The 72,089-nt window shown below is 32.3% G+C and overlaps 1 protein-coding gene across 2 annotated transcripts; it reads right to left on the bottom strand.

Moving 5' to 3' along the window:
- Nucleotides 1-9,901: 9,901 nt before the first annotated feature.
- LOC114757116 (ATP-dependent RNA helicase DEAH13) lies at nucleotides 9,902-17,067 on the bottom strand. 2 transcript variants are annotated; one of them, XM_028946106.1, is made up of 12 exons: nucleotides 16,821-17,067; nucleotides 16,262-16,399; nucleotides 16,000-16,078; nucleotides 15,842-15,916; nucleotides 15,713-15,762; nucleotides 15,517-15,577; nucleotides 15,118-15,405; nucleotides 14,520-14,756; nucleotides 14,173-14,403; nucleotides 13,367-13,483; nucleotides 12,074-13,276; nucleotides 9,902-11,473 (listed from the first exon to the last, which is right to left on the bottom strand). In XM_028946106.1, exons 2-12 carry the CDS (start codon nucleotides 16,324-16,326, stop codon nucleotides 10,052-10,054), a joined length of 3,828 nt encoding a protein of 1,275 aa, XP_028801939.1. In that variant the 5' UTR covers nucleotides 16,327-16,399; nucleotides 16,821-17,067; the 3' UTR covers nucleotides 9,902-10,051. The 2 variants fall into 2 exon arrangements, with proteins under 2 accessions (XP_028801939.1, XP_028801938.1); XM_028946105.1 differs by having other exon boundaries at nucleotides 10,052-11,473; nucleotides 16,262-16,393.
- Nucleotides 17,068-72,089: the final 55,022 nt, after the last annotated feature.

Genomic DNA, 72,089 nt, shown 5'->3' on the forward strand with positions numbered 1-72,089 from the left:
CTCATTTTCTTTACAACTTTTTTTTCCATGCATGGAGAGAAAAATGAGAAAACTCACATTCCTCATATACATTCCTCACACAAGGCGAATAAACACATATTTTGCATTTGATGCAATTTTTTTTTAATTTTATTTATGACTACTCCACAATTTAGCAAAATTATTTCAGTGTACAGTGGCCAAATTTCAAACCAACATATTAACTCCATTTTTTTCACAGCCAATGTAATACAGCAAATTTGCATTAATTATTCACAGACATATACAAGTATATATTTCTCCATCTCTTTCAACTATTATGATAAATTTTTATTATTTAATTATAATTTTAAATAATATATATTAATTTTATTTGAAATTATTTGATGATATTAATGTTAATATGAATTTTCATTGAGATATTTAATTTTATTTTTTATACAAATATTTAATTTGATTTTAAACATAATATATTTTGACATAGAGATAAGGGTATTTTTTTCAGTTATTCATATACTTGCTTTTTTTTCCTCTCTATTTTCTCTCCTTCATCTAAATAGGAGGGATGATAATATTTTCTTTTCAGTTTTCTCTTCTCTCCATTTTCTCTCTTCTCATTTTCTTTCCTCCTACGTTTTTTCCCATCCAAGTGGAACACAAGTCTCCTATCTTAGTCGAACCCACAGTGTCCCCACTCTCTCCATTCTTTAACCACATACTGTTGCCCCCCTCCCCCAGACAGCATCGTTGCCCGTTCCTGTACATTTTTTTGCATAATCAGCATGCCCCTTGTCCCCATTGTGTTTCTTGTTGCTCGTTTCGTCTGTTCGACCATCTCCCAGGTCGTGGGTCTTCTCCATACATGTTTCATGCATTTTTGCTCATTTAACTTCTCGATTCTTCTCGTGGATCTCTTTTATGTGAATAAATTTGGTGCTCTTTCTTGCTTTACTCAAATAGGTTCAATTCTCCTCTCTCCTCCTTTTCTCTTTTTTGGTACTTTCTTGCTTTTTTCTTTTTAGAGATCTTTATAGTTTAGGGATTGGATCTGTTCTTTTTTTTTTTTTTATTAGTTCGCCTGGGGTTGCCAAATGTTTCCTTCGCTCACTACTTTCAGGGTTTTTTGCTTGTCCAAGTGTGAGATTTCTATTACACCTTTATACTATTAAACAATGTTTGGTTCTATTTAATGTATGTTATCAAAGTTTTAATTCGAGCTTCTACGTTGGTTTTTTAAAAACCAATGTAGAAAACTTTCTACATCGCTTTTATTAATTGACATAGGACCTGTTTGGTAAGAAGAATTAGTTAGAATAGAAAGAAATGGAATGAAAAATTTTTGATTGAAGGCCTATATGATAAGCACCGGAATAAAAAATGAATTAATAAAAAATTATATGTTTGGTTGGACGAAACTGGATTGGAAAATTGTGCCATTTTACCATATTATCCTTAATGAAAGAATATAATATTATTAAATAAAAATGCTCTTTAACCTTATAGAATAATATTATTATTATAAAATTTAATAATTAAAAAATAAAAATACACTATAATTTAAATAAATAAATATGAATATTCAATTTAAATATAAAAATCATATAGATATTAAATGGATAAAAATTAATTAAATAAAAAATAGAAATAAAATATAATAGAGAAGTTTGAACAAGGAATGAAAATATATCCACAATTGAAAAAGAAAGGAAGTATGATCAAGCAATTTATAAATCTGAATGGACATAAATAATGTCAATTAAAATGTGAATTTCTAGTGGACATATATTTCTTAATTTAAATTTAAATGGGTCAAATGATCTACCGTTGAAAAACCATCTAATTTCAATCGTCTATGATCCACTATAGAATGTATCATTTGATAGGTAAATGTGCGTGTATTAAAAGGACGAAACACAATGCAAACATAATGCACCAGGACCCGTTTGAAAACTCTTTGTATTTTAAAATTTATTTTCAAGACAGTGAGCAAATGTAACAAATGTTTTCAAAAAACAGAGTAATGTTGCTGACTGTTGAAAAGCCAATTGAGTCTATATTTATTTCAAACAATTTTCACTTTAAAAGTATTTATAGTTGGTGAGATATTCTAATAACATTAATCAAAGGTCAAAGTTAAAACATTTATGACATTTATTCACAATTTTGATCGTAGCTTTCTAAATATAAAGAATTTTTGAATGGATTTTATTTCACTAGAAACTAGGCTGACATAGCTTTTTAATTATAGGTCATTTGTCCAATTTAGATTTAGATTGATAAAATTATGTCTGATAAAATTTAAGCTTTAATATATACGACAAGAAAAGGAGCAACCAAATTTGAATTTGATGCATGAAATTTGAATTTTCTTCTACCAAATTTGAATTTACTCAAGAAAATTGAATTTGATGCAATAAATCAAATTTTCTTGCATCAAATTTGAATCTCCTCATTTTCTTGTCTCATCTTAAAGCTTAACCATGGATTTATTATTGTAAATTGGAATTTGTATCCACAAATTCTAATTCATGCATGATATATTCCCACCTTTACACAAAATTTGAATTTCATTGTGTCTTACTCAAACACTCTATTACACTCTATTTTCAACATACTAAACAGAACAATTTTTTATTAGATGTAACTTTCTCAATTTAAATTCAAATTGAGTAAATAACTTCATTGTAAATCTCTCTGATTCTAGTTTTTAAATTATGATCGAAATAGTGAGTAAATGTTAGAAACGTTTTTCTCACCAGATTTTGAGCTAAATTTGAAAAATCATATCTATTTCATGTGAAGACATTTTTTTTATTGAGGTAGATGTTATTAAAAATCTTATTGAGTCTATGTTTATATATAACAAATTTCACTTGAAAAATATTTATAGATTGTGAGATATTGTAATAAGATTCATCAAAGGTCATATCTAAAATGTTTCTGACGTTGGGTTCACTATTTTATTCATGGCTTTAAAAATGTAAATATTTTTTGAATGGGTCTTATTTCATTAGACATTATACTCAAAGAACTTTTCAATGCTAGGTCATTTGTCCAATTTGAATTCAAATTGAGAAAGTTATGTTCAATGAAATTTAAGATATGACAAGAAAATGAGTGAGCATCAAATTTGAATTCCATCATTTATAGCAAAGGAAAGGCTATAGTCACCAACCCAGCAACATTGAACACATTGTCACTATTAATGAGTTGGGAAACACAATAATCTTAATCCTCTATAGTTCATTCATAGTTCAGTAACATTGAACATATCATGTAAGATCTTAATTTTATTCTAAGGATTTGAATATTTGAAAATTGAAAAAAAAAGGATTCCAAACTATTATTTTCTCCGTTTTAAATAGGGTTTTTAACTTCAGTTTATCCCAGTACTTTCTTTTATTGTCCCCTCATCTTTTTCTTCTCTTCTCCCTCTCTCTCCAGTTCATTCGGTCGAAGCGTTGCTCTATCACTCACTTCTTTCTTTATCATTACAGATCATTTTGGTAAGTAAAACTACTCCTAAATACAAAACTTTCTTCATGAAAGTTGTTTTACTTACTGAGATCTATCTCATGAATAGTTCAAGTCTTTTCTATCATGGTTAACATTTTTGGCGAATCAAATTTCTTTTTATAACGATGATAGCCTTTTCAAAAGATTATACTAAGATTATTTTCTACCATGGTTAATATTACTAAATTTTGAGTTTAAAAAAGGTTAGTAACAAGTTGGAGATAATTGTTATTACAATTTTGGTATTAGAACATAAGATTCTATAATTTGTGTTGCATTACATGTAGTGGCAATATATAAGGTTCACACATATCTTTCCTTGTTAGTTGTAGTTGTTCATTTTGTGTTGCGGTGCTTATCTTTTATGGTGGTTTGTATTCCTAGGTGGGGAGAGATGGTAAGGTCTAGAAGGATTGATCCTACTAAAAATCGAACATCACCATTGCTTGAACAATCTCAACATCAAAGTGGAGAGACTCCTTTAACACAAATGAGAGAGATGAGGATTACCATAGAAGACGAACAGATAAGAAAATTTGAAGAAAACAAGACTAGAAAGAAAGAAGAGGATGCAAATTGCAATCATGGAAGCCCTAACCGAAATGGGCATGAGGTTATGAATGTTGGAAACCCAGGGAGCTGGACTAGTCATGATGGTGTAAGTACCAAAAAGGCTGAGTGGAGAGACGCTCAAGGACGATGCTATGCTCATATGAGGCCTACCAAAGGAGTTGGTAAGAGGGTTAATCAGAACTCAAGAAGCTCACAGAGGGATAGTAGTGAGAGCCAAAAAGAACTTACATGACAGGGTTACTTACAAAGAAAGCAGACCCAGAAGAGCCATAAGAGTTGGAAAGAATATACACAATGGGGTTACTTTTAGAGGAAGCAACTTAAGAAGAGCAATGCTGGGGGAAGTCAAAACCCCTAGCATTATTTTTCTTTGTCCCAATCTAGTATTAGTGGACCTTACTAGAAATGTGAAAAATGTACATTTAGGACAATGCTGAGAGTGTTATCAATGCTATAAGTTAGGGCACATCATCTGCAACTGCCCAGAGGCTAGGTAGATCCCTCAGAGCAATCATTCCACTATTTTAGGACATGTCCTTAGAATGACACAAGAGGAGGCCAGGGAATCCCCTAATCTTATTAAAGGTACAGCTCACCCCAAGGACATGATATCTTTATCTTGTTTGATTCGGGTGTTATACGTTCTTTTTTACATGTTGAGTGTACTAAAAGTTTAATTTACATATGATTGATTTGTTCTGTTTGCTGCTTAAGGGCGTCGGTGTAATTACGGGCATGGATTAGTTGTTAGCTAGTGATATCATTCTTGATTGTAAGAGATTTGTGACTTCTTCCTTTTGTACTATGCCTATTGCGATTATTATAGGTTCCACACTATGTTTGCCTACTCAAATAAATAAGTATAAGTGCATTTAAGGTATGGCATTCTTCTCTAGTAGCAGGGACAAAGAGATTATTATTGAATAGACTAAGGTGAAAGGATTTATTTAACTGAGTGTTATATCACAGGGTTCACTGATATTGTTAGTAAGAAAGGGCGACTACAGCAGATGATTGTGTATTGACAATCACAATTTGAAAAATGGCCAAATGGATATTTTGAATGGATTTATGGATGTAATTTCTGATGAAATGCTAAGTATTCTCCTAAGGCATGAGGTAGAGTCCTATATTGAGTTGGGAGAAGGAATAGAGCATATTTGAAAGGCTCTCTATGAAATGTCACCATTCAAGTTGGAAAAGTTGAAAAAGGAGATTGAAGATCTACTTTAAAAAAAAAAGTTTAGCATACCTAGTGTTCCTCCTTATAGTTCATAGTTGTTGTTGTAAAGAAGAAAGATAATAGCTTGAGGCTGGGTATAAATTACTATAGTATCCTAATATTCAATGATAATGAATATAGTGGTGTTTCAAATTTTAGATTTGTGTGAAAATTAAGGATTATTATTGTTGATTAAGGTTAACTGAGGATTAGTGATATTAAGAATGATAATTTGAAGTTATATATTTCAATATTTAGAGCAATCTTGGAATGTGAAAATTTTAATGGGTTTAAATTAGTTACTTGGCTTATATAAAATGTTTAGTCAATTTAGTTTTGTTGTGATTTAGGTTTTTGGTGATTTGGAGTTAGGGTTTGTTGTTAGAAGAGGAGCTTTAATAAAAATTGTTAAGATGATATTTTGAAATAAGGTTTAAGGATTGGTTTATGTTGGTTTGACCGAATATTTTAGGATTTGGTATGCTGGATGTTAATAGTTCTAAATGTAAAATTGGGGGTTGTTATGAGTGGTTATTATTCAAGGTTGATTGATGGGTTTAATGGACTATTTAAGTAGAGGAAATAATTATTATACCATTTGATTAAGGAATTAAAATTGATTTGACAGTCAAATATTTGGAGTTGTTGTGGATTGTGAGATGTGAGGACTCAAACTTGCATTAATAGTGTTTTTCTTAAAGATTTAGAAATAATATCCTTATGGTACCAATTTGAGACCTATAGTGATCATAAAAGTCTTAAGTATCAAGTAGACTAGGAAAGTTGATCAACGATAATATAGATAGATAGAATTTCTTAAAGACTATGACTTTAAACTTAAACATCACCCAGTTGCTGATGCATTAAGTAGGAAGACAATGTATGTGTTCCATATGAGCTTGGAGGAGTACTATTATTTGAAGGGATTGAGAGATCTCTAGGTGGTGCCTGATACATTAGTTACTTTTGCAATCAATTTTGGGTGACTATGAATTATTTAAGGAGTTGAAGGCAGCACAAATGGAAGATGACTAATTATTGAGTATTCGAGAGGCATTGGGAAATGGAGGTGTGCCAGACTATAACATGGGGAAGAAGGAATCTTAAAATACAAAAAGAGAATTTACATCCCTAATAATGATGAGATTAAGAAGAACATTTTTGAAAGAGGCTTTATATAGGAAAAAGTGTAGATCTCCACTTTGTTGGACTGAATTAAGTAAAAAAATAGTTATTGGCCCAGATCTAGTGAACATCACTGCCAAAAAGATTGAGGTTATTAAGCAAAAGTTATTGATGGCCCAAAGTCAACAGAAGAGTTATGTGGATCATCAAAGAAGACCTTTAGAGTTTGAAGTGGGTGATCAGGTGTTTCTAAAGGTTTTCCCTATCACAAGTGTCAGTGGATCCATCAAAACCAAGAAGCTTACACCCCGATTCATGAGCCCTTACAAGATTTTAGAGTGGATTGGACCTGTTGCATATCGACTTGTGTTGTTGCCACATCCATCCAGTTTACACAAGATGTTATTGAGCCCGAAGAGGTCGAGTTATGAGAAAATTTGACCTATCAAGTGAAACCACAACAGATTTTAGATATTAAGGACAAACAATTATGGAACAAGACCATCTGCTTTGTTAAGGTCTTTTGGAAAGGCATGAGTCCCAGTGATGCCACTTGGGAGATTGAGGAGCGGATGCGTCGTAAGTACCCTTACTTGATTCCTTAGTAAACAACTTGAGTTACTTTTATTTTTTATTTTTGTGTATGGTCTTTTGAATTTTGGGGACAAAATTCCATAGGTGAGGAGAGTTGTAACATCTTAATTTTATTCCAAAGATTTAAATATTTGAAAATTAAAAAGAATGGGGTTTCAAACTGTTATCTTCTTTGCTTTAAATAGGGTCTTTAACTTTAGTTTATCTCAAGTACTTTCTTTTACTATCCCCCTCGTCTTTTTCTTTTCTTCTCCTCTCTCTCCTTGTTCGTTTAGTCACAGCGTCGCTCTCTCACTTACTTCTTTCTTCATTGTTACAAATCATTTTGAGAAGTAAAACTACTCCTAATTATAAAACTTTCTTCATGAAATTTGTTCTACTCAGTTAGATCTATCTAATGATTAATTCAAGTTTTTTCTATCATGGTTAACATTTCTGGCATGTTAACATTTCAAGTTTATAACTATGATAGTCTTTTCAAAGATTATACTAAGATTATTTTCTACCACGGTTAGTATTATTAAATTTTGAGTTTAAAAAAGGTTAATAACAGGTTGGAGATAACCATTGCTACATGTTAGCTCTAAGTTTCCTTGTTTTTCAAGCATTGAACATGGTAAATGATCATGTTACTTCATCTATAAGATGTACATTCATTGTTCAGTGGTTTAATTTAGAGAGTATTCAGGTATGTTTCATCTCCTTTCTTACTTCAACTGTGCAATTTGTGTGCCCCACCTGGTTCCTCCTCTTCTCCTCCATCGTTTTTATCATTTGTCTCTTCCCCTTTTTATGGGTAAATTTGTCTTTAAATTTTCTTAGCATGATGCCAAAAATGGTGGGAAGTGATCTTCTCTTGTACAAAAGAAAATTTCCCACCGCCGAAAAATGCCTTCCAGGAAAATTGTGCTGCCAAACGGATCCCACTAATGAAAAAACAGGATTTTTCTTTTCCCTCTCAAGATTTTCAGCATACCAAACGAGGCCATAGAGTGGCTCAAAAACTACGTCACTCCAATTTACAACCCTCCATTAATTAACATAAAAAGCCCATATAACTAACATTAAGGGTGTGTTTGGATGAAACCAAACCGTGGTTTGGAAAAGTGATTCTGGAGAATAGATTCTGGGGAAAATAGATTCTGTGAAGAATAGATTTTGTAAAAAAGTGATTCTGAGAAGTGAGAGTGTTTGGATAGTTGTTATCAGAAGCACTTTTTATATATACAAATTACTAAAAAAAAGACATAAGTTAATATGATAATTACAGAAAAAATAGATTTTATGATATATTTTAATTTGAAGGAATAAAATTGTTAATAATATGTTTTTTACCAACATAATTAATAATACATAAGATAATATAATTAATAAATAATTAATGTGTATATATATTTATAAAATATAAGATTAAATATATTTATAAAAAATATGTTTATAAAAAAATAACAAGATACATATCATATAGGCCCTCACACTCTCCCTTTTTTCTCTAAAAGCAAAAAAATTTTGCTTTTTCCAAAACCATGGTTTTGGAGTCAAAACCATGGTTTTGGTTTTTGGAGGGGGTGTTTGGGTAGATTATTCTCCAAACCATGGTTTGGGGTGTCACCCAAACACACCCTAAAAGTCTTGTATGTAGCAAGTGCTTGTTGCCTTGAACGCCTCAAAATTTATCCACTTGTTGAATTTGAATTTTAAAGGAACATAAACGAGTTTTTTTGAAGATTTTTTTTAATAGGTGTCTAATCATTAGATCAATAATGATGTCATAGTTAATATCATGACGCCAACCTCATAAAAATATCAATTTATTTTATAGTTGAAAATATATTTAAATCCTTATATGATTAATTATGAATTATATAAATTATTATGGGATTCTAAATAAAATTAGCAACAAAAAATTTTGTGACAAGCAATGTAATGACCAAACTTAGTGATAAAATTTTTTGCTACCAATACTAAAACTATTTACGAGATAGGACGGACTAGGACAAAATATGGGTGAGTATTTGGTATTTTTGTTCGGTTTTCAGTGACAACTGAATTAATTGAATAATTGAATAGAGTGAGTTTTAAATATCAAACCAAAATCAATTAACCAAACTAACTGAAACCGAATTAACTGAAATATTTTGGTTTAGTTAACTGATTAATCAAAATATATATAAATATAAAAAGTAATTTTAAATTAAAAATAATAATAAAACACAATTACAACTATTAAATATTATTTCATCATTTAATGTGATTTGTTATAATAATATTTATTATAACCATATTTATTGAATATAAATATATTTAAAGAGTTCACATATATCCACATATATATTTATTATAATAATATTTATTAAATATAAATATAAATATATTTATTTTTGTTTCCCGGTTATAACTGAATTTTTTTCTACTAATCAAACCGAATATTGAAACCAAATATTTAAAAAATAAAAACCAAATATATAATCAAAAACCGAAATAACCAAATAAAAAACCGAAATTAAAATCAAGCCAATGAATCAAATTTTACATAGAAGATATACACCACATATCAACTCATATCAAGTTTTTCATCAATCCCTTGCCACTAGTCGCTTCCCTCTGTTTTATATCTAGGAGTCGTGAGATGGTCATTACTAGAAAATTTTGTGACGAACATGTTAGTGATTCACGCCAAATGTCATCTTATTTTTGTAAAACCTTAATATTTAGTGACATAAATTCGTTGCTAACTTCACTCACGAAAACTTAATGTCAGATTAGTGAGATTTTTTAAATATAAAATATTAGTAAAAATGTCAATATTTTTTTTTAAAAAAAAGAAATTCATAACACATCGAGAGAATGACATAAAAAAGATCATAGGAATTGCCAAAATAAATTTTCAGCTATACTTAAATTTTTCTTTTATTATGAAATAAAAAAATTATAATATAAATAATAATGTAAATTTACATAGGCTGCCCTTAACCGTTAAGCAATAATTTACGTGATTGTTCCGCTTTAACGCTCCCTTGAAGACACAGCATTCATTTTCTCCTAAAGCACTTCCCCAAGCATTTGTAACCATAAACCATTGAAGTTCTTGTGAAAGCTCTGTTGAAACCAATCCAAAATCTCCGTATAAAGTTCCCTTGGGTTCTCCTCCCATACCATTTTTAACATAGCAGAGCTATCAATCAACCTACCTTTCAACTTGCTCAAGAGATTTACAACCCTTTTCTGACAAAATGCTTCTTTCTTTAAAATGCTTCCAGGAGAAGCTGCCATATATTTTCGCACAGATTTTAGACATGGGAACACCTGACCATCAAGCAAAGCATAGGCAAATACTTGCATCCTGAAATCATCATCAATAACTGGGAATTGACATTTTGGAAGCTCCCAACAAAAACGCCCAAAGATTGGATTGACCCAGCATTTTACTTGGTCAGTCTGGCGATCATAGAAAGGCATGGGTTTCGCTAGGGGTTTAGAGAACTGACATGAAGATTTGGCATGTTCAACAAGCCAATCTGACTTCACCTTAGTAACACCATGCATGTATGGTCTTTTTGTATATAATAATTCATTATAGACCAAAAAATCAGGGGCTGTAACAGAAACTGATGACCTACGATGAAGGAAGACCATTTCTTCATGCATGCATGCTTGATACCTAACACCAGGAACTCTTTTGCTGCCATCTGAGGTCCTAGAAGACGCAGTAATTTGTTTGGCAACCCTGTCTACCCAACCAGCACAGATAGCTTCACAGATGAGCCGTTCCTCATCCAGCAAAAGAGGATATTTTTCACAAGATACTTGCCAGGCACGTTCTGCGTCCTCCAAAGTTCCATGAATCCATGAGTATTCCTGTTCAAAACCATTAACAGTACTTTGATAGAAGACAAGTTCAAGTAGTTGTTGCCTAAGCTTGGACATCTCCTCCATGGTTTTAAGGTGCAATGCATTTGCATCACAAAATTCCACAGGCTTCTCTGAATGTTCAAAACAGTGCAAAGCATAAGCTAATGTCAGCGCATCGCTAGAATTAACACGAAATTTTTCATAAGCAGCTTTTGCATTTTCTTTTAGTTTCTTTCTCCTTAATTTTTCTTCCTTGTCAATGACTTCCACACCGTCCAGCATGCTAGATTTCTCGTGCATCTCCGTGTCCCCTTTACCATCATTTCCTTCAAAGTGCATAAAGAAAGGATTTGATAGGCTCAATGCTGCAGCAGCTGCGGCAGCATATGCCAAGAGTAGATTTGGTCGTTTGCAATTATACTTGCTCCTTGCCAATCTAATAACTGTAAGAAGCATTCTGGAATGACGAGGAGTCAAGGGATAAAGGGCCATGAGTTTCCCCAATGGTGTGAGTTCATCCTTGTTATCAAGTGCTTCAAGAGCATGCAGGCAGTTCTGCGCTTCAACCAGTGCAGCACCACTAGGAGGAGTAGGAAATGGGAAGTCTTTAACCTGGATAAGAAGCGACAAGTTGAATAAAAACAAAAATTAAAAACAAAAAAATATACAAAAAATCTGAAATTAAGATACATCAAACATAGTTGACAGCAAGTTGACAGCAAAGTAGATAAATCGCACATACAATCACAAGGTAACTGAAAAGCCATATACATTTTGCAATGGGTTGTAAAACTAACAATTAGAAGCAACACCAAGGCCACTAGTGACAGTTAATTCTTAGGGCCAAACACAATCTTGTTATAAATTTATGTAGTGGAGACCCTTTCTGTGAAAAGGATCTTAACATTTCATCCAGTCCAATAGACAAAGTCAAGTTATTGCAAAAGGATGTAAAAATCAAGAATTATCCTCATCACAATCAAGACTCTTAGTAATGACCATCCTGCCCCCACTTTCAATTAACAAGGACCATTTCAGTTGATTCCAACTAAATAGGTGTTACCAACAAAACCAAATTATAAATTATTTGGCCAAATATATACGTGCATTATTGATGATACAGAAATATAAAGCAAAAGATATTATCAAATATGGACAAGCAGATGGAATTGAAGAAACTCAGAGAGTGAAGAAAGCAAATCTTAAGCCTACCTTCTTAATAAGCATAGATTTTAACAGAAGAACCACACTATGAATGGGTACTTTAGAAACTTCGGCAAGAGAGAAGTCAGGAAGTATATTATTAAAGACTGCAGAAGAATAAAGACGATAACAGTGGCCAGGTCCAGTTCTTCCCGCTCTTCCTGCACGCTGAGCAGCAGATGCCTTACTTATCCATTGAACTTCATAGGTTGCCATGCCATTATAAGAGTTATAATTCTTCACTTTTTCGCGCCCAGTATCCACCACATACTTTATCCCTGGGATTGTTAAGGAGGTTTCAGCAACATTTGTGGCAACCACAACAAGACGCTCTCCGTCCTTGATTTCTCCAAATACGCGAAGTTGAGCAGCTGCTGGAAGCATGGCATAAAGTGGTAGAACAAAAAGTGAACCTGGAGAGTCTTCTCTAGCCCTCTTCTCCTTATAAATTTTTGATTGATCTAAAGCCCCTTCCTTATTCACCAAAAGAGTCTCCTCCCTACCAGAATTGGAGTTTGATTGTGCTTTACTTGACAACACTTCAAAGGCTGCCTTTAACGAAGCACGTTTCCCTTGATCTCCTAAGACATTCACAAAATCATCATTGTTCTCTAAATGTTCAAGATTATCATCTACATCAAATTCCAAATCGCTGTCAGTTTCTGAATTATATGAAAAATCTGATTCATCCCCATATGCATCCTGCTCATCTTCATCATAAGCACTAAAACTAACAGTTTTTTGGGTGGCCAAATTCCCATGGATCTCATATGCTTCGTCTATCTCCTTCATATCTACTTCCTCAGCAAAATTTGTTTCAGGTGTCAGAGTGCCCTGATTATCTACGGATGCCTTCAAAATTAATTCCCTTGAAACATTGCGTAACTTCCTGCACAAGTCCTCTACTTCTCTTTGCCCAGTGACAAAGACAAGTATGCCACCGGGTGGAAGTCTCTTGTGAATTGCCAAGACCTTTTTGTATGCTTGCCCAATATAATCAACAATCTCTGTCTTCTTTGAAAAGTGTATTGTTACAGGAAACTGTCTCGTAGGAACTTCTATAACAGGGGGTGGTGTACGAAATAACCTTTTAGAAGTGAAGTCTTCAACTCTCAAAGTGGCACTCATCAGCACAAGCTTTAATGGAAAAATCATATCATTAGGGTCTATGCTTGCTCCTGAGAGCATCCTCTTTTGCTGGTTTATGTATTCCTGTAATGTGGCAAGATCATTATCTATAGAACAAGAAGATAAAAGAGCAACCAAAACATTCATTTGCAAACGAAGAACTATCATATCCACCTCTTGCCGAAACACAATAACACGTGACAGCATCCCGATCAAAATATCTGTGTTCAAGCTCCTCTCATGAGCCTCGTCAAGAATTATAACAGAGTAACGCCTTAACCACAAATCATTCTGTAGCAGAAAAATTTTCCATTACACCTCATATGATTGAGTTGCATTATAGCATAATAATTTCACAATGCCTTGTGGATCACCATCACAGCAATGATAAGCAAACTAACTACAACCAATAGTCACCAAAAACCTGTCCAGGCCATGGGATATGCTCAGATGTGTTTTTTCCCCCATTTTCTTTATATTTAATGTTAATAAACAAAATCAACCAAAAACAAAAGAAATAGTAGTAATTAATAATAATAACCATAGAATGTGGTGACTCTAACAACCAACATAATATGCCAATACGAATTATGAGAAGTTAAAACCTGTGGATGGTAAAGGTATCCATTCTAAGGTGCCATGACACACTTTATGTTGATAATACGCTCATGCTCACATAATGATACTATCAAGTCACTTCTTCACTTGGAAGGATGTATTATCGAGTTTCCTAATGCCAGGAAGTATTAACAACATCTTATGATCCTCAAAATTAATAAAAGTTTTTGTTGCCTTACCAACCATTTTTCCCTAATTCTATGAAGGCACTATAATTTTACAGGACAATAGCACATCATATAGGTAGAATACAAAGCAAAAGCATACAAGTTACTAAGAAAACTATTTTATGGCATGCATATAAAATGCATTGATGAAAAAACTGAGCGTACAAAAGAAATAATAATCAGGTAAAATAGAACCTGAATTTCACGTAGTAAAATTCCATCAGTCATGAATTTGATGGAACAATTATCGCCAATTTTCTTGTCATATCTAACTTGAAAGCCAACCTCCTTTCCGAGATGAAGGCCAAGCTCATATGCCACACGCTTTGATGTTGCAAGAACAGCAACGCGACGTGGTTGAGTAACACCTATAATACCATTGTGAACTTTTGACTTGCTCGAACCATAACCAGCTTCATAAAGAAACTGACATCATGAAAGAATACAAAAAATACAACATATCATGATTATGATGTTCTCTCAAAGATTAAGTTTCAAAACCTAAAAGATATCACCATCATATAACAATAAAAGGTACTCACTTGAGGAACTTGAGTTGTTTTACCACATCCAGTTTCTCCGCATATAATAACACAAGAATGATATTTTATGGCTTCCATAATCTCTTGCTCCATCATGACTATTGGAAGATCCTTTCTTTTGTCTTGAACCTCAGTTGGTCTATGTACATGCACAACAGTAGGGACAGTTGAAGCAGAGGAGTCATTAAGGATGCTAAGTTCATTGAGATTGCTTTTAGAGAGCTCAGATGTCCCATCCTGTCCCAAGTTTCAAATACCATTAAATTAAGTTACAGATACAAAAGTCATAGGTCGTCTCACTTGTAAGGAAAACACTTGGAAATGACATTGCGACATACTAATAAACTAATTAGTGAACAATGTATAAGTGTACTTTAGTGCAAAGCGATCTCCATATTACAGGATAAACATTAGCAGATAATTTGTGCAAATATGTGATAATTTTCTCCAACTGACAATGATTCAACTGCCCGCACTAAAAGATGGATAATGCAGTTCGTAAATGGATCAATTCGTGTTAAGATAGATGAAATAAACATAGCCATCTATTCATCCAAATGCACCATCTACACACCTCAACAACGAGCATACACCATACCTTGGAGTCGGCAACAAGAGGTTCATTATTTTCAAAAGATTTATCACCACAAGCTAGTTCCTTAGAGGACCCCAAAGAAGGAGGTTCACACGCAAGTTCTCTTTCAAATCCAACTGGTTGAATTTGGTCATTTTCCTCAACTTCCTGTGTCATATGAATTTCATCTTTCTCATGTTCAATTCTATGTCGAACATCTGTAATCCTGTACAGATCATGATTATCCGTAACCTCCAAGCCTTCTTTTAATAAGCAGACAGCTCTCCTCCGTCTCTCTAGCACAGTTTCCATCTACATTGCGTGAGAACATTAAATAAATAAAGGGCCCAAACACCTTTTTTAATTTACAACATTCAGGGATTAAAATTATCTTCTTCTTCTTCTTTTTTTAATTATCCTAACCTGATTCATATTCCGTGCAGACTGCAAAAGAGGATATGCATACTCTGGAATCTTGTATTTGCTGCAATAGATAAAAAAGTTCCAGAGTGTGTAAGCAACTTCGTGGCACACAAATTGTAATTTCTATTTCTTTCAAGTAAAATTTCGTCACTTATCCAAAAGAAAAACGAAATAAAGAAAATAAAGGTTAACATACTTTAATGTCTCAATGCTTCTTTTCAGCAGAAGTTCTTTCTCCTTTTCCTCCTTCAAAAATCAAGGAAAACCAAGTTATATCGAAAGCAGAAGAGAATAAAGACCGTGTCATTGTTATTTTTACACAAACCTGTAGCTTCTTCATCTTCCTTTTCTGAGATTTGCCCAACTTATTTTTCTTATTTGAATTGATTTCTCCATGTACCTAAAGAAAGGAAAAAAACTCTGCATTTATCAAGGATACAAATATGAAACAAATCGTATGCATAATCATCTTGCCATTCACACCTGATCCATGCCTTTTCTTTTCTTCCCTCTTTTGGCCGGCAACAGTAATGTATTACTATCATCACCACCATCTCCCAAACTGATAAAATATGAGTGTTAAAGGGTTGACAAAAAAGGGTTAATTCTTGACAATACAATCATTTTGCCTGGTCTCTTGTTTTCATTACAAAAAAAAAAAAAAAAAAGGAAAGAGAAGAAAAAACGAGCACAAGTCCTCTCATACAAAAAGGGGGGGAAAAACCAATAGAAGAATTTCACCCACCTTAGAGATCCATTCTGAGAACTGAACTCAATATTGCCTCTTATATTTTCCACACGAACTTCCATTTTGCTCTTATTAGAAAATAATGCTGCTCTACTCAAAGTTTCAGACAGGAACAGTGATTGGCTGAAGCTGCAGCTATAAAGTAAACTTTGATATAAAGATTTTTCAATATCGACGCACAGCTAAAGATCCGAAGAGTCAGAGAAGAATGCTGCTCTACTCAAAGTTTCAGACAGGAACAGTGATTGGCTGAAGCTGCAGCTATAAAGTAAACTTTGATATAAAGATTTTTCAATATCGACGCACAGCTAAAGATCCGAAGAGTCAGAGAAGAACAAATATAAGGTTACATTATGAGGCGACAACGATGGCAAGATAGAGCCTGCTCTTTCGTGTTGGAACAAAAGCCCCGATGGCACAAAACCTTACTTTACCTTTTACTTTCAAAAATCATGCATAAGTCAATCTCTAATTTATGAACTGGAGAGACTGAGGATCAACAAAGACGATTACAAGTGGTGAGAATCTGAGAGAGAGAAATGGAGAATGAACTGACCCGAAACAGCAAGAAGCCAGAAGGTGAAGATACGTACGAAGAAACCAGACTTCTGTCACACCGCTGATAATAGCCACTGAGGTCGCGGAGCCGACAAAGATGCTAGAAGAAAGGCTAAAGGAGCCGGAGGTAGAGCTGGGAAGAGGGGCACGGCGAGTCGACGATGGGGAGAGGCAAGATATCGTGATGGAGAAGCTCACTGCAGGGAAGGGGATCGGACGCACGGCCGCACGCTGGGAGGCTGAATGCCGAGTAATTTGTTTGTGACTCTGTATGAGGGAGCGCGGGGGCTGCATTCCTGAGTTTTTCCGCTGCCCTCCTCTACCCAAAACACTGCCGTTTTGGGTGCAAAATGAGGGGGCTGATTGCCTTTTTCCTTTTTTGGTATTTTGAAGTAATTTTTTTGGTAGCATTTACTGTCATAAAATATTTTTTAGAAGCACTTACATTCTAAAATAACTTTTTTAGACTCAGTATTCTAAAATATTTTTTTTAGTAGCACCCAATATCCTATAATAATTTTTGATACATTTAGTACTCTAAAATAATTTTGGTACACTCAGCAAGCAAGAACATTTCTTTCAGGAACGTCTTGTATGGTAATTAAAAAAAACACTCAATGCCTTAAAATATTTTTTTAGTAGTATCTAGTATCCTACAATAATTTTAGATACACTCAAAACCCTTAAATATTTTTTTCCAGTAGCACTCAGTATTTTAAAATAATTTTTAGCATGTAGTGGTGCACTCAGTACACTAAAATATTTTTCATGAGCATCTAATATCCTAGTATAATTTTTTATTACACCTAATATTATAAAATATTCTTTTAGTGACATCCAATGTCATAAAAATAGTTTTTACCTTAAAAGTGTTTTGGAAGTAGCATCAATGTCCTAAATTTAGGTTGCATGTTGCTGCTAAGAAATATATTTAAGATATTGGATGTTACTGAAAAAATATTTTATAATGTTAAATGTACCAAAAATTATTATAAGACACTAGGTGTTATTGGAAAAATATTTTGAGATACTGAGTCTAGAAAAATTATTTTAGAAATGCAAAATGCTTCTAAAAAATATTTTAATGTGTTAAGTATACCAAAAATTATTTTAGCATATTAGATGCTATTTAATAAAATAGTTCAAAATGCCAAAAAAAAAAAAAGAAGAAGCAATCAGCCCTCCTCTTTTTGGACCCAAAATGGCAGTGTTTTGTGTAGAGGAGAGCAGCGGATGGGACTTGACAGTGGAGAGAAGCCAGTTTAAAAGAATATTTAGATAAATAATCATTAATAATCAAATCGTGAAGGAAAGAAAAAAAGGGATCAGATACTAAACTAACAGAGATAGCAGCCCAAGAGTCAATGGATTAGATTCAAACTAATCATATTAAAATAATATAATTTAATTGAAAATAATATAATACAATAACATTAATAATCACTAATAACAAAATACAAGAAAACACAACAATAATTTGATTATAACGATAACAAAGTACAACAATATTGAGAATTTTTATCTTTACGATTTCTCAATAACTAAAATTAATAATTATTGATACTAAAATTATTATTAAAGAGTATTCAAATCAATAGCGATTGCGATATTATGAGTTAAATGAAAAAAATAAAATATATAGCAATATAATCATTCAAACCCGTTTTCACCAGTTCACCCTAGTTTTTACTGGTTTTACTAGATGGATACCGATTTCCTCCATGACTGGTTTAGCTTTTAAATCAGACTAGACCACAGGCCAGTTGATCGGTTTTCTAGTTAAAGTGGCTGGTTCAATCTAATTTTTTTCCCTATGCAAATCATATTGGTTCAAATTTAAATAAAATAAAAGGTTAATATAATTTTTAATCCCTCAAATTTGGTCTCATTTTGATATTGGTCCTTAAAATTTCATACTTATGGTTTTGGTCCATGAAATTTAGTCCGTTAGCAAACATTAGTCCCTAGTAGTAAAAGGCCGTTAAATTTTGCTGAGATAACATAAACAGTGTTAGTTTGGATGATGTGACCTGTGACTTAACAACGCGACCTCATTATGTGGCATGATAAGCTGGCTTGGACAGATAGTTTAAAAAGGAGGGAAACCAAAAAAAAAAAAGAAAAAAAGAGAAGCTTCTTCACTCTACAACCGCCGCTATGATCGCCGGCTTGGGCTTCTTCACGGACACCAGAAGAACCCATCGGAGAATAAAGTATACTCAATTGTGATACTGTCAGCAAATTGAGCAAGGCTTATAGCGATAATTGATGTATCTTATGATTTTCCTCAAGATAACCAGTTTACTCCTCAGTTTCGGTCTCATATCCAGGATATGCCTCATGGGTATTCTAAGCTCAATCCACCCAAATTATAAGCTACTTTGATTTTAGATACCCAGAAAAAGCAATCTCCATTAATTTATTGTCTTCAAACTTCTTAAGCGGGTGCCTTGGGTTGAACATATAGAGATTGAAGATGAAACACCAATTCATCGTGTTTACAGAAGCCTTATTTACAGTGGCTTGGCATTGGCAGCAAAAAGGCGGCTCATTACACTTCAAAGAATGTGAGAACGATTCGTTTGTTTAATGGTTCCTAACGATTCAACCTGTGATCTTGGAGGTCTACAATATATATATCTTGATATAAACATGTGCCTCATTGCCGTATAATATCTACCTGTGATGTTAAAGGTTTTGTTTTACTATGAAAAATGTGCTGTTTAAAATTTTCAGTGATTCCGTCCCAGGAAGGCAAGAGAAGCATGATGAAACTGGTACAAAGGATGTCACCAATTTCTGCACAAGCATCACTGCATCAACGGCCGGAGATGAACTACACTTTCTTGAATGCCGAAACTGAGCCAGAACTTAAAGAAACAGAGTATGTTCTAAGCCGCAAATGAGGATACCTACTCAGACGAGTTCTTCCGACGTCAATGAAGAAGCCCAAGCCAACGATTACAGTGGCCGTAACGCGAAGAAGCTCCTCTTTTTTTTAAAAAAAAAAAAAAATTATCTGTCCAGGTCAGCCCATCAGGCCACATAATGAGGTTATGTTGTTAGGTCATAAGCCACATCATCTAAACTAACAATGTTTGTGCCATCTCAGCAAAATTTAACGGCCTTTTACTACCAGGGACTAACGTTTGCTAACGGACTAAATTTCAGGGATCAAAACCACAAGTATGAAATTTTAGGGACTAATATTAAAATGAGACTAAATTTAAGAGACTAAAAATTATATTAACCCTAAAATAAACTAAAATGAAATGACAAGTTTAAATAGGTCCTGGAGTCCTCTGGGGCCTACCCATTTAATTTTCAGCACTATGAGCCAACTTTTTTAAACCTGACAGGAGTTCGACCCTCTATTTAAACTTGCTTTAAACAGGCAACACGATGGGCTCAACCCTTTTTCTTGGTTCTTGGAGGAGGAGAATGTCGGACATGTAAATGGGATGGATAAAGCATAACACAGGTAACTGCGAACGGGTTGCCAGAATAACCTACAACCCACCCAACTCGTGTTAACATGTATGGAAAATGGGCTTGGCTGTTCGCGTTTTTTTTTCTTAATAACAGAAAATAAGAATAAAAATTAGGGTTAATATGCATAAAAGATTCTAAAGCATTTTTCATGATGCATCTAGCATCCTAAAATTATTGGTGGGACACCTAGCACCTTGATGTATTTTTTTCAAATGCATCCAATACCTTAAAGTATTTTTTAATGCAATTTCACACTTAGCAATTTAGGATGCTGGATGTATATGAAAAAATACTTTACGGTATTATAGGCACCTAGAAATTCCTTCAAAGTAGTAAATGCATTACAAAAAATTTTTAGGTTGCTTGATACATCTAGAAAAAAAACTTTAGAGTGCTAAATACACCTTAACCTTTAAATATATAAACATATTATTTTATGTTATTTTCAATTACACATATGTATATAGCGAAGTGTTTGTAATTTTTCCTCTCTATTTAACTTGCTTTTAAATCTCTCTAGTTTCTTTAAATTTTTTTTTGAGTAATACTGAAAATCGTACTCAACCAAACATCAAGCAAGTACAAAGACTATCTTTCTTCGTTAAGATCACCCCTCTCAAGAAAGGTAGATATTGATCAAAGAAATAAAAGCTAGCTTCCATATAATGAAAAGCTTTAGCCAACATGTCAGCTGAGGTATTCCTCCGATCTTTAATATAAAACCTAATTATTGAGTTAGTTTTAGTCCTAAATATAAGATCTATTTATTATATTTATCAATTTTCTCTAAATTACTCCTATGGATACTCCCTCAACTATAATCAAGTAGAAGAGGAAGACGAGGTATTAAGAAAGATGATTATGATATTTTAGGAAAAAAACATGCCACATTTATTATAATTAACTAACTTACCTAACTTTCTTAATCTAATCAAATTAGTTAAATGGGTCTTATATTAAGAACTGGAAGAGTATTGTTCTTCCTATCACTATGCATCATAAGAACCTACCTATTATTAATAATTTAATCCCCATATATTTCATCCTTTCTCCTATTCTTTTAGTGGAGGAAAAAATGAGAAAAGAGACAATAGAAAGAAGAGAAAACTAGAGAGAAAATGTTATTATTCCTTCTATTGGATGAATGAGAGAGAAAATAGGAATGAAAGAAAATAACCAAATATCAACTAAAATACTCTTATATTTAAAAATACACCATGCTTAAATCGAAGTAAATAGCATAATAAAAAAAATACTAGTATAATCAAATAATTTAAAGTCAAATTTATTATATGTTATTACATTATAAAAGAAAGATGCTATTTTTAAAGATAAAAAATTAAGAAAATAATTTTTAAAATCAATATAATAAAAAGAAATAAATGAATTATAAATTATTCAATGTTATTAATAAAGGCTAAAAATAAAATATAAAAAATGAAAGACGGAGGGCATGAAGGAAAAATGAGTTTTTTTCCTTATTTTTCCTTCACATGTGGAGTAAAAAGTTAGAGAGAAAATAGGGTGTGGGACCTATCTCATTTTCTCTCCAATTTTTCTTTCCTCTCAGTCTTTCTCCGACATTGGAACAAAGAAAAACTTTTGTCTCTCTAATTTTCTTTCTTTTCCCATTTTGTCTGCGTCCAAACATGGGATAAGTCCTGGATACGAGTTGGGATGTTACCAATGAACATAGCTAAGTGAGTAAACAAATAACCATAGACAAACTTAATGTGCATAGAAGCTCTTTGCTCCGACTATATTTGGATTCGACCCGCGTTGCGCACCTGGCTATGGTGGGTGAGTCTCCCAATGGGACATAGAAGCTCTTGATATACCGCCCGTTTGGATCAGCATTCTATGGGCCAGAAGTAGCTTATTTTTAGCATAAACCCGTTTGAAAAATAATGGCCTGTTTGGAAGAGCTGTTGGGGCATCTGACTTTGGGACCAAAAGATAGATCAAAACCCACAAGGTCATGAGTTCGAATTCCGCTGCCGATGTGAGAGCCTTGTTGATGGGCAATCTGTAAGTACCTCTGTAAGCGCTCTTTGAGACTGGAGGTATGCCCTGGTCCTAGTGAGCTTCTGGGACCCAACTCACCTAAATTTGAGGGAGCTTATTCAAATGGAAACCCCGCTTGAATGAATTTGACTTTATATTTGAGGGGCATCTGCCTTTATACGTCTTCATGCGTTTTCATATAGAAATCTAAGGGGCATCTGACTTTGGGACTAACATGAATTTTAATTTTAATTTATTTTATCCATTCAAATTATGTTTCACTTTTTATTTGCAATAATTTTTTATGATTCTCTAATGTTTTAAAATATATTCCAGTCATGAAATTTCACTTCTTCATATTAAAATAATTTAAATTTATCGTATTATGTAAATTTATTTTTTTAATAATTTATCATTATTTTAAAACACTCATATTGATTTGGGTAATTGTACAAATTAAACTTACTAATTTAAATTTATTGTATTATGTAAAATTCATTTTTTAAATTATTTTTCATTGTCTAATAAAAATCATACCTATTTTGGTAATTATACAAACTAAACTTATTTTTATTCAATTATAATCTAAATAACTTTTTACCTAGTCTAACTTTTATACACTAACTTTTACAAAATTTAATCTAAACACAATTCACATCACCCAATTTATCTTTTACCCAACTTCACTTTTTCAAAAGTCAAATTGGTAATAAGCTACTTTTCTAATCACTAATCCAAATATACCCATAATCGAATACTTAGCCGTAAATAAATAGCAACATAGAGAAAGCCTGAGTTTCACTTTGAAAGCAAGAGTAAACACACATCCACTATTCACTAATGTAAACTCACTAACTCGTGTTCTTCAGGTTTTCTAAAAAGCACAATAAACTGCCAGCAGTGGATACTCTAGACTCAACAAAAAAGAGAAACACAATAAACGAATAAGATTTTAACAGAAACAAAAACACATTCCAAAACATGAATACAAATAGTCAAATACGAGTAGTCATTTGCTAAATTTAAAATTTCAATTCCAACAGCTATTTCCAGGTGAATGTTACAGTCAAAACATCTTCAATATTCTTTACTATAAAAGGAAAGAATAAGAATTTGATAAATAGCAAAGTAATTTTTCCGGGCAATTTAAATAAATGAATGAGGCTTAATAGACAAATAAGATTTTTTAATATTTATTTGAATACTTCATAGTATTCGTGTATCAGTTCACAGAACAAAAAGGATTACTATAAGACTTTGAACAAAGTAAAGGAATTGCCTACAAGTCAAATAGGTTGATGTCCAGATGATCAACCAAATTTAGGACAAAACAACAGTAAATGAATAGGGCTTAGTGAACATCAGCTATCACAATGGTAGACGAATATAGCATGCTAGTCGTTTGATCAAGCTTATAACTTCCAAACCATTTCAAATCAAGTTCTTCCCACGGGAAATAAAATTTTATCAGATCATTTAGTATGAAATCACGAAAGATCAAAGGGAAATGGTTGAGTTATTTGCAAAAGCACTCATTACAAGTAAAGATACTAAATCTAAAACTATTAAGTGCATTCTTCACTTGTAAAGGCATCTCCAAGATCAATATAACTCCTATTAAACACAATCTTTAAAATTTTGTTGTCATCAAAATGATCAATATAATGTGGGAAAGTCCAACAGTAACAATTGATGCTGAACCGCAAGGAATCTAGTTAAGATAACTGAACCCATCTGCGGTTAAGGACAATAATGGGCAAGGAGTTCGAAGCTTAAATATGAAGACCCTCTAGCTTTTGATTAAGTGAAGGCTGAAGGCTAGGGTTCAAAGGTCAACCGATCCCTGATCTAGTCTGGTTTGACGAATAAACTGGCCAGGGATCAAACTGCTTAAAAACCGGTCAGAGCAGTAAAAACCGGTAACCTGCCAATTGGAGTGCATTACTCAGTTTAAATTTTCACTTTGAAAAACACCCAAAACAACGTTATTTAATTTAAAAATAAAATTAAAAAAAAAAAGGAAAGTTGAATTGAAGACTGCTGGACCGCATATATGAAATCTCATTCCCTTCCCATCCCAGTTTGAGCATTCGCTTCTTCTTCCCTCCTCTAAATTCCTAGCATCTACATTTTGCTTCTGTCAGCCTCAATCGAAGGTAGAAGGCACAGTGGTCTGCCCTTAAAATCTAAAATCCCATTTCATCATGGTCTGCCTCCACATGCTGCTCGTATTTCAATCTCCTCCTTCAATCCTTGGTATCGACAAGTCGTGCTTTGCAGCAAACTAGGAAATCATCTTCACAATCCATCGTGCTTCAAGGTGAAGCTCTACTTTCTCCTTCGGTAAGATACAATTCATCTCTGATCTCTTGGAGCTTGGAGTGGAATTTTTTTTAGTTTTTCTGTAATGGAAATCACCTCTGCCTTTATTGTTTCTTAAATGAGATCCTTGTTTCTCTCTCTTTTCTTTTTCTTGTCAGGAATACTAATTTAATTAAGAATATGCCTTAGTGGGGACAAAGTATTATGCTTCAGATTGTTTTTCACTCCTTGGTAGTGATACTATGCTTCACATTTAAGAAAGTTAACCATTTTGGTTTTTTCGTTTTGTGCTCAGAGTTCACCTTTAATAATCGTGTAGGGTCTAGTACTGATATAATGATATCGCCTTCAATATTTAAGTTTGGTTAAATTAATATTTTGAGTCTTATCATCAGTAGCAGTAGCAGTGACGGATTTTAGATATAAACTGTATAAGTTGAAATAAATATGCGTATTTAACTATTTATGTGGGGAATAAAACGTGTAATTATCATGAGTAGCGGTGATGGTTGTTGAATTTTGATATTATGAATTAAATTTCTATTATTTAAATATGGCCGGTTCAACCCTGGTTCGACTAGTGACCCTTGACCTACTATCTCGACCAGTTCAATTCCTGGTCCTATTTTTTGTTCCTTGGTTCCCACTACTTTTGGTGGAGATAGATTTTCAACTTTTTAAAGGAAAATCAGGCTTTGCGTTATATTCCTTTCCCTCTTCTTTCAATCAAACGTCTGTCGCCAATAGAAAATCCTAATTTTCCATTTCTGTAATGCAACACCTAACTTATTATTACTTTTAGAGGGTATTCATAACTACTATGAACCACTATGCCAGATTTCTAACTACTATGAACCACTATGCCAGATTTCTAACTTGAGAAAAATAGGGTAAAATTTTCTTCTTGTTTTTTTTATTTCAAAACATAAATCACGTGAAAATCCCAATGTTGGAGTTGAACTTGTAAACAACATTGGAATTTGCTATTTAAGAAATTTAGAGCTTTCAAAAATCTTGACTAGTGATTCACAACTGAACCCTGTTCTTGTATAGATTAAGGGGGTATTTGGATGAAATCAAATTATGGTTTGAAGAATAACTTTTGGGGAGAATAGATTCTGTGAAGAATAGAATTTGTGAAAATGTGATTCTGAGAAGTGAGAGTATTTGGATAGTTGTTATCAAAAGCACTTTTTATATATATATAAATTACTAAAAAAGGTATACGTTAATATGATAATTACATAAAAGATAGATTTTATGATATATTTTAATTTGAAGGACTAAAATTGTTAATAATATATTTTTTACCAACATAATTAATAATACATAAGATAATATAATTAATAAATAATTAATATGTGTATATACATTTATAAGATATAAGGTTAAATATGTTTATAAGAAAATAATTAAGGGATGTTAACATTGTTATAAATAAAGGAGAAGAATGGAGAAGAAAAGAATATCAATAAAAGAGAGTATTTCTCATTCCATTTAAGGGTGCTGAATACATTATACATGGCCTCTATTTATAGGCACAGTTTTACATCTTTGATAGAATCTACAGATATAATAATAAAAGATAATTACAGATAATGGGGATAATGGGAGATATTGAAGATACTAGGAGATAAGAGAGATAATGATAGATACATGGACATCCATAAAAATATTATATTCATAACACTCCCCCTTGGATGTCCATAACTAAATATATGCCTCATTAAAAAAACTTCTACTAAGAAAACCTTGTGGGACAAAACTTAATAGAAGAAAAAGAGTGCAACATTTATTGATATATATTTTATAGTGCTATCTTGTTAAAAACCTCGCTAGGAAAACCGAATGGGAAAAACCATAGACAAGAAAAAAAAAAAAAAGAGTGCAGCATGCATTTACTCCCTCTCTTGATAATGTCAGTTGATATCTCTGAGTCTGCGAAACCCAATGTCATGAACAAGTCTCTTGAACATAGTGGTTGGAAGTGATTTGGTGAATAAGTCTGCTAAATTTTCACTAGAATGAATTTGCTAGATATTGACTTCACCATCCTTTTGAAGGTCATGAGTGAAGAAGAATTTTGGGGAGATATGCTTTGTTCTATCTCCTTTGATGTACGCTTCTTTTAGTTGGGTAATACATGCAGTATTATCTTCGTATAATATTGTTGGGATCATTTTCCCAGAAGACAAGTCACAAGCAATTCGTATGTGATATATTAAGAACCTTAATGATACACATTTCATATGTGATATATTAAGAACCTTCATGCATTGCTAGAATCTCTGCATGGTTAGATGATGTGGCTGATATAGTTTGTTTCATAGATCGCCATGAAATGGTTGTACCACCACATGTGAATAGATAGCCAGTTTGTGATTTACCAACATGTGGGTCAGACTGAAATCCAGCATCTGCATAGCCAACAAGATCGGTTTTGGATGCATTCGAATAAAATAATCTTATGTCCATTGTACCCTTAAGATAATAAAGGATGTGTTTAACTCCATTCCAATGTCTTCGTGTTGGTGAAGAACTATATCTTGCTAGCAAGTTGATTGTAAATGATATATCAGGTCACATATGATTAGGAAGATACATTAGTGCTCCAATTGCACTAAGATATGGTACTTCTGGACCAAGTAGCTCTTCATCACCTTTTTCCCTGATATCTCGAGGTCTAAAAGGGTCCTTATCCACCTCCAAAGATCTTATAACCATTGGAGTACATAATAGATGTGATTTATCCATATAAAAACGTTCTAGGATCCTTTTTGTATAAGTTTCTTGATATACAAAAATTTCATTTTTCAAATACTCAATTTGTAATCCAAGGCAAAATTTTGTTCTTCTTAGATCCTTCATTTCAAATTCTTTCTTTAGGCAATTCACTGCCATTTGCTCTTCAGGAGTTTCAATAATGTTTATATCATCAATATACACAGTGATTATAGTGAACTCATTTCCTGATCTTTCCATAAAAATGTATGGGCATATTGCATCATTTTTATATCCTTCCCTCAATAGATACTTACTAAGCCTATTATACCACATTCGCCCTGATTGCTTTAATCTATATAGGGATTTGTTTAACTTAATTGAGTATCATTCTCGAGAGTTTGAATTGTATGCTTCTGGCAATTTCAGCCCTTGAGGGAGTCTCATATAAATGTCATTGTCAAGTGAGCCATACAGATAGGCTATAACAACATCCATTAGATGTAAATTTAGTCCTTTATTTACTGCAAGGCTAATCAAGTATCGAAAAGTAGTTGCATCCACTGTTGGTGAATAAGTTTCTTCAAAATCGATACCAGGTCTTTGTGTAAACCCTTGGACAACAAGTCATGCCTTGTATCTTATGATTTCACCTTTTTCATTTCTCTTTTGCACAAAAACCCATTTATATCCAATTGGTTTTACATCTTCAGGTGTAAAGATTGCTGGTCCAAAAACTTTTCGCTGTTCTAGCGATTTTAATTCTGCCTCAATTGTATCTTTCTATTTTGGCCAATCCTTTCTTTGTTTACATTCACTAATTGACTTTGGTTCATGATCTTCATTATCATTCATCACATTGAGTGCTATATTATAAGAGAAAATATTATCAACGTCGACTTCACTTCAGTCCCATCTTATCCCATTCATAACATAATTAATTGAGATCTCATCATTTTCACATATTTCAAGTACTTGACTTTCTTTGAAAATTGGGATGTTAGTGTTGTCTAATGACTCTTCTAGAGTTGCTAACTTTTCTAAATTATTCTCGACTAGGCCATCTATACTTTTACCTCCTCTTTTTTTTTGTGGATTTTTATCTTTAGAATCGATGGGCCTGTCACGCTTCATGCGTGCTTTAGAATCATTCACAACTGGTTGTTGATCAGGGACATCAATTTTAATAGGAGCATTAATAGTTAGAATATGTAATTTTGTTACTCTCTTCGAGTTAGTAAATGCATTTGGTAATTAATCAGCTAAACTTTGTAAATTAACTATCTTTTGAACTTCCAGTTCACATTCTTTTATGCGAGGATCAAGATGAGATAGTGATAATTCTTTCCAGCTCCAACTTCTTATTTCCTTCCCTCATTGTTGGAAAAACTGACTCATCAAAATGACAATTGGCAAATCGAGCCGTGAACAAATCTCTTGTTGACGATTCTAGGTATTTTATTATAGTCAGAGACTCATATCCAATATATATTCTCATCCTTCTTTGAGGCCCTATCTTGGTACGTTATGGGGGAGCAATTGGAACATATACAACACATCCAAAGGTTCTTAGATGGGAAATATTGGGTTCCTAACCAAAAACCACTTGTAAAGGGGAGGACTTGAGACAACTTGTTGGCCTGATGCGAATTAACATTGCTGTATGCAAAATTTCATGTCCCCAAGCAGAAATTGGGAGATTTGATCTCATAAGTAATGGTCTCGCAATTAATTGTAAATGTTTGATCAATGATTCTGCAAATCCATTTTGTGTGTGCACATGAGCCACAAAATGTTCAACATCAATCCTAAGAGACATACAATGATTATTAAAAGCTTGTGAAGTAAATTTATCAGTATTATCAAAATGTATTTTCTTGATAGGAAAATCAGAAAAATGTGCTCTTAATCTAATTAATTGAGTAAATAATATTGCAAACGCCAGGTTATGTGAAGATAATAAACAAACATGCAACCATCTTGTTGATACATCAATTAGAACCATAAAATATCAAAATAGTCCGCATAGTGGGTGTATCGGTCCACAAATATCTCCTTATATACGTTCTAGAAAAGTGAGAGGCTCACTTTTTAGTTTTCCTGGTGATGACCGAATAATTAACATTCCTTTGGAACATGCATTACATGAGAAAATATTGGATTGTGGTATTTGTTGACTTTTTCAATGAATGTACACATGAATTTTCAATTATTTTTCGCATCATAATTGTCTCGAGATGGCCTAATCGGTTGTGCCAAACATTAAATTTGTTATCATTTATAAACTGCTAGTTTATAATGATCTGTATTTCAATTGTACTAATAATTGTGTAGTACAAGCCAAAAGAAAATGCAGGCAATCTTTCTAGTGTGCATTTTTTATCTGAGGTTGATTTTGTAATAGCAAGATATTCATGATTTTTCTTAATTGTTGTTTCGATATGGTATCCATTCTTGCGGATATCTTTAAAACTCAACAAATTTCTTTTAGACTTAGTTGAGTAAAATGCACTATCAATGTATAATATTGTTCCTCCAAGTAACAATATATTGGCTCTTCCGAAGCCTTCAATCAATTTTGCACTTCCAGATATAGTTTGAACGTTGGCTTCTTGCATTACCAAAGAAGAGAAATACTTTTTATTTTTAAGTATTGTATGAGTTGTTGCACTATCAACAAGACATAAATCTTCATGATTGATGTCAATAGGAGCCATTCTTCATTACAAGGAACATAGTCAAGAGAGGGGGGAAAACAAAATTAATAAAAAGAAAATACTCATAATTTTATTAATTTGGAAAGATAATAACATTGAAAGTAGAAACTTTATAAAAGAAGATGAAAAAGGAAAAAGTAATTATAGAAATTTAACTTCACTAAAGCAATTTATTGTTGAACATTCCCATCACCAATCCAGTGATCAATCTTTCCATTAGGATTAGCAAAGAAATTAGCAATATCCAAATGAGTGACATATATGTTGCCATAATCAGAATCGCCCTCTTTATCAACAAAATTGGTTTCTACCCTTGGTATTTTGCCGTTGCCTTTACTTTCATTTTTAAGCGATTCCTTATAAAGATCAACCAAATGTTTTGGTGTACGATAGGTACGTGACTAATGACCATTCCCACCACAACGATAACACGATCTTCAGAGTGGTTATTACTTCTACTAGTCTTTCTTTTGCGATTCTCATCATTCTTTGCCCTCTTTGAGTAGGAATTTGAACCACCTCGATTATGACCACGACCACGTCCACGGTCAATGCGACAGCCTCGTGCACATCCATGTCCTCGTCCACAACCATGTGTTGGTCCATTTACTACTACATTCACTTCTGGGAATGGAGTGGAGCTGATTGGACAAGATTCATGATTTTTCATTAAAAGCTCATTATTTTGGTTAGCTACAAGAAGGTAAGAAATTAGTTCAAAATACTTTTTGAAGCTTTTTTTACGGTATTGCTACTGTAGGAGCACATTGGATGTATGAAATGTGGAGAATGTTTTCTCTAACATGTCTTCATCAGTGACTTTTTCTCATATAGTTTCAGTTAAGAACTGATTCTAAATATCGTAGAATTATACTCACTAACAGATTTAAAATCTTGTAGGCGCAAGTGCATCCATTCATAATGAGCTTTTGGAAGAATGATAGTTTTCTGGTGGTCATACCTTTTTTTCAAACTATTCTAAAGAACGAGTGGGTTTTTAATGGTCAAATATTCTATTTTTAGTCCTTCATGTAAATGATGGCGTAAAAAGATCATGGCTTTAGCCTTTTCTTGATTAGACGCCTTATTTTCTGCCTTAATTGTATCTCCCAGACCATTGGCATTTAGGTGAATTTCCGCATCTAGTACCCAAGATAAATAGTTCTTCCCAGTAATATCAAGAGCCAAAAACTCAAGTTTTGTAAGGTTTGACATGATGACACTACCACGAAAAGAATATAATATTAAAAAAAATTGGTATGTATGGAAATTACATTGCTATTTGTTAATGAGAAGAAAAGAAAAAGAATCATAAATTACCAAAAGGAAACAAATGAAAAGAAAATTAAATGAGAAAGGGACAAAATTTGTATATTGCCTTGCAGATATAAGCATTTTAAAATCATATCTATCAAATCAAAATAAATTAACAAATAAACAATAAGTATTTCTCAAAAATAAATATATGCATGGCTTCTAGCCATTTGATTAGATAAAATCAAATTTGAATAACTTCTGGTCATGAGTTAAAAATTATATGGCTCCTAGCCATATGTTAGAAAATCAAAATTATGGCTTCTGGCCATAAGAAAGAAAACAAATTTTTATGACTTCTGGCCATAAAGTAGAAAATAAAGTTTTATGGCTTCGAGTCATAAAGTAGAAAATGAAGTTTTGTAGCTTTTGACCATAAAATAGAAAATAAAGTTTTTACGGCTTCTGGCTATAAGAAAGAATAATAATGTTTTACAGCTTCTAGCCATAAGAAAGAATAATAAAGTTTCATGGCTTCTGGCCATAAAGTAGAAAACAAAGTTTTATGACTTCTGGCCATAAAATAGAAAAATTTAAACCATATGGCTTCAAACCATTTAGGAAAAGAAGAAGAAAAAATGCTCATAGTGTAGAAGAGTATAGAGGATAGACAATAAATCATGAAACATAATACATAGTAATAATAAGAAGATCAGAATATTATATTTTCGTTAGAGCACTTGTGCTGATAACGTGTTGTAAATAAAGGAGAAGAATAGAGAAGAAAAGAATATCAATAAGAGAGAGTATTTCTCATTCCATTCAAGGGTGCTGTATACATTATACATGGCCTCTATTTATAGGCATAGCTTTACATCTTTGATACAATCTACATATATAATAATAAAAAATAATTGTAGATAATGGGGATAATAGGAAATATTGAAGATACTGGGAGATAAGAGAGATAATGATAGATGCATGGACATCCATAAAGATATAATATTCATAACAAAAATCATATTATTGTTGAGATCTATTTTGACAGGCACAATCATACTTTCCAATTTGAGCCAAAAGTAGAATGAATTCACTTCTCCTGAAACCATGGTTTTGGCCTCCAAAACCATGGTTTCAGATTATTTCTCCAAAATTGATGTTGTTTGGGTGACGTCCCACCCAAACCATGGTTTTGAGAGGCACCCAAATAGGCCCTAAGAGACCCGAAGCAACTCACTAACAAGTCTCCACCCACAGCTAATAACAAAGGAACACAAAGTTAGTACTTATAACATATATGTGTGTGCGCGCGCGCAATAGTCATCTCAGTTGATGGCACTTACCTATGCCCAGCAAAGTACAACCTTCCTTATAAAGGATACAAAATTATATTTACATAAAGCAAATAATGCTTACTTGCTCACATAACTTTTATAGAGTTATAGATAATTATCAAAATATTCTACTACAAAAGTACAGCACTAAGCAGGCATCCCTGCTCCTCAAACCAACCTGTCTTCACCTCTTACTAGTTTCTTCCCTTTTGAGCTTCTCGCTGTCACTGTACATCATGGAAGGAGGATGGGATTCCAAGAAATCTCCGTAGTAATAATTTTCATCAAACAAAAGTGTAAATTACACAAAGCCCGCAAAACAAGCTATTGGAACATAACCTTTTAAGCTAATGCATGTAAAGCATTTAAGTGCGAAACAGGTAGAGAAGCTTATTAAAAATGAATGCGCATGTGACATGGCAAATTAATACTGCTCTATATCTATCAGCTACACATAATCATAGCTAAATAATCCATATAAGGAATTAAAAATTACATGTTCTCATGTTTTAAAATAGCAACATGGCACAAACAGATATACATTAATTATACACAAGTGTAAGATAGGAAAGAACTACTACTTGAACCTCTTGCTTCCAAATCAAACCTTACTTGAATTTCTTCCAAATCCAACCGGATTTATCAACATGCAACACACATTTCTTCCTATTCCTTACTTTCTTTTGCTACCAGAACATTCATCGTTCCACAACACTCAAACCACGCAAAGAATAGAGAAAAGAAGATTAGGAGAGTGATCAAGGGACTCACCTTAACTGAAAATCACCCTTGCAGGCAACAAAAGCTCCGACGATCCCTCGCTACCAGCTCTTCCTTCGACTTCCCTTATTCTTTCTCTCGATCTCCTCCTTGTTTTCAGATGATAAATGAGGTGAGGAGGAGAGTTTCTGAAGATTAAAAAGAGAGTGGCACGTGTGGGGGGTGTGATGGAGTGAAAAGTCCATCTTGCGCCTTCTTTCCTTTCTCCTAATTTTATCCCTTTTTTATTACTCTGAAATTATAAAGTAAATCCAAAGATTAACTCATAATATTTTATATGTATTTCTCTTATCTAATAGCTTCCTTGACCCCTAAGATAATTTCCATAAAATTGTGGGTGAAAAATCACTCCCTAATTATTTTTCTTGAATTTTCCCAAAAAATAGCTATTAATTTCAAAAATTAATTCTTAATCCATTTTAAGAATTTTATGCCTCAAATAATTTCTTTACTTAATTAGAAACCTCTAAGTATTTTTCTTAGAATTTTCTAAGAAACTAACCCATTTTTGCTCTAAAAATATCTTTAAAATTATTTAAGCCACTTTTTGGGAACAAACTTTTTCAAAATATTTATAAGTCCTCAAAATAAATATCCCATAATTTTTCCAATTTATTTAGGCTCTAAATAATTTTTAAATAAATTTTATCTTTTCTACATATCCTAAGTTAGAAAACTTGAGTGTTACACGTTGCAAGACTTTTCTTGAACCAAACAGGTCCTAACAGTTTGCTTTTATCAATAAGCAGTTATTAAAAATATAAAAATAAATAATTAAAATATGAAAATGAAAATAATTTTATTTAAATATATTTTAAATTTAAATAATTAAAATTAAATCTGTCAACATTCATAGTTTATCATACTGAAGAAAGAAAATTTTATTAAATCCATATACAAGTCACTAATCATCATCAAATCCAAAAAAAATAACACTAATTTAAAAGTAAGTTAACATAATTTTGTAAGTTAGAAGCATAAAAATAATAAACTCAGTTAGTGAACTCATGAATTTAACTTCAGTTTAAAACTGAATCGACACGATTTTGTAACTTAGAAGCATAAAAATGCTAAATAGAGATAATCAAGTTGTTGAGTTTGATGACAATGATATATGCCCCTAAATGGGTGGGAATAAAGTATACGTTCATGTTTAACAATAGAACATAAATACCATCTCCACGCCTAATTCCAAGAGTAAGACGTTTTTAGTTATTACTAACATAGCCATCACTAGATCTAGATTCAAACTTTCAGTAATTGTAAAAATAATAACAAAAAAGAAATATCTGGCAATATTTGCCAAGTTTTTATTGCAGTATAGTTAACTGCTATGTAATAAATGGAAATCATTTATTAATTTTTACCTCCACTTGAAATTTTTATAGTTAATACCTAACCTTCTATATCCTGTTAGAGTCATTCTAACGCCTATGAATCACTAAACGCTAGGTTTCCGACCTAGAAAAATAGGACAATTTTTTTTTTCAAAACATAAATCATTTGAAAACAGAATCCTAATGCAGAAATTGAACTTGAAAGTACATTGAAATTCAATAATTTAATAACTTAACCTTTCAGATTATCAAGTGATTGATTCACAACAGACTTTGTCCTATCATATGTCCATTTCACCTCAACAGACTCTGCCCTGTCATATATCTATTTCACCTATAAAGATTCCAAACCATCCAATTCTATAATATTATATTATATTGTAACAGCCCTCTCAGTTAATGGCTCTTACCGACGTATGGCAGTGCTTGCCTTTTTATGGAGGAGATAAAATTATATTTACATAAAACAAGTAGCAGTTACTTGCTCATATAATTTATACAGAAATAGAGATAAATAAATACCAAAATATTCTACTATAAGAGTACAATACTAAGCGGGCATTCCTACTCTTTAGTCTTTGTACATCATAAAAAGGAGGATGAGATTTCAAAGAATCCCCGTAATAGTAATTCTTCATGAAAAAACTGTGTAGATTACATAAATCATACAAAAGCCAATGGAACACAACCTTGCAAGCTAATGCATATAAAGTATTTATGCGGAAATGACAGATAAAGAGGCTGAATAAATAAATGCACAAGTAATTGGTAGATAATGCCCCATATCTATCAACTAAATATGATCATGGTTAAATAATCCATGGTAGGAATTAATGATTATATATTCTCATGTTTTAAAATAGCAATATGACACAAACAGATATGCAGCAATTATACACAAGTGTAAAGTAGGAAAGAAGTAATACTTAGTCTGCTTCCCTCCAAATCAAGATTTACAAATTTCTTCTTCTTTTGCTTTCTTCATAGGCTTACTTGGTCCTACTATAATTCATAAATTAAATAACTCTCTTTAAATCTCAAATCTTTTTTAATCTCTATCCTTACTTATTAATTAATAATCCTGGACAATTTTTCTTATTCAAACTATACTCTTTGGAGGGTTTTCTCCCTTATCTTAATCCATACAGTTACGTTACTTAGTAATTGATCATCTTGGTTGAAAGTTTTATTTTAGTTATTACATTTAAAGGCGATGCCACGTTCCTTTCCATGCTGCGCTCCACTTCATCAAGTGGTTGGTGGTCATGGAAAAATAATATATATACATTCAATCAATATCTAATTCCCATACAATATAAGTATATATATTTTCTATAACTAATTGAACGTCATACGTAGTCTCTTTAATCTTAGCTTTCTTTAAACCAATACCTAGCTTAACTTATTTGGCCTCCAAACAGCCACTAAATTTAATCCTAACGTCCATCATTCCATCTCTATTGCTCCCCATTATATCTATTTTGTAACTACTCGTTTATTCCCTTATATTTCCATCTCTTAAGTTCATGAAAATCACTTTTCATAAAATTTATTCGTTTCTAACTTCATTCTTAATCCTCTCAACCTTGCAACAATAATATCAAAACACCTTTAAGCCATAACTTTGAAATCTTATATCAAGCTAGCTTTAATTGAAACGTCTAGCTAACATTTTAAAAACTTCACACTTGAACTTCAAACAATCTTATCCTCAAAACTCAAAATCTCAAACTTCAAGCATTAATTTTTTCCCCTTAGTCCTTCGGCCAACTTCACACTCTCATTGCCATTAGTATAAAATTTTATGTAATCCATCTATTACTTCCCTATTCAACTCCTTACAACCATCTAAACAAAAAATGCCAAGCTTCAAGCATACTCTCGTAATCCGAAAAATTCCTCTATCTTTAAAACATACTCTCACCTTCGCATCTCAAACCTATAACAAAATTTAACTCTCTTTAAACATTGATTCATATTTTATAAGTATGAATCAACAACACCAAATCAATTTCGCATCATCCTATCTTCTTCAACTTAACTCCAACAACTATATTTCTTCTTAAAATAAAATTTCAGATTCAAAACTCACAGATTAATTAGCAAAATCAAATCAAACTTATTTCAATTCACTTTCCTAGATATTATCTAACTCCCAAAACCGCTCAATTAATCTTTCTCAATCTATAATTATTTTTCCAACTTATCATTATCACTTAGACCATCCTCATTAATTTAAACTCTCGTTCCTCTAAGCTCTAAAGTGATTTAAGGTGTTTAATCTAGAACTTCCAGATTTCATTATACCTCCAATCAACGCACACATGTAACAAACATATACAGATATATCAATTATTTTTAATCATCCCTTGCATTAAACCCCACGGCCAAACCTTTCCTACCCAGCAACAAATCAACAATCACCATAAATTTTTGGGTGGAAAAGCAAGCATTATTCAAACTTTATATGCATATACACCCTTCCTCCTTATAGACTAGTGACCCGACGCCAACACGAATCAAGACAGCAAGTTTTAGCTTCAGAAATCATCAAAAAGCAGAATCAAACAACATGCATCTTCATATCCAAGTGAATCACATCATCTCCTTCCTTTTCATTAGAACCCGACACCTAAACACCAACAAAATCCAAGCCATTTCGAAAGCTTTCATCAACCCTGTTTCAGCATTCAAAAACAGAGGACAACAAACAACCACAAAACCAACATGCGAGGAAACCTACACATACATTTCGGAGTTCCCACTCCCATAGCTCCATGATTTCAAAGCTCAAATACCACAACCCACACATAGAGTTCGGGCAGCAATGCGGAGGCGAAGAAAGGGACATGCAAGCTCAAAAACCAGCATCATACACTTCAATCTTGCCATAGGACACTAGCTCACTGAAACTCCTATCCTTTTCCTCACTTTCTCTCACTGCCCGTCTCTCTCTCTCCCCCTTCAAGCACGCCATAACCATGAATCAAACCAGAAAACGAAGACAGAAAGGGACTCATGAGGCTCACCTGAGTTAGAAACTCCGGTTGCACGCAAGAGAATGATCTCCTATCACCTTCTCCGATCACTCCCTGACCTGCGTCTTCCTCTCGTTTCCTCTGGTCTCTCTCCGTTTTAGAACTCGAGTAGCAGTGAAATGGAGAAGGGCACTGAATTCTAATGGTTATAAGGACAGAGCAACACGTGGGCTGTGCAAATTAGGCATTGGACCACTTTGCCCTTCAATTATTCTTTATTTATTATTCCATCCTCCAGTTAAATTTCCTGAAATGAAAGAGTAAATTCAAAAATTAATCCATAGTATTTTATATGGACTTTTATTATCCAATAGCTTTCTTGACCCTTAAAATAATTTTCATAAAAAATCCCAGGTCAAACATTATCTTCTAAATAATTTTCTTAAATTTCTCAAGAAAATAGCCATTGACTCCAGAAATTATAACTCCAGAAATTAATCCTTAACCGATTTTAAGGATTTTATGCCTCAAATAATTTCTTTACCACTTAAAACAATTTCCCTAAATTTTTCAAATTAATTAGAAAGCTCTAATTATTTTTCTTAGAAGTTTCTAAGAAATTGACCTATTTTTTGCTCTAAAAATAGCTTTAAAATTATTAAGCCACTTTCTGGGAATAAAATTTTTCAAAATATTTCGAAGTCCTCAAAATTATCATATTCCATATTTTTCCCAATTTATTTAGGCTTTAAATAATTTTAAATAGATTTATTCTTTTCTATTTATTCTAAGCCATAAACTTCGAGATGTTACAAAATATAATTATATATTACGCCATATTAGCATCTCCCAGCGTCCTACAACAATTCCATCATAGGGAGATATGGATTTGAAACTTGATAATTCGTGGGTTTAGTTAATAAAATGAAAATGTCCACCAGCATATGTAATCCCAACTAAAGAACTTGACTTTTTTTAAAAAACTACAATTTTATTTAAAACATAAGTAACAAAGATACAAAAAAAAAATTGGACTTCTACAAAGTCATATGTGAATACATAATTATTTTTTTCTAGTTTAATCCAATGCGAAATGTTAAAATAATTATGATAAGTTTTCTTTTGTCTGTGATTTTCCTATGATCTTCATCTATTCCTCCTCTCTGGATTTTGCAATGTTAATGCCATAGAATTTGCTACGTACAATAAATAAATGCAGTTTGCGAGAGTAGCACATAATTATGTTCAGATATATAATATTGTGTTTCAAGGGAGGTAATATTGTTTTTAATACAAAGGTAAGACAATATTCTTGCTTCTCTGTCCTTTCTCTACACATTAATTATTTTAGATTTTATTGGCAACTTCAAAAAGCTGTTGCTGCAAATATGACAAATTAAGAGCCATTTTTACAAGTTTAGAGTGATTCATATATATTTTCAGAAGTAGAAATAAATGATAGCCATCATATACTTTTCAATTAAGTATTTGGCCACTAAAGTTAAATTGCAATTGATCTATTTAGTTATTAAAATTTAAATAGTTTTCTAATTAAACGCCACAAAATTTTCAAATTTTTAGCCAAATTAAAAACATGGAAAAAAATTTTGAGACACTTGCCAAAAGTCTTGAAATAGTCACTACTCCACAAAAGTTAGATAATTAGCGACAAAGTAATGATATAAACTATGTTGGGAGTCAAGCCTCGCAACAGATAAACTATGTTAATAACATTAAAATCCAGTTACTATATAGTTGAAGTCACAATTGTGTTGAGAGCTTAATAAATTATTTTCTGTATATTATCCATCAACATATGCCTAACCGTGTCTGGTTCCCCATTTCTAATCTTCCTCCTCCTCCTCCTCTCTCGCGGCTACATTACATGCCGTCACCATTTTTTAAAACTCCATAGGGTTTGATCATAGACAATTGGGAATACTCTCAGCTGCTTCAGACCTCTGATGACTTCCAACAATGTCAACATCATCAACAACAGAAATGAATTTGTTGCAGTAATGGTTCTGCAATTCATAGTTGCTGGCACCTCAGTTGTCTTTTTTGTTATTATCATCGTCGCCCATGTCTCTTCCTCCTTGTTCCCCCTATTTTCCAGTAAGCAAGCATGTTATTTCCGACCACCGAAAAGTAGCATCCATGAAGTGGCATGATAGAAATATTTGATAAATTATTGAGTCAATATGATAATGTAGAAGGATTTCAACTCTCTCACTAATTTTTAAAGATGGTGATGAGAAGAAAAGTGAGAATTTGAAGAACGAACCGTTAGTCGCTTTAGATTCATTTTAAAAATTAACCGAATTAATGCAATACAATACACAATTGGGTTGTATTCACTTTGGGAAGCCTCTAAAAAGAAATATTAAGTAACTAAGTATGCAAAAGATAAAGAATTAACTTGGAAAAAGATTGAGTTTAAAAATTAATTTTACTTTACTAACTATTAAAGGTGAAATGGAATAAATCTAAGCTACTATTTTTTTTTTTGTATTTTCTTTTATGAAAGTGAATGGGAATGGATAAGCTAAAATGTATGAGATGAATGCTTTTTGGAAATGGATTAATGACCATCCTTGTTCAAAATATTTTGGGAGTTAAAAACAATGCACTGAGTCTTAATGAAAAACCCCAAAACACCTTTTGGGTTTAGTAATTATAATTAGTGATTACTCCTACCACCGTAATTAGTAAGCACCTTTTAAATTTCTATTTAAAACCACTTAGTGCGCAACTGTGATTAAATCAAATATTTCTTCCTCTTAAAGAATAATGCTCAATTGAGACATTAACTAAATGCTGAAATGAGGCGCTCAAAAGCAAGCTCAAATCCATTGTATCATCCACAGTAACATATGAAAGGAAATACAAGAACATAACATTTAACATTTAAGCTACATAATTCAATCACAATCGCAAGTGATCAATTCAACAGAGATAATCAACAAAAATCTCAGTCTCTAACATTATACAGCACCATTCTACGGCCAGAGAATCCAAATTTAGATAAGAGAACATGAATTGAGTTGAATTAACTCCCCTGTTAGCTTCTGGAACTCTAGCCACTGCTCCATCTCCAAGAGGCAATGAACTCAGCTACTCATGGAACCCGATGCAGATACAACTCGTGTGAAGCACCAAGCAGCCATGCAAGTTGAGGTGAAGGGACGGATTCAGGTGACATAGGAAGGAGGCCGAGAGAGTTAATGAAGACGATGCTGAATTGAATGGAATGGAATGGTGGTGATGGATTTTAACGGCCATGGAATAAATGGTGATGGTGGTGGATTCGAATACTTGGATTCGAGGGAGATGATGGAAGATGAAATCTGGAGGTGTGATTTCACCGTCGAGCTCCTCTGTTTCCTGGTCCTGGTCGGGCTGTGGCTACCTGTCTCTGGTCTCTGATTCTGTCACGCCGAGAAAGGAAGAAGACGAAGTCGATGATGATAGATGGATTTCGATGGATATGGAAGATGAAGATTCGAAGTGAAGAAACAGAAGGTTGGAGAGATGATCGCCGTCGAGCTTACTGGTCTGCCTCTGCCGTCACTCTCTCCTCCGTCTCCTTCTCGCCGTCCTCTCTCTGCTACCAGGAAGAAGACGCGGAGAAGAAGATGAGTGGCGAACGGAGAGAATGCCGGAGGTTGTGATTGTGCTGTCACTCTCCCTGGACTTCTCGTTCTCTCCTCTGCCGTCAATGGTCTCTCTCGCTGTCTACCCTTCAGTTCGAATGAAGATGATGAATCAGTGTTTTAGGCCAGGTGCTCCCCACCCCCCCTTTTTTTTAAAAAAAATTATTTTTTTAAATTTATTTTAAATTATATTTTTCTTTTTTTAATTTTAATTTTAATTTTTAAATCTTCCAAAAACCTGCAACCAAAATTCAAGAATGAGGTAGCATTAATTGTCTTTAAAGATCAATCAATCATAATTATGACAAATTTGCCCTTATTATTTACCAATTCAAGTTGAAGCATTCTAATATGAATTATACTTAATTAATGCAATTAAGGACCAATAATAATGACAAAAACCCACCAAAAATATATGAAAATGCGTGTAAATTATAGGTCTGTAAGAATGTTTTGTAAGAATGTTTTGTAGGGAATAGGACGGAGCCATAAGTTTGAAAGCATTTCAATGAAATATAAAACCACATAGTATGATGAATTGTTCATAATAACTGAGGCGTATTTATAATTGTGCCAAAGGAAATGATACAATGTATTTCTTCTGTAAATTTCACATTTCAGGAAGTAGAAATAAATTATTTTCATCGTTGCAGTACATAGGTGCAAGGTCAGCTGTAACTTGTTGCCAGTAATTTCTTTTCTGTTTTTATTTTCATAATTATTTAAAGACAAAACCTAAAATTGATGCCAAATAATATACAGACAATAAACTACATCACAATATATTTTTCATGATTTCAAATGTATGTTTAGAATCAAGTCTAGCAATTTTCTAGTAGGGGGAAAAAAGAATCAAGTCTAGCAATTTAAGGGCAGTTATAACTAATATATATGATTAGTAAAGGTATTTTTAGAGAAAATAACACCAATTTATTGTAAATAACTAATTTAATTAATTTTCTTAATTTACTCAAATTAGTCAAATTAGCTCTTATATTAAGCTCTAGATGTATTAATAAATTTGAATTGGCTCTTAAGTTGGATACGAATAAAAAATATATTCATGTTTAATCATGAAACTTCTTTATTTGTATATATGTCATGTTCCTTAATTGTTAATGTGAAACCACATAGCACAATACCATATTGATAAACATTACGGGTATTTAAAATTATACCAGCTGGGAGCAAAGATAATGTATTTCCTATGCATATTTAACATTTTTAGAAGTTGCACATATCGATGAAAGATTAACTGTATTCTGTTTTCAGCTATTTCTATTTTTTCTTTTTTAATAATAATTTAAATTGTAAACCTAAAATGGAAGGCAAACAACATTAATTATAAAGAAAAATATGTTTTTGAAGTAATTCATATATGAAGTTGGCAAAAAAAAAAAAAATTCATATATGAAGTTTACAAAACAACAGGCTTATTTAAATATATTTCAAATTTAAATAATTGAAATTAAATTTATCAATATTCATTGTTTATCGTACTCAGCAAAAAGTTTGTAAGAAATTCATATATAGAGTCACTGATTATAATTAAATCTAAAGAATTTATCGAGTGAAATAAACTGACTAAATTGGCATGAAAGAAATATTTGGTTAATTATTTTTCCGCAAATTTTCCTGTTAAGGAAGTAGAAATAAATGATTTCCACCATTACAGTTCACAGATACAAGGTGAGCTGTAACTTTTTGCTAGCTATTTCTTTTCTGTTTTTATTTTTATACTTATTTAATTTAAAGTATAAACCTATAATTGATAAATATATAATACTCCTCCGGTTCTTAATATAAGACCCATTTAACTAATTTGATTAAATTAAGGAAGTTAGGTAAGTTGGTTAATTATAAAAAATGTGACACATCTTTCCTAAAACACCATAATCATCTTTCTTAATACCTCCTTTCCTTCTTTTACTTGATTACAGTTGAGGGACTATCTATAGAGGTAATTTAGAGAAAATTGATAAATATAAGAAATGGGTCTTATATTTAGGACCAAAACCAACTCAACAATTGGGTCCTATATTAAGGACCGGAGGAGTATATAGATAACAAACTATGTCACAATATGTTTTTTCCCCCTAAAGTATAGGTATCTTCCTATTAGAAGCAATCCTATTCAAGACACTGTCAGTCACTAAATGTGGGCATCTCTCCCAACGAAGATTCGAACCTTGGTTCACCACGTTGTAGGAGACTAGCCCATTCCACTATAGATCCAACCCCTGTTGGAGTCACAATATGTTTTAAAGGATTTCATATGTATGTTTAGAGAGCCTGTTTGGCAGGGCTTTTATATGCTGAAAAATAGCTTATTTTTGCTACAAACCGATTGGAAGATTGCTTGATATTTGATTGGGCTTAAATTAAAAAAGACCTTATCTATTTTAAATTGTCAAACATACGTTGTGGGAGAAGTTATATTTTCTGATTTATTGGATTAGCAATTAGAGCTTATTTACTAGTTGTGATGTGTCAGATGGCCTTATTTTTCTCTGATTTCGGCTAATCCCTCATTTCACCTCTTCATGTTTTTTTTTTCTGCCCTAGAACTCGCCACGACTGTGAACTGCCTCCCAACATCCTCCAGCTAATCCAATTTTTAATTAAAAATGGAAAAGAAAGAATTGCGTATATCTGCGTTACTGTCTCCATTTTGGGAAATAGACTAAATACCACGTGTCCTTCCTTTGACCTTTTATTGCAATACGGGGGACCCACCGTCTCCTGTCCACATTTTTAGCTAGTCCTCTTTTGTGAATTTAGTCAAATCATTTTTAATGTCTTTCTATTTCATCCAAAAGTTTGAATATATCATTCGTATTTTAGACCCGGAAATATGGGTTGGACCCACTAACCTACCATCATTTGAAAAATATGAGCCCATACTGCCACAGCCCTAGCTCGTCACGGGTTTGCCCGCGGGTTGGCAGGTTCAACCCGCCTAATTTTTTAAAAATATATATTAAAATATGGGGAGGAGGTGGATTGGAATTCTAGAAAGGCAAGAAAGCTGAAGTCCTACTAGCTACTACTGTCAAAATCAATATTAAGCCAGCTTCAAAAAATGCTTCACCTTCAAATGTCATCACCATTAGAGATAATTAGATCAAGATGGTTATTCATTGTTGCAAGTTGATTTTATTGGAAAAATTTATGTTTGAACTTGTGTTTTTATCATGTATGGAGTTTGGACTTTGGACAATCGTATATTTTGTGTTTTAATGTGTTATAACTTTATTTGAATGCTTGGAATAATTTAAATCATTTTTTATTTTTTTATTTTTTGATTATTTATAAGGAAAATTTATAAAAAAATTTGGCGAGTTGGTGGGTTAGGGTTGGCAGAATACTAACCCGCCAAAAAAGGGCCTTTTGAGCCCAACCCATATGACCTGCAACCCGCGGGTTGGCCTATTTTACCAGCCCTACGTATTATTGTGCCTCACTTCCTATACCTATTTTGTTTTTTCCTAAATATATTTTTGTACCATTTTTAATTGCTTCTCATGTCTATTTATTTCCAAATAATTCAGATTATTTTATTATCAAAGAATCTCCTATTAAAATATGTCTTAACGAAAAAGTATTTCAATTTCTGTAGAAATATAAGTATAATTTTTCAGATATATGTAACCTACATTTAACTATATCTGAAATGAAAATGAAAGATCTTCCCTGCAAACGGAAAAACGCCATGAGGTGCTCTAAAATATTTAGTCTTTGCTCAAGAATTTTGCTTCCTTTGATTTTAGAATTACATCCTTTATTATTCTTTTAGATTTAGAATTACTAAGTTTTTTTTTTTAAGTTCTTGTTAACAATTATGTGCATTATGTTTTATTTATAATTATTTTATCTTTTTTTCATTTCTCTGATGTTTTCAAATTTAATTCACTCAATCAATTTCACTTCTTCATATTAAATTAATTTAAATTCATTGTATCATGTTAATTTATTTATTTTATCATGTTTCAGTTTATATTTAAAATATTTCTTATGATTTCTCTGAAGTTTTCAATTTTAATTCACTCTATAAATTTTACTTCTTCATTATATTCTCTCAATTCTTTTTTTTTTTTCCATCTTTCATTTTATATTTAAAATATTTTTATGATTTTTTTAAAATTTTAAAATTTAATTCATTCATTAAATTTGACTTCTTTATATTAAATTATTTTAATTTCATTGTATTATGTGAAATCTTTTTTTTAATCATGTTTCATTATTTATTAAAACTCATATACATTTTGGTCATTTTACAACAAAACTTACTTTTACTCAACTATAATCCAAACAACTTTTTACCAATCTTATTTTTGCAACTTAGCTTTTTTGAACTCCAATCCAAACACAATTCAACTTATCCAATTTAGTTTTTACCTAACTTCACTTCTCCATAAACTACTTTTTCAATAAGCTACTTTTCCAATCGCTGATCTAAACAGACCCAGAATCAAGGCCAGCAAGCAATTGGAAATCAAGGTATCATCTCATACATATATAAAAATTGAAATATTTAATATATATTTAAAAAATACTATTGAGATTTTATGGGTAGTCATGAATTTAGAAGATTACCAGACGATATGATTTTTTTGGTGTTTTGTGTCAACAAATGAGGTCAACTAACAGTCCTGAATTCTTGTGGCTTATATTGTTAATTACTCATTTAAAAATCATTTATTTTTGTAAAAAAATAATTTTATTTATTTAAGGATGATTGGTAAAAGAAATAGAATGACATGAAGTATTTGACGTTAAGCAATGAAATAAAAAAAGCTCTACAATAACACCAAGAGTCGGCTTGATTCCACTACAAAGTATCATATAGTGCAAATTCACTTAAAATAAGTTAATCCAAAGTGGCACTAAGTATTTGCCGTTTAGCTTAATCGCAAGCACACGGATCGCAAGTAGTATAAGAAGTATCGTTCCCTTAAAGACTAAGGCCAGACGAGTTAAAAATTGCAATTGTATTCATGATTAGGTTAAGTGAAATTAATGTGTAAATGAGGTTGTTTAAAGCACTTTGAAAACAAAGATAAAAATCGAAGCAAAATAAACTTGACTGTGAGACAAATAAGGATCTAGGTTTATTTCTCACTATTGTATTTCATAAAACTTGATTAGAAACTTCTCATTTAGTGTTTTAATGACAAATTAAGTTAGTCCAAGGTTCACAAATATTGATTAAGCTTTCTCAAGTTAAAATCAAATTTTTTAAGGAAGAATCTTGATTAAATCTGATTAAAATATCAAAATTCAAATTAAGGTATACACTTTTAAAAAATCCCTAATTAAGCTAATAGGCCTTATTGGGAATTTTTAAATATTGTTAAAAGACTAGAATATCCTTTTATCATTTAAAATAATATTAGTTTTTTTAAAAAATTAAACCATGAAAACGTGACATTGTATAGTATTTATTTATACAAAATGTTTTACATAAAATTTTTTGCAAATACTCAGAGCACAAAATTGACAATGCATAATATAGTATTTAATAGCAATTATGATATATTGAAAAGAAATTTATAGGAACAGGGACTTTTTGTTGGTAATGGAATAGGACCTTTTAATTATTTGATTCCAACACCATTAAATTAATAATTTTTCAAAGGATTTTTTCTCTCTTATAGTTGAAAAACTAGAATCTTAATTTATTAGTATATTTCAGCATCAAATTCGTCATTTTTAAGTGCTTTGTTATATCTGCCATATAAATATTCTCATCATATTATATCTTATAATTTTATTGGTAAAATTCTTACTAATAATTAATATGAGTTTGTATTAGAAATCTAAATAAATTTTCTAACATTTTCATGGGATGGATGGAGTAATATGAACTTCTTAATATAAATTTATACAAAAAAAAAAATCATACATTTTACTCTTTTAACAACATATGTAGTAAGAACGCATGAAGTTGATGGTTCATCTAGCAGCATCTAAAGAAAAAAGAATTTAGGTCATAAATTGATTGGACCAATAACCAATTTGCTACTTTAAATGGGTATTTTAGTCTTTTAACAAGATCTAAAAATCTAGATTTTTGAATGACAAATACTTGATGGTTATTTTGGATCATATTTGACGGTTAAAAACTGTCAAATATACTAGCATCATATATTTTAACGACAGATATTTGACGGTTATTAACCGTCAAATATTTCAATAATATTTGACGGTTTTATATGAAGAACCATCAAGTATTACTTGAACACTTGATGGTTTTTTTAAAAAAAAACCGTTAACTATTACTCTAAATACTTAATGGTTACCATTAAAATCGTCAATTATTGAAGAACAATAATTAACAATTTTACTTAGAAACTGTCAAGTATAAAGGAATAATACTTGATGGTTCTCAAAACCGTCAAGTATTGTCCAATAGTTGTGAACAATACTTGACGATTAACATTAAAATCGTCAAGTATTATAATAATACTTGACGGTTCTTGCTAAAACCTTCAAGTAGTGTAACAATATGTGACGGTTTTAAGTAATAACCATCAAGTATTATGAAATTTTTTTTTAATACAGGTTCTACTTTGCCAGTAGCCCCCCTGTAATTTTGAACCTCATACAAAGTAGCATATTCAACAGAACCATGTAGGCCAGTATTCAAACCAATAATTCAGCCATATGAACGTGACCACACACGTATATATAAGGCAGGAATTTACATTATATATATATATCTTAATTAATGAACCAAAACCAATTGTCATATTAAAAGAACTTGTGTTTAAGGCAAGTAAAAATTCTGGACAAGTACAAAAGGTGAACCAAAACCAAAATTGGCCAATTGCCAAAGTTGTTCAATGCCAAAAACTAACCAACATCAAAAAATGAACTAAAACCAAAATTGAAACCAAAGCTATACATGTCTTCTACTTCTCTATCTATTTTGTGACCACGACAGAATAAGGCTATCACCAACTTTTCAATAATTTTCTTCCATCCGAGCGGATGAATACACTATGTAATATGTGTCGGCAAAGTACTGTATACAACCACAAATTATATTGAAGTTAGATATAAATGTAAAGCCACAGTAAGTACAATTCTTAAATATATAAATTGAACTTTAACAAATGCATATTACCTGCGTGGGGATTGTGTTAGCATTGTGCATAATTATCTCCTTCATGAATTTCATCGCGTAATACCCACAATCAAAGCTTTTTTTGGGCTGACGTGGGCACTGTAAAGAAGGAAAAAGGAAATAATATTAATCATATAAATAAATCATATTTAGTAGAATAGTAAATAATGGTAATGAATACCTTCACTTTCTTTCGTGAGAAGGTATTGTCAAATTGGCTGTTTTTTACTAGGACCAGGGTAAGGCTTGATTTGTGTGGTATAACCACAAAGCCCTGAGAAGACAATAAAATTGACTATTAATGATTGTTAAAAATTAGATTGAAGCAAGAAAATAAATTAAATTTAAATAATAGATATAAATGTTACTTATTAAACAATGAAACCATAAAGGGTCGATCAGTTGGATTCCCATGAAAAGAATCGAGATACCAAATCCTCAGCTTTATGGGATTGACCACAATCAGCATCTAGTGTCCCCTAAGTAGAAGAAAAACAATTAGAACAATTACAAAATATTTGAAAATAAAAGAATTTAAGAAAGTTCAGTATACTACGTACTATTGATAGTAAGGCGCCAAATACAAAGTCTCAGGCTTTGTTGCCCTAGAAATGAAGATATCCACCAAGTCTCTGGATAAGTCTTTCTTCTTCATATCATGTCCGTGGCCAGCAAGAGTGTGGGGTCTGATAATCTTGAATTTATCATCAAGGCCACTAGGGACTATTAAGTTCTTGAAAAGATACCTAAATCAATATACAAAGATATCAATAGAATAAGTGCTCAAGTACTTAAGTATTTAGTTAAGCTTTTAACAAATACCTGATATAAAAGTTATAGGCATTTGTGCTGGCCATTCCATACGTCAGAATTTCTTTCAACACGTCATTTGTGATGTAGTCTGACAAGGGTCAACCATACACCTCTGGCTCAAACTTTAGGGGAATCATGAAATTCTCGTCATGTTCTAATCTGGGCCCAACTACATATTCCTCAAGACATATCCCGAATCTTGATGATACTACTTGAACGGGCTCAGAGGGTTGCTTCTGTAGTGATGATAATGAGTGATTGACCAATAGGCTCTTCTTTCCCTTAGACTGACAAACAAACTGTTAGTAATTAAAATAGATTTTATTTCAAATCAACTGAATGTTTCAACCTATACATATATACCTTTGAAGGATGTCCTAACGTAAGAAGATGGCCAGGCCAAACGACAAAGCTACCTATTACTTGAGCCATTGTCTCTACATCTGGGGTGGCTATTGGGAGGGCATAATTAGCATTAATAGCAGTGTTCAACTGCACCCTCACATGATCAGTAGGGAGAGGCGCATTATGAATCATGCTCTCCCCTGGTAAATTGAACATGTGGCCCATTGCAACAGTATGATGTTTAGGGCTATTCGTCATACACTAAACGTCCGCTTCACCCTGATTTAACACAAGAGACAAGTTATTATGATATGAAAATAATTAAATGTAATCGTATAAACACAAGAAGTATTATAACTGAGGTAGCAAGGGGAATGTGCAACTATCTTTAGCACTTGGGCTGAGATTCAGAGCCGGCTGTGGTGCTTGATTCTTGAGCAACTGATCAATTAGGAGCGCTTGAGCTTTAACGTGCTTCTTTAACCAGTGTGTTTCCTCCTTCAGCTCCATGAACTCAGTAGAGGAAGGCGTGCATGATGAAGAGGGTTTTTATCGGTACCTAAAGTAATCCCTCTTGGTGACTCCATAACCGATGCCTTTAAGAAGACTAGGATGGTCAGGAGTCCCCAATGTCCTCCTCAATATATCCTAGTCATCTGTAGAATATGCCCCCCGCGAAACTTCTTGGGATAAACTCTTGTGAAACAAACATTATCAATATTCATACTTAAAGATATTTGTGACAAGAACGTGAGGATTATTTAATTTAGAATAATACTCACCATCGTGTCCACGACCTCCTTAACACGAGGATTATCAATTTGGCCATCTTTATTTTGCCTAGCCAATACCCACAGCATCTAATGGGATACAGTGACATCTAATCCCTCCTTCTCAGTCACCTTTTCCTCAAGGCCTGTATAACCCAAGCCCCCCTTTCGATAGGGATATTAATTCTTCTTTACCCTTTCCTTATTTTAGGCACTTAATTCCTACAAAAAAAAGATTCACAATTAAACAGTATATAGATTAAACAAAATAGACTATTTAATATCCAAAAGAGCGAGGATTATTACTTGAAATTGACTATCACAACTGATGTCACAAAAGCAGCCTAATCCTCTGGTTTGACCAAGTCCCATATCAAGCTAGGAACCTCAGACTCATTGGCTGTGGAAGGATCCTTCAGGTACTTATGTGTAGTAAAAAATCAAAAAGAGTGTAGTGCCCTCCCCGCCTTCCTAATATTCCTTTTATAGACGATTATCAGCGTGCTTAACCGTAAACTTAATAAAATCTTCCACCCCATCCCAATTTGATAAATAATTAGTAGACATCCATTCCTTGTCTATAGTCCCCAACTAGTAATTCAACAAAAATTCACTTTGACTTTAGTTTGAAAAACAAGCTTCAAATACATAAATCAATCCAAATCACAGTAGCTCGCTCTATAGTTCAAATATCATGCCCCTAATCACTAACATATATCTTGCACGGTGTACCAAAAACATGACTCCAAAGAAGAGAATCAAGGAAGCCACCGTCACCGGACAAAAATGGACATAAAAGCTCACATGGTAACATATCACAAAATTTCAGCATTATTACTTGAAAAAATATGACCCTTTTAGTGGTAACACATCCAACAAATGAATCATTACTATTCAAAGATTGTGCATACGCCCAATGTAGAGGACTCACAAGATTACACACATACATATAGAGAGGGGGGAGGGAGAAGGCATATTTCCAGCTTAATTTTTTTTAAATGAATAGAAAGTGACATTCTCATCACAAAGTCATATCACTAGCACTACAAACTCAAAACTAACTCATATTCTCTTACGCAACATAAAGGGGCACTTACAAAATCTGTAGAATTAAAGTACCCCTGGAGTAACAAAAGAGAAAAAGATTAGACCACACTGAAACAAGCACTTCCTAATCAAACAAGCTAAATCCCATATCATCATTTCTCTCTGCTTGGGGTTAGCTACTGAATACAACAAAAATATTTGGTAACCTTTTTTTTTTAAGTCTTCTGTACCAAGAGTAAGCTAAAATGAACGATCAGTACAAGGAATGAGGACACGCAAACTGCAAAGCAAAAGGAAAATATCCAGTAACGATTATAATATAGAACAAACATGAGAAAATGAAGACAATATGAGAAAGAACAGAACCAACGACAGCAAGAGTTCTTTGTCGTCATCCTTACGAGATGGCCCACGACAGTTTTGAGACTTTAAAGAGCAACAATGGCACACCACGAAGCACAAAAACTAAAGGGAAAGGCCGAAAATGAGGTTGGGATGTGGTTTGTGATGTCTGGGCAGAACTTGGGAAGAAGAAGGGCACCTGAAATTTCAAACCAAGCTCGAGGGAAACGAACAAATTTGGAGATTTTTAACAACAATACTTGATGGTCATTTATTAAAACCAACAAGTATTATCGACAAATACTTGACGGTTTCATTGAAAAACCGTCAAGTATCATTAAACTTGATAGTTATATAGGAACCGTCAAATATTTGTCAGAAATACTTGACAGTTCCTTGAAGAACCATCAAGTATTCTTTGAAAATATTTGACAACTCTAAAAGGAACCATCAAGTATTTCAGATATATTCCATGGTTCCTTTAAAACTGTCAATTTTTACTCTTATTTGACAGTTTTTTTTATAATCGTCAAGCACGATGCATCAAGTGTTTCACATTCTGTAGTAGGATCTAATAAGACCTGTTGGCCTAATTAAGAATTTGTTAAAAGTATAGGCCTTAATTTGAATTTTGATATTTCAACCAGATTTAATTAGAAGTCTCCCATTTTGTAATCTTAATAAAACTTCATAATCTCTTTCTTTTGTTTAAAACGATTACACTTTAAAAACCAAAACCCTTTTTAGGCAATCCTAGATCAATAGATATATCTCTATTCTATCAACAAACCATCCATTTGATAGCATAAATTTCCGGTATAGCATGTTTTTACTCAAGTTCAAAGATCGATTTAACTTTCTCAAGCTTCAACCAACCAAACAAATCACTCCAAATGGTGGTCAGTCATAAGGAAGCATTAAGCTCAAGATAAAAACAACATAACATTATCATTGACACTAAAGAGAGAGTTAAAACAAGTCTTAATCCATACAATAGATCAAATTATCCCTAGAATGACTACCTAGCTACACATGATAAATATAAAGGTATTTTGCATGCATTATAGAGATAAAGGAGAAGAGAAGAAGAAAAACCAAGGAAAATGATGAAAGAAGCTTCAAATCTCTTGCAAACTTCAAGCCTAAAGATTCTAAGCCTTAAAAAATTCAAACCCTAGCAAAGAACTCCTCTAAATAGGTCCCCAAGTTGAAGTCTAGCTAAAAATCATGACTTCCCCCTTTTGTATGCCCTAAATTTTAAGTTACAATGCAAAAAGCATAGTTGTGTAGGGATAGGCGCCACGGTGGATAGGCTCATCCACCGTAGTGGATTACACAGAGAGGGAACTCTTTAGAAGGGATTAGTTGCCGTGGCGGATTTATTCAAGCATTGCGACGTCTAGTATAGAATGCATCTCCTTCCTTTTGCTTCAAAGCCTGAAGTGGGTTACTCTAGGTAGGGCAGTAGATTGAGCGTTTTTGGCCTTCACTTGGTTCTTTGATTCTTGCTCACTCTGCAGCCATGCACTTCCTTTGATCAAACAAAGTAAGTTGAATATTTCTCCTTGTCGTCTATCTCTCAGCTCTCACTATTTTCTACACCAAGAATTTTAGAAGCATTGCACAAATAATCCCCAAATATTAGCAAAAATCAAGTTTCATATTTTCAAATCATATTTTCCAACTTTAGGAGAATAACCTTGCACAATTAGCTTCCAAAACCTGCAAAAAATTGTTAAAACAAGCTAAATTGGTAGGACTTTCAAGAGGTTATCATTAAGTTAATGAAGCATTTGGCATGTAATAATATAATGCTATCAACTCAAAACATTCACCTGGTGATTGGAATAATGATAAGAATAGTTTCAATAATAATAACAAATTCCATGAGATGGAGAAACCAGTTATAATAAAAATAATGTTGGGCAAACCAAACAACTTATGGGCCAGACAAAAAGAGGATTGCCAATGATAAAACAAATCAGAATAAAGAAAAAATACATGATGATCTTTAGTTTGTAACAGCAAGTCACTCTAGATCCTCACATGAAATACATAGCAACTCTAAAACTACTTTTGCATAACATTTTTTACACATTAATATTCCAAACCTAAATGCAACCTTTCCCGGGACCCAAAATTTTGATACTTGCATGTGGCATTATAATCAAGTGAACAAATAGATTTATGTGGGTCTAATCTATTTGTTCACGTGATTACAACACCACATGAAAGTATCTGAACTTTGTCTTTTAGAAAAGGTCGCACTTAGGTTTAGGATGTGTTAAAAAAATGTTGTGCAAAAGTAGTCTTTGAGTTGCTCTGTATTTCATGTGAAGCTCTAGAGCGATTTGCCATTACAAACTTAAGATCATTATATATTTTTTCTTGATTTTAAATTGTTTCATCGTTAACAATCCTATTTTAGTCTCCACCGAACATTCATGCCTCGCAATGTCGAAATTCTCAATACTTCTGACTTCTTAGAAAGTGATCATAGGCCTCACCAATGAAATACTGTCCCATATCTCGAAGCCAAAAATTCCTTCTATCACTTGTATTTTCATATTGGTCTGACGGTGGTATGTCAGAATCACAAATCATTCTGCTGCTGCTTGGACTATTTTCTTGTGGAACATCTAAAAAGATAAGATTGCAAAAAACAATTAAACATAATTAAATCAAATAAATAACATATTAGAGAACTTGTCAAGTGAAATAAACTACCGAATTGGTGTAAATATTTTATAAATTATTGAGTCAATGTGATAATATAGAAGGATCGTTGATATTTCACTAATTTTTAAAGATGTCATTAAGAAGAGAAATGAGAAATTTAGGTAAAGAATAGGAAGGGGCCATAAGCTTGACAGCATTTTAATGAAATGAAAAACCATATAGCATGATGAAATGTTGATGATGATTAGGGGGTATTTATACTTCTACCAAGGAAAAATTCAATGCATTTCTTGAGCAAAATTCGCACTGTTTAGGAAGTAGTAATAAATGATTTTCATTATTACACTATACAGATGGAAGATGAGCTCTAATTTGTTGCTAGCTATTTCTGTTCTATTTTTATATTTATAATTATTTAAAGTCTAAGCTTAAAATTCATGCCAAATGGTACTGATGATAAACTGATCATAATATGTTTTTACAGATTTCAAATATTTAGAATCAAATCTGGCAAGGGATTAGTAATAATAAATTATGTCCATAATTACATTGCTTATGTGAAAGATGAGCTATGCCAGCTAGTTCTCTTTTGTTTTCTTTTATAATTATTTCAATATGTTCATTATTATTATAAATATTGGATAATATAACTACGCGGCAGAGAAAATTTTTGATATTGCGAATAAATCTGAAAGGCAATAATTCAATATATATGTATGTACATGCCTTTGTTTATGTAAATAAAGTAACATTGCAAGTAATGTCTAGGCTAGGAAAGTTACTTCATCAGAAAGCACATTTTATGTAATATTTCTTATGTTGGGAGCTAAAATCTCACAGGAGATTACAAATCATGGAATTAGAGATTTTATCAACTATTTTAATAATCATTAAAATCAAGTTACTATGTAGTTGACGTCACAAGTGTGTTGAGAGCTTAATGGATTATTTTCTGTATATTATCCATCAACGTATGCCCAACCGTGTCAGATTCCCCATTTCTAATCGTCCTTCTCCTCACTTGTAGCAACATTACTTGCTGTCACTATTTTTCCAAACTTCAATTGATCCAATCAGAGACTGTTAGGAATACTCTCAGCTGCTTCAAAGCTCTGATGACTTCCAACAACAACAAATTTGTTTCAATAATATAATGGTTCTGAAATTCATAGTTGGCGGCACCTCAATTATCTTCTTTGTTAATATCATCATCGCCCCTGTCTCTTCTTCTTTGTTCCCCCTCTTTACCAATCAGTAAGTAGGGTACTTCCGATCACCGAAAAGTAGCATACATGAGTTGGCATGATAGAAATACTTGATAAATTATTGAGTCAATATGATAATGTAGAAGGATTTCAAAAATCTCACTAATTTTAAAGATGGTGTTAAGTAGAAAACTGGGAATGTTTTGTAGGGAATAAAATGGAGCCATAAGCTAGAAAGCATTTCAATAAAATGTGAAACTACGATGCATGATGAAATGTTCAAAATGAATAAGGCGTATTTATAATTATACTAAAGGAAAAGATACAATGTACTAGTTCTGCAAATTTCACATTTAAGAAAGTAAAAATAAATGATTTTTATCATTGCACTACACGGATATAGGGGCAACTGTAACTTATTGTAAGTTATTTCTTTTCTATTTTTATTTTATATTTAAAGAATAAACCTAAAATTGATACCAAATAATTTATAGATAATAAGCTACATCACAATATATTTTTTGGGATTTTAATTAATGTATGTTTAGAATCAAGTCTGGAAAGGGATTAAAAATCATGGTACCAGTTAATACATATATAAAAGTTGAAATATTTAATAGAGGGAGAATTCTAATTAAATCCGGTTGAAATATCAAAACTCAAATTAAGGCCTATACTTTTAACAAATTCTTAATTAGGCCAACAGGTCTTATTATAGATTTTTGAATATTATTAAAAGACTAAAATACCCATTTAAAGTAGCAAATTGGTAATTGGTCCAATCAATTTATGACCTAAATTCTTTTTTTTTTTTTGAGATGCTACTAGATGAACCATCAACTTCATGCGTTCTTATTACATATATTGTTAAAAGAGTAAAATGTATGAATTTTTTTTTTGTATAAATTTATATTAAGAAGTTCATATTACTCCATCCATCCCACTACATGTTAGAAAATTTATTTAGATTTCTAATACAAACTCATATTAATTATTAGTAAGAATTTTAGCAATAAAATTATAAGATATAATATGATGAGGACATTTATATGGCAGATATAACAAAGTACTTAAGAAAATGACAAATTTGATGCTGAAATATACTAATAAATTAAGATTCTAATTTTTCAACTATAAGAGAAAAAAAAATCCTTTGAAAAATTATTAATTTAATGGTGTTGAAATCAAATAATTAAAAAGTCCTATTCCCATTACCAACAAAAAGTCCCTGTTCCCATAAATTTCTTATCAATATATCAAAATTGGTATTAAATACTATATTATGCATCGTCAATTTTTTGCTCTGAGTATTTGCAAAAATTTTTATGTAAAACATTTTGTATAAATAAATACTATACAATGTCAAGTTTTCATGGTTTAATTTTTAAAAAAAATAATATTATTTTAAATTATAAAAGGATATTCTAGTCTTTTAACAATATTTAAAAATTCCCAATAAGGCCTATTAGCTTAATTAGGGATTTATTAAAAGTGTAGACCTAAATTTGAATTTTGATATTTTAATCAGATTTAATCAGGATTCTTCCTTTAATACATGCTAAGATAATTACTTTTGATGACAAATTTGGTAATAGGTATAGCCACGGTTTGAAAGTCATTAGATCATATTTCTTTCCGTTTTCTAACAAATGAGGGCAATGTTAGGTTCTTGTAGTTCAGTTTAGTTCTATGATAATCATGTGTCCTTATAAAGAATTAATGTTATTAATTTTGCAATTAAAGTGAATGCCGTGAATATGTTGCTCGTCATACTATTACTAACTTTGGTGCCTCATATAATAACTTGGAATCAGTGATGAATTTTTGTGCATGAAGCATTCCATCAGGTGCGTTTCCTATACACGGAACCTCTCCACTGCATGCCCTCTCCATTGCACCTCCGTTTAATTGAAATGGCATCGTTTGTTTTTTTTTTTTTTGGAAAAATGGCAGCTTTCTTTTCCAATCATGTTCAGCATTCATCCCAAATTTTTTTCGGCCTCTCTTTTTTTGCAGCTGACGCTGAGCAAGAAATTCTGGGTTTTGTCTCCAAAAAAATTTCCCAAGTCATATGTGAGAAGAAAGCATGAAATAAGTTGCTCATTGTGCTGGTTCACCACTTGTGTTTGTTGGTTGCCTCTTCATTTTGTTATATACCTCTGTTTTATAGTTTGTATACAATCCTTTGAGTTTTTTTGCAGGTTGTTTCTTATTATCGTTTAACCAGGAAAAAGAAAGAATTATTTCATTTTATATTTATACTTTTGCTTGCCTCCTACATGTTTCATCACCTTTGTCCTGGGTGATTTTTTTTGCCAAATTTGGGATGGACAAAAAAGGGGACTGGGAAAGAAAGCTGCCAATTCTTCTTTAAAACAAGCAAACGACACCGTTTCAATTAAATGGAGGCGCAATGGAGAGGGCATACAATGGAGAGGTTCCTAGCCGGTAGTACCGGTATCTTAATCAATTAAGTATTTGGTTACTAGAGTAGAAAGAGTTTCCTAATGAGGAAATCATACTTTTCTCTTTCTTTTTAATCACATTTGGCCTCTAAAAATTGCCTAATTTCTTAACCAAAATAATAGCATGGAAACTTGATGGAATTCATAAAATTATTACTACTCCACAAAATAGATTCAACGTTTGGGAATTAATATTTTCCTTTCACGAAATCATGATCATATCCCCTTCACTCAAATATTGTTGGATGTAGCTTTTGTGATTCACATTTTTAGGAATGGAGACTATAATTTAAAGCGTTCTCTAATTAAGGAAATCACTTTTCTTTTTTGATCATATGTAAAATTCAAAATTTTTTCCTAATTTGTTTTGACCATAAGCATGTGGAAGAATATTATTTAATTTTGTTTTTTTAGAGCTGTTTTATAACTGCTACAAATTTTGTGTTGAATTTTTTTAAAAAAATTGTTATCAGGTTTGCAATTAATTAAATTTTAAAGATAAAATATAATAAATTAAATATGATTTACAAATATAATTTTGAAATTAAATTTATTATCATATTTTTAATTAAATTTTATTCAAATTTTTGTTACATTAGGAAATTTTACTAACATTTTAAATATTAAATAAAGATTAGTTATTATAAGATCTACAATTTTATAATTATAAAAATTAAAAATTTTTTTGAAATATTATTTATGAAGATAAGAAATAAATTAGAAAGAGTAGAAAATAAAAGTAAATAAATCCTACATGAAAAAATGAAAAAAAAATTATTAGCAAATATAACTTAAATAATATGAGAAAATAAAAATAAATGAACAATTAAAAAAACTTGCAATCTAGAAAGAATGAGAGGAGGAATATCAGGGGAGAGGAGGAGAGGAGGAGAGGTAGAGGAGGTGTGAAAAACAAGAGGGAGAGTGGGAGTATTTATAAGGGGCGGGTGATATTTGTAGTGGTTAAATTGTGTAACGGTTTGAAAACCGCTACAAATATTAAAATTTTGTTTAAAAAAACTTGCTAATTTTGAAAAAATGGTTTGGAATGGACTGTTAAAAATTTAGTCTTCATCACCTTACTTGAAAGAAGATATATAAAGCCAAATAATAGGAAATAATTACAACACATATAAATTAAAATTAAAACATATATTGTTAATTAATGTAACAAAAATGAACCAAAATTATATATAAAATAAGTACCTAACAATTGGTAAATTGTCATCTCTTTCAGAGAAGAAATTTTGAAAATTCATTGATTGGAAGGGTTCACTACCATAAACGATGTCATTATCATCATCACCCATGTTATAAAGATCTTGCAGTTTGAAGTGAACCACCATACTCCAATCTTTATGTTTTTCGTTCTTGACGTAATAATCCTGGTGTGCCTCAGAGGCAAGAATGTATGGCTCATGATCTTCAGATTCTCTCGCATGAATGAGCCTAGAGAAATTAACAAATGTGACACCCAATTCGTCAGTAGTGAATCCACGTGAAGTTGTCATATTTGCCTAACAACACTTGAATAGAGTGACAGTGAAAAGTCCTTAACAATTTAACTCAACAGTATCAATCAGCTTTCTATAGTAAGGAATGCCTCCAAATTGCACGTCACTGTCATTGGTGCTATCATAGCTCCTTATTCCAAGCATGCCAAAAACTCCAGAGTTTTGTGTGAGCAAATCCTGATCACGTGCTACTATACGAAACTTGAACCCATTGACATTATATGCAATAAGCCTCCTGGCATCATCAAATGGATCATATGCAAGACTTTTGAGTTCAACTATGTGGGGATTGTTGTCATTACATATTCGACGTGTAAACCAACTCAGAAATTCTCTGTGGACTCTCTTGTCAACCTCAATGAATGTTATGAATGAACTAGTAGCTGCCACTTGACATATCTTCTAAATTCCCTATGGTGTTATTTGTTAGAAAAGGCAATGATGAAGAAATTTTAAACATAAAAGAGAAAATTTGCGTATTAGAGAAAAGATTCAACTTGAGTGTAATTTATCAAGACATGTCTATGTGCTTGTAACTTCTCGGTAGGAGTCGGTTTAAAGTATTCAAATGCTCCAACTGGTTTCCCAATAGGAGGGAAGAAGTTGCTCAAATTGGAAGGAGCTGGTGGACAATCGTTAATGCGTAGGGGGCGATTGAAAGATATCTCAATGTTGGGAACAGAAAGTTAGAACCTCATCTCTAGCATAACCTTATGCTATTGACCCGTCTGGCCATGCCTTACTGCTAACATGGGATTTTAATTTTTCTAAATATTTGTATGTTTAATTAATTAATAATTAATAATTGTCTATAATTAAGATTAAAATATGAAAAATGGAAAGAGATAATATAACGCACCGTTTAATAGGGTAAATCCATAGATATTGAATTGGGCCAGCAAGTTTTGCTTCTTGAACAAGATGGACTGTAAGATGAACTATGACAGTGAAGAAGGACAGAGAAAATATCATCTCCAAATGACAAAGTGTCAAAATTATTTTATTCTGCAGTTGATCTAACTCCTCAAGTATCAAAACCTTCACACATAACTTTTTGGAAAATGAACACAGCTCCACCAAAATCATAAAGACATCAGAAGGGAGTGTGTTTCTAAGTGCCAAAGGAAGTAATTGTTGCATCAAAACATGCGAATCATGACTCTTAAGCCTAGTAACCTTTCGAGCCTGCAGATCAATACACCTTGAGATGTTGCTAGAATATCCATAAGGGACTTTTATCTTTAATGTTGAGAGGAAGATATCCTTGTTCTACTTCGTCAATGTAAATTTGGCTGGTTGAAACCTGCTATTATCGTTAGGCTAAGCATTTGGATGAATTTCAAGGGCCTGTAAATCTTTCCTAGTAGAGAGGCGGTCTTTAGACTTTTTGGGTTCGTTGAGCAATATGTATGGCACGTTATCACACACATTCTTTTTGATGTGCATGACATCAAGACTATGGCAGATCAAATTAAATTTCCAATAAGGAAGGGTGAAGAAGATACTTCTTTTCCATCATTGCATTGGCTAACCATCAAATGTGTCACGAGAACATTGTCTAGCTCGTTCAACTTCATCAATCTTGCTGAAGTCGACATCAACACCCTCTTGCTGTTGAAATATATCCATACTAGATAAAGTAAGAGGAGGATCTCTCTTTTCTTGTTTACCATTGAAATGATTCTGTTGCAATCTAAATTATGCTTCAGATCGAGGAACCGCAGGTGACCCATAAAGCACCATTTACAAATATATGGAAGGCACATAGGTTCAGAGTCAAAGTTGCACTTAGGACAAGCCAACAGATAATGTTCCCAACCCAAGAAAATCACTAATTGTTCGTATTAATGCTACGCACGAAGGTTGAAAAGTTTTTTCTCATATGAGTCATAGGTTTCCAAACCAATAGTCCATAGCTCAATCAATTCCTGTATCAATGTTTGTAGGTAAATGTATATATCATTTGCAGGTGCTTTCTTGCCAAGAATGATCATGGACAACAAAAAAGAGCTCGGTTTTATGCACATCCAAGGTGGGAGATTGTACGGAATCAACACCACAAGCCATATACTGTAACTGGTGCTCATGTTACCAAAGGGATTAAAACCATTGGTTGCCAATAAAAGTCAGACATTTCTAGGATCAGTAGCACAATTTGGAAACTTTGAGTTGAACACTTTCCATGTCTCAGAATCTCGTTGATGTCTTAACTTGTCATTTGGATTTTTGTCAACATCAAGCCATTGCATATACTCTGCCATTTTTGATGACATATATATTCTTTGCAGTCGTAGCTTCACATGAAAGTACCTAAGAATTGAAATATGAAAATATATAATAGTTCGTTAACAAAATAATTCTAAAAAAACAATAAAGCAAATATGTTACTTTAGTAATAAATAATTTTAAAAATAATAAATCAAATATATTATTACCTCTAACGATATAATTTGTAAAGAAAAATTAAAGCACTTATATTAGTTTATTAATGACATAATTTGTAAAGAAAATTAGAGCAATTATTATTAGTTTAATAATGACATAATTTTTAAAAAATTTAAGCAAATATTAAAGCAACTAATAGCTTAGAATCTTTACAGGTTTCTTCTTCTACTTTTTCTCCTTCCGTGTAGGCTTGTACCTAGATGTCCTGTACCTTATATAAGTCTCCCTGCCTGTATGCTCTCCGTAATATAACATACAATCATTTGTGTTGGCATCAATTTTCATGTAGTTCAAGTCAAGCTTGTTAATCATCTTCTTCACTTCATAAAACAATGATGGGAAATCCACATGAGGGAATGCATCTGTCAATAATTCTAGGAGTATTGACATTGCCTTGTCTGTGATACCATATAAGCATTTTATACGATATAGCTTTACCAACAATGATAACTTTGAGTACTTTATACACCTATGATATAAAGGCTTATCTACATGATTCATGAGATCAAAAAAACTTTGAGCTGCTTTGTTTCTTAGGAACTCTAGTTTAGGTCCCAGTACTTCTTCAGTTGATATATCTTCATGAATCCCAAATGCATCACACACAACATCATTAATAGGGTTAGACTCCTCCGCTTCAACTCCCATTCGGGAAATTGTAGGAGTTGATTGAGCAATCATATCGTGTTGTTTACCATGGAAAGACCAAAATGTATAATTTTGTGGGAAAGGCTTCAAAATTAAATGGTCTCTAACAACATCTTGTAGGTGCCACTTATTGAAATTGCATTTAGGACATGAACAAAGAAGCTTACCATTAGTAGTTGCATGCTCAGAAGCAAATTCTATGAACGAGGTTAATCCGGCCAAATATCATTGGGACGTACATGGCAACTTGATCCATGACTTATCCATGATTTATGCAAATAAGAGCAGGGAAAGATTTCAGAGAAAAGCTCAAATGGAAGTGTAAATAGTATTTGGAACGTTTGTGATAGTTAAAAGGGAGTAAAACAATGGTCGATAATTTATAGTAGTTAAATAACCACTACAAAATGAAAAAACCACTGCTAATGCTATAACACCTCCTTTATTACCCCATTGTATATCAATTAGAACTATTATAACGTGTTTTCAAACATTTCTGAGTGAAAATTTTCAACTTCACAATTTTACATTTGATTTTGTCCATACACTATTCATCTGAAATTGGGCCAATTTTGAAAATTCGTAACTAATTCTAGAAAAATTGAAACAAGGTGGTTCCAATTTTCACACAAAGTTTGCTAAGATTTCTATAAAGAAAAAATATTCATTGGACTTAATTCCTTCTAGAACAGCACTAGAAAATTTGACAAGACACATTGTTCATATGGTAAATTTTTGAATTTTTAGTATTTTTGTCTAATTTTGGAAGGGCATAGCTCTTACCAAAAAAGTCTAAATTTGATGATTTATCACTTGATTTAAAGCTAAAAATGAGATCTATTTTCCTGCAAAATCCCAGGTCCAAATTTCAACAATTTCTTATTATTTTATGTATCACAAGTTTAGCTCCTTTTAGGATATATTTATTCCCTAATTTCTATTTTCTTGAATTTATTTCCTATTTTCCTTTTCCTAAATTCTTTTCACAATGCTTCATGCACAATTCCAGCATTAGGGCGTCTAATAATAATATAATTTACATCAAGAAGTTATCCATAATCCATCCCAAATGTAACATAAATTCACTAGGCATTACATAATATTTCAAAATAACTATCATGATTATTAAGCTTCTTCATCCTAATACCAACTCCTTGCCTTGATCCATAGGTGGGCCACTTCCTAAATGATAAATTGAGGTTTCATAGAAATCTCAGTAGCATTTGAATTACAATTATTATGCAAATCAAGCAAGTTACAATCTGACATGTTATAGAACTTCAAGACATCCTCAAGTCACATAAAATCATGCTTAGTCTCATGCTAGAAGAGGATCATCAACATTTCCGCATTAACATAATTCAATGCATTTGGCAAAAGCATAAAGCAAGGTTATTCAACCAATCAAAATCACAACACAAGTTCCTCAATCCAAGCAAACAACAAATCACATTAAACAAGCAAGATGTACAATCAAATTATAATTCAAAGCTACCTTTTATCAATTGATTAAGTTGGTCTCCTTAAGGGATAATGATTTTTCCTTGTCTCCTCCTTACAAAGCCTATTCAATCAAGCATAAATATAGGCTATAGTAATAACCAAACAACTTAAATAGGATCCTTTACTTTAACTTAACAATTACCCCCCTTTTTCTTGAGTTTTTAACAAAATAATTCTTCCTTTGGAATCAATAACCTCATAACTTATTCCCACACAATTTTTCATGAGGAATTCAAATATAGAATTAGATTTTTGAAAATTAAACTCCTTTCCTTTGAAATCACCATGGCCGAATAGGGGTATATAACTTCCAAATATTTCATTTTTTATTCCAATTATTTTAAACACTTCCCAACAATATATCCCTACAAAAAATACATTCTAAACCCATTGGAATAATCAAATCAAGTCAAAACAATTTGCTTCTGCATGAACATTGCTAGGCTTGAAATGAACCCCTAGAATCCTAACTTGGTTTTCTTCCAAAAATCAATCCACATGCCACTTATACATGCTTATTCCACTTAATATTTAAGGTCTCTATCCTTCTCTAACATCACATGAATGGACCAAAAATTTGGCAGCATATACCCTTGATTTTGCAGCTCAAAACCCTAACCAAATTAATGTAGAACTTAGGGATAAGGAGGCTTAAACATATCTTGATGGTTCCCTAGTAAAAACTGAATGATTCCTTGTCCAAACTCCTCTCAAATTTTGGTTAGAGTGATCAGATTTCACTTGAGCAAAACCTCCCCCTATTTTCTCAATTTTCCCCACAAATTCTTTTGTATTTTAGGAGAGGGTATTTATAGAAAATCTGATTGCCCCCCTTCCATTAGCCAAAATTGGGACACCTCAAGGGGTATATGTGGTAGCCATCAACAGCCAAAAGAATCATATCATCACAAGTAGCCGTAATCTAGATTTTTCCATGCATTATCCCTTAATTTTGCATTTATTTTAATTAATTCTAGAGTAGGGAGCAAGGCAACGAAATTGGGCCCTTATTAGGCTCAATGTGGGCCTCACAAATGATTTAGGCTTGTCCAAAAAGATGGCCCACAATCCAAAATAAAATCCCAACATTCCATAATTTTTTCAGACCTCCAAAATTTATTTCGTAGATGGGAAACAACGTGTACTGCCCACCTAGATAAGCTAGATACTGGTTGAACAGATGTCCTCCTAGCTCAATCAGTTGACCATGCTCATTCAGAGGAACTGTAACACATGTATCCTGTATGTAATGCATGTCTTTCACGTTCAGCCTCCTCGTGGACCTATTGCTAGCTTGGTCTACACAATCAAATTGATAATCAGATAATATCAATAACATTTAGTTATTAATATTAAATAACTTATTTCACTTATCCACAACCTCTACCTCCTAACCTCTCAATCATTTACCAGGTCGACATGGCTGATCATGCTGCTACTGCTGATGGCCCTCCTCCTCCTCCTCCTCCAAGCCCGTACCTCTCTGTCCACATCACCCTTGTATCCCCTCGCATCTCCCTCTAGGTTGAGATTGAAATGATCATCGATCTTATAATCTTCCACGCTAATCATGGGCCCCTCATCCTCCTCTTTCGACTCCTCGGACGACCTAGGCTGCTTAAGGTGCCGAGGAGGTCTTGTAGGCTCAACAAGATCTTTACCGGGTCGACAAGCCATGCTATTTAAACTACAAATAATTAATTAAACAATACAAAATACAAAACCAACTTCAATAAATTCTAAACATTTTACAATTACATTTGAAACCATAAATAAAAATTTAAAAATATAAACCAACTTTAAGTTTCTAAAATTAAATAAAATACTACAAAATGTAATTAAAATAATATCACTCCTAATGTCTAATAAAATTAATTACTAAATAAACAAATTTTATCACTAAACAATTACAAATAACATGCAACCTAAAAAAATTACAGACAATAAGATATCTGATAATCACAATTAAGTAATTCAACAATCTAAATTACTTATAACTAATTGAACAAAACACAAAATACAAAATACAAACTGTTTAAATATGAATTTAATAAATTCTAAACATTTCATAGTTATCTTCCAAATCGTAATTAATAATTAAAAAAACCAGCAAATTCAAGTTTCTCAAATTAAATAAAACACAAAAAATTGTAATTAAAATATTATCACTCCTAATGTCATTTAAATTAATTACTGAATAAATATATTTTATTATTAAATAATTATAACTAACATGCAAATTACAAAAATTTAAAACAATACCAGATACAATCATGAAGTCAAACAATATCAATGTCAATTAAATAAGCAAACTAAAATAAATATTAAATTAATATAACACTAATTAGAAAATTTCAATGTTGTAACTATTAAACAAATTAGCTAATAAATGAACATATTCACACCTGGGTAGCTGAAATTGGAACTAGAGCTACATTGGAATTTAGGAAAAATTTCAGCAGAACATCCCTACACACACGTGCCAAAAGTTGAAAAGAGGTGAGCGCTTATATAGACTGCTGGAATTTTGTAGCAGTTTTGTAAAAACCACTACAAATATTAATATTTGTAGTGGTTTGCCGACAAACAGCTACAAAATTGTGACACGTGTCGTGTCTGCGTGGAATAACTAAACACTTTGTCACAGTTGATTAGAAAATTGCTACAAATTGTGAAAAAATTTGTAGCATTTAACCTATAACCGTGACAAATTTTTTACAGTTGTTGCGGTTTTTTAAAAAACTGCTACTAACATAAAACGGTTCATCTTCTTACTATTGAACAATTGCTACAAAAAAAACCGCTACAAACAATTTTTTGTGATTATTATTACCGAATCACAACTAATAAACCGCTACAATTATGGCCCCAATCTCTTGCCATTTGGCGGGAAGCTGGCGCCAAATTTGTAGCTGTTATTTGAGTAGAAAATCACTACAATGTGTGACACAAAGTGAAAGTTGGGTAATTTGATATAGATTTGTAGCCGTTTTGTATAAAACCGCTACAATATCTTTGTTTTGTAGAGGTTTAAGGTAACCGCTATAAAAAAACCGCTGTAGTTTTTAGTTTTTTTTTGTAGTGAATCTTTATGTCCTCAAAATCTAGCAGCTTCTCCTCTAGGTATTTTTGCTCAAACGTGAGTTCCATCTATTGCTCCAATATAATCCTATTATAAAATTTGGTTATACATAATATATACGCTGTGAAATTCAAGAAGCATAAAAATATATAAAAACATACCTTAAAATATGGGTAGAATCTTTGATTATTAAAAATTTCTGTAGGAAACTCTAAGCTAGAAGGTTGGATGAGATATTCAACCTCAAGAGAAACAATAGCTCGTAATACGTTATGAAAATGACGACTAATGATTTTCCCAAACCGATTAAACTAAAAAGTCATTGTTCTATTTCTTACATTACGTGCTAGTGTGTGAAGAGATTTTGTAACCTGTTCTTCAACTATAACATTTCTAGAATCTTTAACTCTACCAATGTTTCTAAGTTTAGCACATAATTATAGAAATGCTTGTGGTCCCATGCGAATAACATCATGACATTTATCTATCTCTTCTAATTGTCTCATAAATATCCTCTGCATGCTCTCTCTTTCAGCATTTCCATAACTTATAGGCCTATCAACTATTATTGCCATTTCTCCCAACCAATAAATTGCATTTACAATATAGCAAACAAGTTGTACAACACACATTCACCTATGCCATTCCCAATCTTGTAACACATGATTCAAGTTTGTCAACTTGAAATTTATCAATTCTTTAACTTCATGCTCAAAATCCAACATTTCTCCCTCAAGATCCTTGTTCAATTCTTTATTATTATAGTTGTTCATCTATATAACAAACTACATAGATTAATAAAACATACTCATGAACCCTTCCTCATTTGGTTCAAGACATATTTTAAGCATACTCATTAACCCTTCCTCTTCTGTAATTACTTAAATAATTTATACTAAACACGTGTAGTTTATAGAGAAAATATATTAATTCACAATTGAATTAATTGAAATTCATGAACTACTCTAATGCAAACATTTCATATTCTAAGTTGCATGTGTGCGTGAGTTGGGGCCATTGATTCAATATTAATTTTTAATATTTTTTCGGATACTATAATAGTATAATTTTAGACTTTATATTATTATGTGCAGAGTTTTAGAAGCCACACATGGGATGCTAGCTTTGCTACTTAAGCTTTGCTTACCGTAAGCCTAGTTGAAGAATTTGCTCCCATGTTTGCAAGAGCACATTATTTCATCAAGGAATCTCAAGTTTGTTTCATTAATCTTATGGAAAAACCTATTCAGTGACTTGGTATTCATCTATAAAGAGATTTTTCTTGTTTCAATAATCTTATGAACTAGTATAATTTCTTCTAATGACGGATGATAATATGGCCAGGTTAAGAACAATCCTTCTAGTGACCTCAATAATATGTATTGTCACATTTCTAAAGGCTCATAGACCTTCTCTGATCAAGACCAAGGAATTCCAATTTCATATTGCATAGCAGAAGCTTTGAAGGTAATTAACTTGATACTAGGATAGGCATTTGCATTGATGTGAAATTGTGAATTACCAAATTTGAAGGATATAGACTGTTTGGGAAAGACATTGCAATCTAGAGTTGCTATCTACCTACTCATCTCATTTCCTTTCAAATGACAGAACTATTACTGTTATTTTGATAGTTTCTAATTGAACAAAACACTTCAAATGGCATTTTTAAGGCTCTAAAATCAGTCTTCTTAAAGATAACCAACTTTTCTAAATCATTCAATCTTATATTTTGGCCAGCATCACCTTTGCATAAGTTTTCCCTCATTCATGAAGAACTAAACCTCTAACAAAAATACATAAATTCATATAACCAAGATCAAGCATAAATACAATAAAATAAAAACATGACAAGAAATGCTCAGAAACTTCAAAATCAGACCACCGAATGGCTTGAACTCTATTTCACTTGCCACAAAATCATAGAATTTGAAAATTTTTATTGTTTTAAATCTGATTTAAATCTGAATCGAAAACTTCACTTGAAAGCTATGACAAGTACATAACAGAGAAACCCCAAAAAATTTTAGAAATAGAAAACTAGTAGCAATACCCAAAGGAGAAAAAGCACAAAGCAAAAGAAAGAAACACACCTGAGCAAAGAAAGCTCAATGACAAGATGAGGTTTGGGTGCACAGATCAGAGATGTTGCAAGAGTGGAGCTCCGTTTCAATGAATGGAAGAACAATTTTGAGTGGAGTTGAGGAAGAGATGGAGGGCGGCGCTAGATTTGAGAGCTTACGTACGCAAATATTTGGACAAAAAAAAACACGCGAAGGAGACAAGGACAAGCACGAAAAAATGAGTTTTCTTCCCATTTTCTCTCCACATGTGGAGAGAAAAGTTGGGGGGAAAATAGAATGGGTCCTACACCTCATTTTTTTTCCAACTTTTCTTTCCTCCCATTTTTCTTCCCCCATCTAAACAGGGAAAAACACACTTTTCTCCTCCTTTTCTTCCCTAGTTTTCTTTCCTCACTCTTTTTCTCTCCATCCAAACAAGGGGCAATGGACAAATCAAATTTATTACCACATCATTGGTGAACTTTGATGGAATGCTTAACGCACAGCAATTTATCACATACTTCTACTGATAATGTGAGGGAACAAAAGATTCATCCTTTATACTATCCATAATCATTGATATCAATCAATTAATCATGAAAAAATTGCGAATATACAATGAATTAATGCTACTTCCATATTTAGGGGCATTCACTTAGTCATCACAAAGTCACATGATTATCAAACAGCTCAACTGAACCACAAGAACCCACCATTGACCTCATTTCTTAGAAAACACAGAGAAGAGGTATGGCCCAGCAGCTTTTAAACCACCCAAATTTGTGACTACCCTTAAATTTTGATCAAAGGTAATTTTATTTTTAGTATATAATAAATATTTCAATTGTGGTAGCTTGATTTTCAATTCCTTGCCAAACTTGACTGTAACCATTTGAAATCGTTGAAGACATATTGTGATACGGTTTATTATCAATTCCATTTGACGACCCAAAACACAAGAAAGCCATATTATCTGGTGATCTTCAAATAAATTAGACCATCTAAATTCGTGACTACCCATAAAAACTCAAGAGTATTTTTAGTCATATATATAGATTTTCAGTTTCTATATATGTATGGTATGATACCTTGATTTCCAATCACTTGCCACGCATGATTCTAAACAAACATTTTAAATTCTTGACAACATATTGTGAATTATCTACATATTATTTGGCATCAACTAGAGATTTATATTTTAAATGATTATAAAAATAAATACAGAAGAAATAAATGGCAAAAAAGTACAGCTCACCTTGCATCTGTGTAGTGTAATGATGAAAATAACTTATTTCTACTTCCTAAAAAGTAAAATTTGTAAAAGAAATACATTGTATCTTTTCGTAGTATAACTATAAATATGCCCTAGTTATTATCAACATTTCATCATGCTATGTGGTTTCACATTTCATTGAAATGCTTTCAAGCTCATGGCCCTTTTTTATATTCTACCCGACTTTATTGCTCTCAACACCACCTTTAAAACCTAGTGAGGGATCAGAGGTCTCTCTATATTATCATATTGACTCAAGAATTTATCAAATATTTCTTTCTTGTCAATTTAGTGAGTTTATTTCACCTGACAAGTTCTTTAAGATGTTGTTTATTTTATTTAATTATATTTTCTTGTTTATCTTGCTAGCTTATTCTCTTGTATAATTATAGAAGATGAACTGATGTATTAGGCAAGAAGATTCAAATAGTAGAAAACCAAAATATATCTACGTTTACTAGCAGTTTTTAGACTACTAATTTTCTTTCAATTTAATCTGATAAAACTTTTTGGACAGGGAAATAGAGTAAACTTTTTACTCAACTGTCCTCCACTTTTTTGTGCATTGTCTCAAATTTATTTCTCATATCAGCCTTTATATCAATTTTAAAATGATTCAAATCCAGGAGCTTTTCTATTTGTGGGGGTTTGGCTACGTACATCTATCTCTCCCCATACTTCATCTGGTGAGAGTTTTGTGCACTAAAGCAGCCCTTTTTAATTTTCAGTTGAAAAGATGGTTAAAAAAATAAATGGAAGGTGGGTTTGTAAATTCAATATGTGGCATGTTATTTAGTTGCAATTCATATATATTTATATTAATTTCTGAGAGCTTATCTTTAGATAAATTTGTAACAGAGCACAAGTCGAGATATTGATAATTTGTGTTAAAATTCAATTGAAACTCATCTTCTAATTAATATTGCAGAGTCGTCCTCGTCGTTGTTCTTATTCCTCTTTTTAGAGGTCAAAAAATCTCAAATGATGTGTTAGATTGGACGGAAGAGGATAAAGAGAGTTTGCTTTGTTCGAGACAAAAATCGGATCCCTCTCTTCTTCAGACTGAACTTCACTGCCTCTGATACGATTGAAGGATGCTTTTGTAGGTCAATGTTGAAGGAGCTACCTTACACCATTCTTTCCTCTCCCATGATCATATAATGTATTCATACTAATCTCCAGAAAAAATTTTGGTAGATGATAGACAGTAACGCGTCAAGCTCTCAACATACATGTTATCGAAGATTTTGAGGGGAGTCTTTTGCCCACTTGATTGTTTCTGATCTGAGTCTTTTGACCCTCCTGTTGTGTTTTAGTCTGAAATCGACAGCTAAATCAAACTAATGTGATTT

This window comes from Neltuma alba, unplaced genomic scaffold (genome assembly GCF_004799145.2).
Source record: "Neltuma alba isolate B1F8T4 unplaced genomic scaffold, ASM479914v2 tig00010560_pilon, whole genome shotgun sequence".
NCBI classification, from domain to species: domain Eukaryota; kingdom Viridiplantae; phylum Streptophyta; class Magnoliopsida; order Fabales; family Fabaceae; genus Neltuma; species Neltuma alba.

Excerpts from the sequence above, each read along its gene's own strand:
- LOC114757116 (XM_028946106.1), bottom strand. The coding sequence starts at position 16,326 with ATGGAAGTTCGTGTGGAAAATATAAGAGGCAATATTGAGTTCAGTTCT. Across the intron at positions 14,757-15,117 it reads CTCTTGTTGCCGACTCCAAG|GATGGGACATCTGAGCTCTC; the intron begins GTATGGTGTATG and ends AACTTGGGACAG. Across the intron at positions 13,277-13,366 it reads TTATTGTGTTTCGGCAAGAG|GAATACATAAACCAGCAAAA; the intron begins GTGGATATGATA and ends GCCACATTACAG.